The sequence below is a fragment of the Rhea pennata genome, chromosome 24, assembly GCF_028389875.1.
Source record: "Rhea pennata isolate bPtePen1 chromosome 24, bPtePen1.pri, whole genome shotgun sequence".
Taxonomy (NCBI): Eukaryota; Metazoa; Chordata; class Aves; order Rheiformes; family Rheidae; genus Rhea; species Rhea pennata.
Genome location: NC_084686.1, coordinates 4,231,390 through 4,303,478, shown reverse-complemented (window position 1 = coordinate 4,303,478; position 72,089 = coordinate 4,231,390). Strand labels below are relative to the sequence as shown.

At 41.4% G+C, this 72,089-nt stretch overlaps 1 long non-coding RNA gene across 1 annotated transcript; it reads left to right on the top strand.

Annotated features, from left to right (window-relative positions):
• The first annotated feature begins 30,406 nt into the window (after positions 1–30,406).
• LOC134150560 (uncharacterized) lies at positions 30,407–71,128 on the top strand. Its single transcript, XR_009960674.1, has 3 exons — positions 30,407–30,581; positions 61,463–61,577; positions 70,970–71,128. It is a non-coding gene; the product is annotated as an uncharacterized LOC134150560 (long non-coding RNA).
• Positions 71,129–72,089: the final 961 nt, after the last annotated feature.

The following is a 72,089-nucleotide window of genomic DNA, read 5'->3' as shown; positions in this document are numbered from 1 at the left end:
TGTTTTCTGTCGAAAGGTGGATCACGCAGATTGATTTGCTGCCACGTGTCCTTTTGTGAAAGTCATGAGTGTGTGTTGCAGTCCTTCAGAAGCTGCTGCAGCTTGCAATCTTCAGACAACCAGGCCACTGAGGAATGGGGAAGAGATTCTTCTTTCAGCTGTACGGATATAAGGAAAAAATGCCATCTCTTCTTTTGTTGTCTTTTTCTTACCCTGTTAAATTTTGAAAGAGCTTTCTTGGGTAGTTAAAATGACTAGATGTAGTTTTGAACTGTGGTTACTCTATTTAATGTAATCTGTTCTGATCATTAAATAGGCCCAAGGAGTCTTCATATGCAGATCTATGATACAACAAATTTTCTGTATAAAGCATGCTGAGAACAACAGTGCTTGTGGGGGAAAATTCTTGGTGGTCAATATATGAAGACTTAGTTATATTTTTGCAGAATTATAGGTCAAACACAAGGCTGCAAAAAGCAATCATACCAGCTGTAATCTTCTTTAACTGTATCCAGTCAGAAAGGATGAAAAATTGTTTTCTTCCCTTTGAAGAATGGAAATATCTTTTTCTATATCCTCTTTCACCTGTTTTACTGTAACAGATTCTGGATCCACACAGCTAAGTCATTATAAGCAGAGTTTGATGGAAACAAATTTCACCATAAAGCTTATCCTAAAAGTCTGCCTTTTGCACCCTCAGCAGCTGACTGGTTTTTGAAGAAAAAAATGCTGAATTTGCATCTTAAGCCTTCTCAGACTGCCTTATCTATGGCAAAGCTGGTCTACTTGAAACCACAGGCTGTGCAGTATAATCTTATTTTTACACCTGGCCTGACTGTTTTACCGTGTGTCATCTGAAATGCACCCTTCCTTTTTGAAAACCACAAGTAACCACGAACTTCCGCTAATGCACCAGAGAACAGTAAGTTTTCAAACGAACTGATGAGTAAATGGAAGTGTGGCAGGAATGTGGTAGCATAAACCTCTTGGAAAACAACGGGGAAGTGAGCACATGTCAGAGATCTTATAAATGTAAGTGCCTGTTCCTCAATGTATTGAATTGAAAAATACCTATTCAGAGATAGCACAATCAGAAAGCAGGAAAACCAGACATGTTAAATGTGTAGGACCTGAAGCACATGGTTCTCAAAGGCATTACGAATAGAGCATTGGGAAAACACTACTTGCTTTGTGATCTGCAAAATCTTGCTGTGCGGGGAAGAGGGAGAGGACAACAGACCATCAAGCATGCTTAAGAAAAAAAAAATGCCTGCCCAAGCAGCTTGGTACTTCTTGATAGAAAGTTGATTTGCATAGAATTCAAGTCGCTGTCTTCATGATGAGACTGAAGAGAGTAAACTTGTCTTATCTAATTTGTAGAGTTGCCCTGAACGAACTTAGGGTTCCTCAGCAGGGTAAGCAAAATTCAGAATTGCCATTTCAAGGGTCTGTCTGGCTGCTTTTGCTGTGGCAAAGGGAGGTGCAGAGCTTGGATGGGAAATGGAGTAAGCTGTTGCTTCAATTTTCTGTCCATTGCATATAGACTTTTAATCTTGGCAGCGGTAACTCCTACTTTGAAATGTTCATGTTCAATGCAAACGTGAGCTATATCAGAGAAGCTCAGGCTTTTAATTTAAACTGCATGTGGCAAGTCTGTGCATCTACTGTATAGAAGAAAATTGGTAGTTTTTGAGACATCCTACCAGGCTTTCTGTTATGAATACATCCATTGCAGTGTGGTTAGCTGGTTGATTGTTATTGATACCATAAAATAGAGGCCATCTCTGATGTTTACAGACTCCTCCTTGTTTTCTTGGTTCCCTGATCATGCAGTATATCTGCTTACTCTTCATTCCATCTTGTGACGATGTCAGACCATTGCCAGTGGAACAGCCTTGTTCTTGTTCCTCTTAAAAGACTTTTTTCTTCTTTGACTCTTAGGCAAACCAATTAGCAGCCACTTTCCATTTTACAAGTGGTACCTAAACAGTAAGGAAGACTAGCCACAAGCCAATTCATTAAAGTCTCCAGAATAATAATTTGCTGTCTAATGAATAGTCTGGCTTTAAATCTCTCCATTCAACTGTGGTGGCACTCTTAAAGCTGATAGATATTTATAAGGCACTGAGGAAAGGTCATTTGTTTGATGTTAGTTTCATTAATTTGTCCAAGGAACCTGGCCACACTCTGAAAGCAAGAAGTACAAAGTTATGAGGAAAAAGGAATTTTTCTCTCGCTTGCTTCAGAAGTCATAAATCCATTCTGGGTGAGTGGTTTCCTTTGGTTTTGCCTCTAATTCTGGATGTCTGTTATCACATGTATTGAGGGTCCATTATTTGTGTTGGTCATGAAGCAGCTGAATTTGGGGCTCTACCTGATCAGATATGCAAGCATATCCAGAAGGAGTCAGTTTCTGCCCCAAAGAACTTGTAATGCCAATAGCCTTGAGATGAAGAAGAGAAAGGGAAGGATAGATTCTTTTTCCATTGTACATGCGGGGAAAGATTTAATGGCTTGCCCAAGATTATACAGGGAGTCTGTGGCAGTCAGTAACAGAACAGAATACCTTAAGAGCTGAGACTATTTTGTAACTGTAAGACTGTCCTAACACCTTCATGCTGGCTCTTTTATATATATATATTTATATGTGTGTATATATGTATATCCTATCATATCCTATGTATATTATGTATATAATCCATATATATATATATATATATATCCTATATACATACATATATATATCCTAGAGACACGCTTTGTGTAGAAGTACGTTACAGCCTAATACTATCTCCATGGATTTGCTCATGGAGGGGGGACAAACATGATTTTATTTTTCTGTCAGATATGGGATTAATATTTGAATACATGACTGTTACTGTCTCTTCTGAGTATGGAAACCAGGGATAGAGCAAGGGGAAGACTTGTGCCTGCACATCAGACGTATGTGGTTATCTAGGACTGGCATCTGGATGTTCTAGCTTCCAGCAACTGGATTCCACTGAGCTTGAGCAATATCACTCATACTAGATTTATTGCTTATGCATACTTCTTCCCCTGGACCAGTGAATCAAAGGCTACCTTTTTTTTTCCTCTGAAGCTGGAACCTAATGAATTTAAAAGCAATCTACTGAAGGAGACCTGTAGTATAAAAACTGGCTATGCTAATGCCCTCATCCATCTAGAAAAGAAAACCAGAAGTAGTTGCAAAATTTATTTTTACTTTAATTTTAATTTACTTTAGACTGCAGCCACTCCTGATGCCCAGAAGAATAAAGTCAAGAGTGACTTGCACATTTCTTAAGCCATGCTGTTAGGGAATGGCTCATATCTGCTAGCAGTGAACAGGAATGGGATTAAAGCACACAGTTTTGGCCTCTGCTCTGGATTCTTTTTTTTTTTAAGTGAACTTTTTTGTATGGGAGGCGGTGAGGGGGAAGGAAGGAGACTAAAACTGAGTATATCAGTGAAAACACATTTCCAGTGGCCTTTTCCAGCTTTCAGGCTTGTATTCTTCAGAAGAAAGGGGGAAGGAAGGAGTGTGTGAAGTGATTGAAGTAGAAAAATATGATGCATGTTAGTGCAAGACCTACCGAAGTGGGTAGGTTAGTAGGGTTTTAGCAGAATGGCTCATCTTGCCTCTTAGAGGTCCCAGTATTAGTACAGCAAAGAGCTTTCTCTTTTGTCCTGTTTCCCCAGGCTTCTGGTTATGGTAGAGCACAAAGGGAAGAGAAGTAACATTCTTGTCTCTCATTTTTATTCCTTAATTCCTACTTTTTCTTCCTGTGCAAGATGAGTGAACTGCATCCTTCTCTCTTGAGGAGCCCAGAAGGGTGAGTAACAGACACTTGATCAGAAGTGCTTGTAATAGCAGAGTCTTAGAGCTCTGTGGAGCAACTCTTGCAAGGGAGAGGATGGTGGCACGAAGATGAAGCAAAACTGAAGGTAGGAGGAGGGGACTAAGGAGTTGGATGTTTTGGGATGAAAGCTTAATCTAAGTAAGAGGAAGTGGGAAGCTACCAGGCTGGAGGTGTGCTTGGACCTGCAGGTGAGATGGGGAAGTTAAAACCTGAAGAATAATGCAGGAGAAAGTCAGTGAAGCAAGGAGCACCGCAGTCAGAGCAGACCATGAAGTGAATGGGAATGTTTTCTACTGTAGGTAAGAGGAGAGCACATCTGAGATGAAGAGTTCTCAGCCCGGGGAAGTTATTAAGTGTCTGAATTCTTGGCAGCTGGCCTGAGGACGTTGTTAAAAGAGGAGCAAAGTCAAGCATGGACCCCTGCTATGACTTAGCTGAATTATATTTAATATTTAAGCCTTTTAAAGTGAAGAGAACTTCATAGAAGCACCTCTTAAAGAAGGAGCACAATCCCTGTTGATGAACTGTGCACGTTTTTTCCCCAACTACTTTTTTTTTTTGTTCAAAATGATACTACCAAACCAGATGAGTCTGAAAAGAAGCTTTGGAGAATTTACTGTTTCCAAATGATATACAAAAGTCCTTATTAGCCTTTCTGCCTCCCTCCTTTACACGTGAGGTAAAAGCAAAGGTAAAAACTTTAGTTTTTGCTTTTTGATCTATTCTCAGCCAGGCAAGGGCAAGATAGCAGAGTGCATGGCCCTCAAAGTACAGCATGAAGCTGTTCAACAGGAAAATAATACCTAGTTCTTCTGTAGCAGTTTTAATTCCTTGATTATGAAGCACTCCATGTTGTTGCCCCTGTCTGACAGTGAAGGAATGGAGATAAAATGACATGTCTGAAGTCACCCAGGAAAACAGTGGTAAAGACAAGAATGGAAACAAGGTCTCCTCTTGGGAGGGATCTAACTTGGCTTTTATCCAGTATACAGGGTGGAAAGTCTGTTTTACAAGTGGATCACTTTAGAAATCAAACTATACAAGAAACTGGAATTATTTTGTAGGGAAACAAACCCCTGGTCCAAAGATGACTAAAGTCACTGCAGTTCTTTCTGTTTCTTTCTATGGGAGTAGATCTTTATTTAATAGTGGCTGATGACAGGCAAGATAATACTGGATGGACTGTTTCCCATCTCACCTCTCAGGCTCTGTGATAAATTCTACTACACATTTAGGATATGGTCAGCTGTTATATTTCTGTACCCTAAATGGTCAGTTGACTTCTGTTTCAGAGGGAAGGGATGAAGAAATGTGGGTGAGGGAAATCTGTAGCAACACACAGCATGCAAGTGAATGAAAAAGGAAGCGGAGTGTCTTTATTTCTCACCTGCTACAAATTATCTGCAGCAAAATGGCAGCAGAGCGGAGGCGGGAGGAGGGACGGTGGGCGTGTGGCAGCACTGTCAGCTTGCACATGATGGAAGTGTTTTCCAGTGCTGTGCACCACGGTAGGAGCTCTGTGCTTGGACTACAACTTTGTGTTTCTCGGGGTTTGTTTCTCGAGGCAGACACCTCATACAGCAGGGTTCAGGCAGGCTGGCCCATGAATCTGAGGGAGCTGTTGCTTCCTAATGGCACTCAGGCTGTGTCTTGCTATTGCTGGTCAGTGTTTTGCTTGCAGGCTAATGTTACAGTTGCACCAGAACTCATTCCATATTGGCATTTGATCCTGGGAGAACGGGAAAAATCTGGTCAATACGGTTCTCATTAGCCAAAAAAGCTGTAACATGCTGGAGTCATTAGTAGTTTGCTGATTGAGTTAACATGCAAGGCAGGCTGCAATTGATCATCTGCATTCTCATTAAATATGCCATACTCTAGGAGAGTTTGTTATAAAACTGTTTGGAGGACATGAGAAATCTTTGTTTCAGCCAAGAGCATCAGTTTCAAAATACTTTTTGGCTTAAAACTTAGTATAATTGGTATCAGAGATGGGACTGAGGTATAACATAAAAATCATCTTTTGCCAAAGTGTTAGTAGGTCTTGTTTCAGCTCAATATGAGGAGAGAGATTGGGGCTGAAACTTGAATCCGAATATAAATTTTCTTAGCGCTGCAGAGGCAAGGGAAGTGGCGAGGGTCTGTGGCTACAGGATGTCCATTTGGGACTGTCTAATAAATGTGTGAAGGAAGGAAGCGTTGCTGTGCTTCATTTAAAGATCACGAGGTGTACTAAACGCTAACCAAAAATCAATTTCAGTTCAACTTTGCATTGCTCATAAAATAGCTGACTGGTTAAAAGATATATACGCATGCATTTATATGTATATATGTAATTTTGCTTTCAAAAAATGGGTGAACAGGAGTTGCTGAAGAGTGTTACCTTGAAAATATATCATGATCACTTTAAACCTTGTCTATGTCTTTCAGCTTTTGAAATGCTGAAGATCACATCTTGAGGGAATTTGTTAGAGCCTTTGAAGTATTTTTATGTTAGGCCCCTATGGCAGAAGATTGTACAGATCAAGAAAGTACCGAGTAGATTTATTCACAGAAAATGCATTTAAATTACTCAGCTATACGGGCACACATTCTTCATTTATAGCCTAGTGTCTGGTCTTAGAAATCCTCCCAAGAATTGAGGTCACAGAATTTGAAAATGTGCTTCTGTGCACCATGCTTATGGCCTTTCAGATGTAATAGACTCTGTACTGTGTGGTAAATTGGACAGAATTCAGAGAAGAGCAACAGAAACGATTAAAGGAGTGGAGGAACTGACTTACATGGAAAGATCAAAGGCATTACAAATTTGTGGCTTGGTGAAGCAAGGACTACTGCAAGTCATTGGAAGTTTCTAGAGACAAGAATGCAGCTTCAAAATCCCTGTCTTCTCTGAACGTGTTTTTGTTTGTGTGCTTATTTTAAAGCACAAACTTTTTAGAGCAGTGTCCTCATCTGGTGTAACTTAGTGCAGTTCCAGTGAAAACAATGGAGCTAATGGATGCATGCCAAATTACACTGCTGAAAAACGTAGCCCTTACACTTTCTTAAAACTGGCAACGGCTGGAGTGGAAACAGTAGTTCCAGGAGGCGACCGATGCTTTACCTCCTGCAAGTTAATTCCTGCGATGTTTAGAACACCTAGTAGCTAAAACGCAGAAGGTACTCTGACATCCTTCTGCATCACCTCTACCTTTGCTGATGTCTGTTCTGGGGAAAGAGTGCTATCAGGCAGAGCCATTACTATGAAGTTTAAATTTCTGTTTACGTATTTCAATTAAATGTTGAGGAAAGAATGGACTGAAAAGACATCTGATATATTTTTTTTTTCCTCCCCCCCTAACCTGCTCTTGCAGAAATACTGTGAACTTTTAAGCCAGCGGAGAGAAGTCTAATCTAGGCCTGGAAAGGAGATGAGTGTTGCTAAAAGAATACAGAGAAACTACAGGTCTAATCCACTAGTAAATATGATACGCTGCATCCTGTGCAACACTGGCACAGAGAAGTCTGTAACTACCCCGATGAGCAAGTGTAGCTTGTTGGAACAAGTTATAGCAGCTCATGTTTTCAGCCTTGGAAACCCTTGGTTCGGTCCTTGCTGAGTTGATCAAGATGGTGGCCACTGCACAGACACAAGGAATGAATTGTTCACAGTAGTTCGGGGGAGTTGAATTACAGTGAGACTGAGCAATTAAAAATGTGATTTGACTCTTAGGAGAATTAAGTGTGAAGTCCATTGTACTGTGAAGTCTCAGAAGGGAAGTGATGGAGGCCCTGTTGCTTGGGATGTGTTGGTAGTTTCCATAAAGATGGAGTGTTAATTGAAGCATTGTGGCCAAATTTAAACCAAGAAGTTAATTTCTGGCTCCTTTATTTCCCTTGTTCCAGTTGGATAGGGAATTATTCTATCCCTGGGCAGAAGTCTGGTGTGGCTTTGCTGTGTGTGGAGCTCAGAAGCTGCCACCTTTCACATGTAAGTGGTCGCTTTTCAGAGATGAGCGAAGCTGCCAGAGAACAGAGAAGAAGGTTAGAGTGTGGGAGCTTCTGAATGGAAGTCACTGGAGATACCAGTTCCTCTTGTAATCTCTTTGTGATCTTGACTGAGGGGTGAAAGTATCCAAACCGCTAAAACTGAGTTAGAACTCATTTTCAATTTTGCCAGTTGCAGCAAAAAGGCTGAGTGCTGAATTGCCCGGTGGAGGCTACGTTGCTCTGTGGTCTTCATCGTGATTTCTCTGGGTCAGGATTGGGACACGCTGACCAGCCAGATATCTAATTGTCACTGTGATATCCAGCTCAGTGAATTAATAAAGAAGAAGAAAACATAGCCCTGCTGAAAATGAATGTTTGGAAGACGTGAATTTTGAGTGTGTGAATGAAACAGTCAGGAATACTGAATGTGGACTGAGGATGCCAAGGGAATTGTTTCCATAGAAACAAAACCATGGAGGCTCGCATGGCTCCCCCATCTCAGACTTACAAATTCATATGATTATCTTAATGGTCAGCATAATGGATTGAAAAGAGGTAGGTGATTAGTAAAATTTGATCCGAGTTTGTTGCTGATGTAGAGCGCGTTGTTCTGAAGTCTCTATCTGATTAGGACTTAGAATGGCTCATATGCTGAGTGCGTATCGCTCTGATCGGCTGCTGTAAGTCAGGATTAACTCCTTAGCAGTGCGTGGTATCCTAGTAGTCTCAAAGACTATCAGACCTACCTTTTAATTAACTTGAAGAAAAGGTCCTCATCTACTTCTTGACACATTGTTCTTTTACCTTTGTGGTCTAGTCCTTTTGCATGCCTGCAGACTTAATCTTTTGCATGTAAATCAATACCCCTCAGAAATGCCTCAGGAAATACTGTTGTGAAATGTACTCAGTGGAATCACACACCAGAATTTATGAAGGTTCCTAGGAGTCTGTTTTCCTCAATTTGTTCATGAAAATATTTTTCCTCAGAAAATGCAAGATATTTAGGACTAGTTTATGTTGCTCCAGCCCTTTCAGAGAAGCTAACGCCTGAAAATGGTTTTGCTTTTTGTTGGTCGATTTCTGAGCACAGTCTGGTTGGTGCCATGTTTTAAATGAGTAAGCTTTTATAGAATTTACAAAGGACCTTTAACTATCATTTTTATAAAATGAGGCAGTAATAAGCTTTTGTGGTGCCATTTCTAGGTTCTGTCTGTGATTCTAGAATTTTCTGATCTGCATAGCTAGTGTTTCCTGTTTAGGTTTTTCCGTGATGCTCATGGAAGCTGTTGAGATGCTGCTCACTGGTGCTGCACAAACACAGGCAGAATTGGATGCTGTGATGCTTCAGGGAGTAATGGGTGAGATGATACTTGAAATCAAGAAGGATGAGAAATCTCTTTTAGGGATACTAATTATCAGGAGGTTTCTTACCCAGTAACCAGAAAGTATCCTGATAGCTTCCATAAATCCCCAGATGCTGCACCCTTGTAGCAAAGAAATAAGTGAGAGAAGGTTAAACCAAATAGTCTAGATCTGAACAACCTTTTTAGGTTAAGCTTTCTGTTTTTACAAGAGACTCTGCGTGTATGGAGAGGTAGAGAAGAGAAAGAAATGGACCAACTCTGTAGGTGGTTTTCAGTAATGTTTGTGAGCAACTATTGCATTATACGAGATAGTAATGGCTATACCAGCTAGGAAGAAATATGGTGTTACCTTTCTTCGTGCATGAGGGGGGAAACAAAACAAAGGCTAAAATTATGGAGAAAATTGTTCCCAGCTTTCCTGCTCTTTCTCCAGCCTCTCAGAATCGTCAAAAAAGGTGTTGAGGATCCTCAAGGCCTTAAGAGTAGCCCAGCTGCAAGGCCTGTCTGTGGATCAGCATACATAACGCTCCTGCAGCTCTGAGAGGAAAACATCCGAGGTTTGAGAAGGGTCAGCCAGAAATGACATAACTGCAAATATGAAAGGAAATCAAAGAGCTGCAGGGTTCCGCCCAGGAGGGAGAAGCACAACGAGGCTCGACTTGGGCAGCCAGCACTGAAACGGGATGAACAGGAAGAGACGCCCAGAGAAGCATTTTTTCCTCTCAAACTTCATGTGTGTGAATTCAGTGCTAACCTTGACCCATGCTTTGAAATGCCTTGTTTTGAAATGCTCTCCCTTTGGATTGGCTAGTGAGCCTGCTCTTCCACTGCTCTTAAGTTGCATGTTTTTGTGGTGAGTTCAGTAATGTTTGATATTTTTCTTGAGGATCTGGATTGTGGAGTTATGGGAGTATGTCAGGACTGTTGGGTGCCTAATTTCAGTAGGCACCTCTGGATAATACTAGGATTAAAAGAATACTACTTTTTGTAAAGGGAAAGTGGAAGTGTTTTTACGTTAAGTGTGCGGTCTGTTGTCATGCAGGTATTAGTAGCCGTATTGTTCCTCGACTACTTTCTTCTTTTTCTCCCATACTGTGAGTTTCTTTTCCATACTGTGTTCTCCCAGGACTGTCTTCTAACTTTGCTGAGAGCAGGGTAGCGTATATAAAAGCATCTAAATGATTCGGACTCCTAAATCTGGAGAGAGAGAGACAGAGAGAGAATGTCTTCAAAGTCCAGAATTTGCACATATTCAGCAGATAAAGGGATGGATAAGGAGAAAATGAGGAAACAAACCCCAAACCACCAACAAAGCAAACAGACTTGGTGTCTAACATCCCATGAAATAAATGGGAATAGTATTTCAGCACACTTGAGAATTCCGTGAGGTTCCTACTACTGTCTTTAGGACTCCTAAATGTGTTTAAACTGGTGGCACCTTTTAAACTTTGTAAACGTTACTACTTTTCCTCTCTCTTCCTCCCTCCTCCTCAAGTTTTAATGCAGAGGTGGCCAGCCTTGCTAGCTCAGTAACTGTCAAAACATCTTACATCAAGTGTGCCACTGCTGTGTTACAGGCTGGTCTGGGTGTGCAGGCAACAACCCGATGAGCACTATGAGATGTTGTTAGCCTCGACTTGGCCCTGGGATACCCAGCAGTCCTGGCCCTGTTCTGTTTTTCTTGGGTGACATGTTACGGATCGGAAAAGGGAGTGTATCGTGCCCTGCGCATGTCCAGTGTGTGGCTTGGGAAGTGCCAGAGACCAGTAAGTATTGTGGGCTGGAACCACTACTGATTCCCCAAGTGAGAAGAAAAGAGGTGCAGCCTCTACCTGAATCCATCTCTGGGCAAACGTATACTCTGTTGTGAATGCTATTTGTAAGTAGAAAGTTGTTAGTTATCTGAAGATTGTTTTGTTTTGGGATTTTTCTTGTTGTTTGCTTCCCCCCCCCTTTCATCAATTACTAGGGAGCATAATCTGGACCAGCTTCATCAAACTTTCAGCCAGCTCACACTTCCTGACACATTTCCAAATCTGTTTCATTTGTGTTGGATGATCTTTCTGAAATTGTCTTGATTTTTATCTAAAATCCATTGGTAATGGTTATTTAAACCCTTTTTGTGCTATATGGCTGTTTTAATTCCAAGGAGTATATTAAGGAGTTTAAGTATGTGTTAGTTATCATACTGATGGATCAGCCAAGCAAGGAATATTTGGAAATTCCCATATTCTTTTTTGACCTATGGTATTTAAAATATAAGCCTCTTGCATGCTATTAGCAGTTTGAACATCTATAAACATTTCTCATTATGTTTAGGTTTTGTTTTGGAGTAGTTCAAATATGTGTATGTAGCTTTTTTTCCTTTAATCCATCCAAGAATATTAATTGCCCATTTGGTTTGCTGTTTGCCATTTGTTTAATACTTTAAAGTAGTATTGGAGTAGTTTGCACGAAATCAAGTATGCCTGTTAAACCTAGTAAGATCTAATGCACTGAGCACAAGGCTGGAAACTGGGAACTATTGTGGTCTATGACTGCCACAAATGTGATTTATATTCTGATGCCTCTGCATCTCTTCTCCGAACTGTAAATGGGAGAAAGCAGCACCTCCCACTCGTGAATGTAATAAGATTTAAATATTATTGGTACAATATGATAATAAAATTGTAGGACTTGCATTTTATTAATAGCAGAGCCTGGTGCATTTCAGAGCTGTTTTTGTTCAAGTTCTCGAATGTGTGAATTATTATTCACAACTTTATGCTCTTAAGCACTTAAATTGCATGTCAGAATTGGGCTCTGATGCCTTTAAAAATATTCCTCTTTGTCAGTACTTTACTCATGGCTGTTTAGAACTTCCCTCTTGCAGCTTTAACTTTGTACAGAATGAATGCTGAAAGCAAGTGCTTTTTCATGAAACATCCCAAACTGTGGTCTTGTGTGGGACTGCTATTTGCAGTTACAGCATCCAGAAGTGACTTGGTGGTGGTGAACCAAGTGCCTTTCTTAGACCAGTTTGGATGACAGTCCTGTGTCATTAGCATAGTCGTTGTGCAAGACTAAGATGGAAAAAAGTCAAGAAACTTCCAGCACTGCAAGTGTTCTTGCAAGTTTCCAGAAATGTTTCAGTGTATGCAGGAGAAATGAGTTCTGTAGTGTTCTTCTTGGGGTGTCACTTTTTTTTTTTTTTTTCCTCCCCTCCACCAGAGGAAAGGAACTTGCATGTTACGTTTGGCAGGCTGCTTAATGTTGGTGATACGCAGTTGTCAGTATCTAGCAACAAAAGCGGCAGTGTAGTTTTAAAAAATTTAGCGAGGCATATAGCCAGATTTTGGTATTAGCAGTTTTGTCAAAAAAAAAAAAAAAAAAAAAAAAACAAAAAAACGAAACCAAAACAACCCCCCTCCTCCCCCCCCCAAAAAGGTGAATCAGCTTATTGACTGATGTAAATTAGCCTTATTTCATTGGAATAAATGATACGACTTTCACAAGCATTTGGCTCAGAGCCTTACTTGTGATGGTGATCCCCTTCTGTTGCTAGCCTATGTTCACCTTAGATTTGGGCAAGTCAGCCTAGACTGATCTCCAGGATGATGCAGGGGAGACAGAGAGGCTGTCCTGGGGTTGCACCTGCCATTTGCATCCTGCACACTCTTCTCCTGCTGGATGACAAGCCCTTTGGGCCACAGTGAGATGGCCAGTGAGTAAGGCCATCTGTTGCAAGTTATTTTATCTCATTAGCATCACTTATATCTGTGCCAGATCTTACCCTGTTAAGCTTGGATGCATGGTCAACTCTTAAGTATCTGTAGAGGACAGAAATGGGTTGAAAGGTTGTGCTCTGATGTGGCAGGTGCTGAGAGATCTTTAGCTAGGTTTGCATCTGAGTCCTAAAAGTGTCCTGCAGCCTGTTACCAGGAGGTGAATCATTACATAAACCATCTCGATTTCAGTTTGTGTCGCTCCAATAGCTAAAGTTGAGGGTGTGAATTGACAGAATTGGAAATCTTGTTGTTTTGAGATATGGCACATTACATTATCTGTACACCTTGTATAAATAACACAAAGTTAGTAGGCCCAGTGCTCTACTCCTGCTAATGTGGTGCCATTGAAGCTACTTGTCACAACTTCAAAGTGGAATGACACCAAGTGGAAGGAGAAGCAGCATCAGCACTTGGCTCGTGAGGTTACTGGGGATTGACACTGTCTCTAAACAACTGAAAAAGCAGAAAAAGTAACTGAGAATCACCAAAGCTATATGTGGAAAAACTTTGGTCAGGTAATTTAGCCCTGTTGCAGGGTTTGGAGGATAGAATGCCTAATGCTTTGTCTCTCATCTGGTCTCAGTGAACAGAATAGCCCTTTTTTTACAGAAAGTTGTCCCACTGGTGTTGCTGCCTGTTCGTGCTGTCAGATGTTGCTCTGGTTAAGGTGTATGCTACTCCAGTAGAGCTCAAATTGAATATTGTTTTATGCTCTTCTCCATGTGGTATTAATTTCCTTAGCAAATGTGATGCAAAATAGCTGGAGCCACTGACACACCTATAAAATAAATTGGGATAAAATCTGGCCTCTGACATGTCAATAGAAACAATTTGGCCCTTACTGTGCTTTGTAGGTGTACTGTGATGTGGTATTTCTTGCTGTCAGTACCAATGCACCTGTCTGTCTGAAAAAGAACCAAACAGGGTTTTCCATAGATGTGTCAGACAGTGGAGTAGGCTGGTTTCTGCCTTTGCTTCTAAATTGCAGATGTGCTCTAATGGTACCAAAATTTATTTCAAAGATCAAGAAGACATTCAGTTTAGTATCTGATGATCCTTTGACAGAGACTATATTTTTATTTTCAGTATGTGTGACTTCCACTGCACTAATCCAGCTTCTTTTGGATGCAACTCTGTTAAAATCAGTTGAATCACACCTGGTCAAAACTAGAGTAACTTGATGATGTATCAAAATGCATGGATCAAGGAGACTTCTTCAATCTTTAACTTAAGACATCCTGATATAGAATCAATAGAACTACATTTACGCTCTCTCCAAGAGTACTGTGAGGCTAAATTCACAGAAGTGTGCAAATGAGTTTATGATCCTTGGATAAAAGCAATAAAATGCAAGAGCACAGAGCTGTAGGTTCTTTTAAAGTTGTGCGAGCATGTAAGGTCTCTTCCCCGTTACGTCCCTAGATTCCCAGTAACTGCACTCGAGTTTGATCTGGTCCTTAGGCAGAGAATTCTTCTGGGTTGTTCTTAAAAAAAAAAAAAAAAACATCTTTCAAGTGAAACTTTTGCCTATATTTTTCCCAGAAGATTCTTCTCTTTCAGTCCAGAATTTTATCAGCAATTCTTATGCTAACAGGGGTCAGGAGATGAGATGTTTCTCACGTTACACTTGAAGCTTCTCATGAATAATGGCCTGTATCACCTCTATTGTCTGTCCAAAACATAAGCAACCAGACATAAGGCCGGAGGAAATTTAAAGAGTGTTGAATGAGCCAGCAGGACAAGAACTAAGATAGTCGGAGAGTGAAACAAATGCAAGGTAGAGCAGATGGTTATTTGGAGAAATATCTGAGCAGATTAACTACTAGGCAGCTAGAGAATGAGTCAGTCTAGTTAAAAAAGTACCCTGAAATCCTCAGAGTGAGATTAACAGAAGCACAGATGAAGATCACTGTAGCCAAAATAAATTAGAGGTCATTATTCCCAAGTGAATATTCTTAAGTGTTAAGTAGAACACATCAGACTTTTCACAGAAATCTGAGGGGGGTTACCACGTTCAGACTACCACTTGCGTAGGGGCAATCTGTCTGTTTTGAAGCAATTTATTCTCATGATTATTGCCCTCTTCTTCCTGAAATTAATTTGTCTTTATCATTCTCATATATAGAGATATGTGTATGTGTGTGTGCGTGCGACATGTATATGTGTGTGCATATTGTGCATGGAAAAAAATAGCTGCAGTTTGAGCAGGATGGTAATCCCCAAATAGATGGCATTTTAAAGATATCATGGAAATTTTAGTCCTTCCCCCCCCCCTCTTTAAATCTTTATTTTTCTTCCATAAGGTTGCAGCTGCCATCTGATTTATATTAATATATGCTCCTTATAGATATTAATGCAATAACAGATTAAACCTAAAGTACTGCTACTACACAGAGAAAACTCAGGGCCTGATCTTGCAAACACTAATGTCTCTGAATAACTTTCATCTTGCGCATTGTTTATTTGAATTTAATAGGACTTCTTACATGCCAAAGTTTCTCACATACGCGAATGTTTGCTGCAACTTCAGACTTTCCCCATATGTTGATGTCAATTTGTTTTTGCAACCTTGATACAGTTTAGGAACTTAAGTCTCTGATCAGGGTTTGTATATGTCTTTCAATTTTGTAAGGCTCGTTGCATCTGATTTTTCAATTGACAAAAATAGGCCAAACCTCCAACATTATTAGTGAAACTACATCTATTTATACTAGGCTAAAGTTGGTTTGCAAGATGTTCTTTGGGTGTTTCCTTTGAGGGCTGAACAAGCTCAGTGGTAACACTAAGAAGTGGTGAAAGTTTACAAGAGCTTCTCACCTCGCATTCTTAAGGTGGATTGGATTGTAAAACTTGAAAAATTTTACTATAAAACAGTATAAAAAGATGAAAGTATTCAGAAGCAGACAACAAGTTGTATTTACTTTCTCCGTTGTTTGGCCTCTGGTTTTAGTTTAAGGGCTCAAGATAAATGGAAGAGTTAAGACTGTGTTCATTTTGTAGGGTTCTTGTCTCTGCGTAGTAGCTTAGACACCAAGAACTGTTCAAAAGACTTTAGTTTAAGGAAATTTCCATTAGAATATAAAGTCTTGACAAACTCACTTTTTCAGTAACAATCTTTAGACATTCTTTAAACCTCAATTTTGTCCCTCTCAAGTGCAATCTGTGGTATTTTTATAGAAAAATTATTTCAAAATATATTTCCTATTGAAAAGGGTCAGGGTGAAAATTTAACAAATTTGAAATAGATTTAATTGAACTTAATTAATTGGAAATTATTTTTTTAAAAAAGAGGAGGTTGATATTTTAATTCTTTGTCCTCATTCAAACTATAAAGGAGATCCAAATGGCTTGGGGCAGGAGGGAGAACCAGAAACCTACTTCTCATGAACTCTAATAAGCAGCTATTTAACCTCATGTAAATCTTCCAGTAAGCCAGAAGTGGTATACAAGCCTTGTATCCTGCTGTTGAAGGCAGGAGTTGTATTCAGTGCATAGAGAGCCTGTTGAATTCTACTGTGGAAGCCTCCTGCGTTGAAACACCAGTGGAGAGTTTTATGTTCAGTAATTGTAATTTTACAGGCTAACATAAGGTTAAACAAATCTTCATGTTTTAGGCCGTAAGGTAACTACTATGACTATCCAGAAATTTTTTTCTCTCCAAGTCCATTCATTTTCACATAGCTAACACACACTAGTGACTGAAGGTGACCTCCCTTTAAAATGGACAATGGCTGACTTAAAGAGCACCGTTGAGTCTGTGTTTGTGGTTAAGCCTCACTGGCCATCAGCATTTATCTGATAGACACCTGATAGTATCTCTGGTTATCCTACTTTGCAGTTTTTGACCGAGTCTTCTTTTTCAACCCACAGAAAAGCAATTTTTTTTCTCTTCTGTATCCTAGCATTATTAAAGATTAAGCCCCTCTTTAGGAGTTATCTCCATATCTTCGAGACCAAATATATATGTGTATGTATGCATACGAGTGTAATACAGGTGGGAGAATAATAAAAAAGCAAGAACCAAGGCACAAGAAAATGATTAGGTACTTGAAATTAAGATGGGATTTGCTTTATAGCATAAACAACACTTTCCATAACCTCATTGTTAGAAGTTTCCGCTCCTGAGATATTGGAATAATGCATGAGTGAGATAAGCTTCTATGTTAAAAAGTCATGATGGACAGCTGGGATATTGGTTATGGATTTTGTGATATGTTAATTTCAAATGATTTAGGAGTTTCGAGAGTTTTTATCAATTTTAGACTTCTACATCCCTGTTGGAAATCCCAACCTTAGGTAAACAACAGGTAGACAGTTTGAAGGGGATGAATTTGTCTAACTTTTAGATATTTAAAGTTAGTGGGGTAAGACTACACTAGTCGTTTAGGCTCCTTTTCCGGCCAGTGGAGAGGAGGAGGCATGGCCAGAAAGTGAATGATAGCGGTCTCTAGATATTGTATTAGGAAGAGATGAATCGGCTGTTGGAGGTGTTGCTCTTTCTGTGCCTGCTCCATCTGTGTGTGTTCTCCTGTTTCAGCTGGACCTGAGGACTAGAGCTTGTCCTTAGAACATCATGCATACTAGAAGCTGCATTGTTGTATAAATTGGGAACAGAACTGGCCACCAGAGAGTAAAAATCTGGCAGCCAGAGCTGATTAGACATGCTCAGAAGAGCTTGCAATTTCACTGCCTTTGGGCTTGCGGTGAAAAACAAGGCTGAGTGCTGCCAGGGTTTGTATATGTGATTCTATTGTTTTATCTGAGAGTGAGATCAGGGGGGAGAGACTAGAATAAAACTCAAGTGCTCTTTTTTTTTATTCTGTGGCCTCATAAAGAAGGTGAAGTTGGGATTGCCCCCTCCCATCCCACACCACAGTGGTCTTCATGCTCCTCAACTTTTTCTATGCCAACAACAACACACTGCCATTTCAAAAGGACCTTGTGCTTCTCTGGCTTGTTTAGGCATTCAGGAAAGGAAGAATGATGGCAATATCCCAAAATGCATCTCTGCCTCTTCTGGAAATCTCCACCCGTACTTGAGAACATGGCCTGAGTCTGATCTCCAGCTTTCTGACCCCATACACATCCCTGTAATAGTTCAGCACCTTCCAAGCATATGAGAAAGGTAGACTCTTTTTCTGCTCCTTTCCAAGGAGGTGGGAGCGAGGGGAGCCAGATGTAGCTTGCAGCAGTGTAGCTTGGTTGTCATGGCCGCTGGACCAAGGAAGGCATCAAGGTCCCCGACCAGCCCTAGCTGCACTTACCTTTGCTTTCTCCCAGCCTTGCAGGTTGCTGCCCGGGCTCATCCCATTGGTAAGTTTGAGAGCGGTTGCTTGTTATCCCTGCTGGTGTGTGGCATGTGTACAACCTTTATGTTTGACAGCGTGCTCAGCAATAGCGATAGGGTAGATGTTAGGGTAGCTGCCTGGCTTGTCTGCACCGTATCTCCTGATATGGCCAAAACTAAGCTACTGGGAACACAGTGTGTTAGGGGCAGAGGGATGCCCCATGGCGTTCTGGATCAATACTTCCTGAAAGGAAAGCAGGAAATTGGGAATCAGCTCTGGATGGATGACCCACATGCTCACCTGGACACTAGGACAAACTGCTCTGCTCTGTTTCCCAAGGCTTATAACAAAAAGAATGTGTCTGTAAAGGAGGGGGAAGGGCTGAGAGGTGCCATGTCAGGTACCCAGCAAGGTGAATAGGGAAAATGTTACCTGGGGTTTAGGAGAGAGATGACTTAGGTTGCTAAACAGAGTTGTTTGACATTAGCTGTTATTTGAGCATAGTTTGCATAATATTTTCTTGTTCTGTACACTTGGATATACACCAGAACCTGATTTTATTACATTGCAGCATTGCTTAAAAGTAGTATTTCTATTAGTGACACTAGTGTTCCTTATACCACATTTATCCTAACAGACTGGTGGTTGGGTGCAGCAGTATCTGGACTGGGATAGTTACAGATGATTACAGTGATGTTCATGTTTTTCTTGTACTATAATATGTAACTAGGCTGTTGACTCAGGAAACCTTTACATTCTAGGACAGCTACTCTTTCTGAAAGAGATACTGGAGTCCCCAGAAAACACTGGGGATCCTTTGCATTATTAATATTTTCCAGGAAGATATCAACCATGTACTTGTGCTGGTTAGTCCCTGTTCCTTTTGAATACTGTTCTCTGAGTGTGAGTTCTTCCAGTAACATTAATTTTTCTTGGACAGTGTGGTTAGCTTTATAGTGAGAATAAGGATGGTGTTTTAGCAGAGAAGTCATTGGTATCATTCAAAGGCTAGTTATGTGTATTAAAACTGAATCTATTTAAGTAGATATTGTACTTATCATTGGCTTCTCTTTGTTTTATCGTGCACAGCTATTATTTTTCTGTTGGTAGAAAAAGCTGGCCTGGGATTTTAAGGCTTGAGGGGGAATTTCAGTGAGGCATCATGTGTGCATGACCATAATGCTTGATAGGAAATTTGACTATTCTGCACCTTTGAGAGGTTATCCTCTGAGTAGCGCTCTCAATTAATTTGGCTTCTGCTAACTGGTAAGGCCAGCTAAAACTCCTACAGTAAAACAGTGCTTTTCTGCCTTTGGCAGAGATGACAGAGGGTGAAGTGAACCTCGGGATCAGCAACCTTGCAGAGGTTTGTACTTTTCTGTTAGCAGTGAATGTTTAAATGTGCTGGGAGAAGTCTATCAGGTACTGCCTTGCATGGAGTCGTTGGTTGCCAGCCTGAGACCTTGCGAAGAGGATGAGGTCCTGCTGAGTTCGGGCGTTCCTGTCTCTTGCAGATGCCTTTCTCTGGGTGACACAGCTCTCGGCCCTATGCCAGCCCTGGATGGATGCGTGTCCCTGGTTCTACAATTTGCCCTGCCTTTGAAAAGAAGGGCAGTCCAGTACTTACTGTTGACGTGGAGGGACAGAGAGCCTGAGATCTGCACTGGATTTGGGTTTGTTTTGAAATGGCGTGCCAGTGGACAGGGTTGCAACCCGTTGTTCCTGGTGCTGGCCATGAGTGTTGATCCTGCTGAGGACTGCTGTTGTCCCCTCTGTAAACGGAGGGAGCCATGGTGCTTCCTTTCTTTGCCTTTTAATGCCAGGGGTTCAAGTGCTGACTGCTTTGTTTCTGCTTGATTCTCCTACAAGGGCAACCATCCGAGTACTTCCCAGGACTCAAGGTGTGCCCAACGAAGGGTGTCCCAAGCTGACTACACACATGCACTTTTTCTTTCTATGTTTTAGTGGAAAGCTCTGCTGAAATAAGGAGTTGGTTTACAGGCCTATCTTTGACTTTAAATCAAAAAATAGAGTTATAGCACTGAAGAGCTAATATCTAGTTTGTTTCCACTAGATACTTGGAAATTGCTAGTCTTTATCAGCCCCCCCCCCCTTTGCCTGGTAGTTAACTGTTGAACAAAGAATTTTAGTCTTGAAAGTAGATTCAGATCATCTAAATGGACAACTATAAGAAAGCTAGGAAGTTTATTCCTTTCTGTTTGTGAGCTGTTATTTGCTTAAGTCCTAAAGCCTGAAGTGTCTTAGATTGCTTCTTATTCTCTTCATCTCAGATTCTTGTTTGTGTTTTAAGTCTTTTATATTTTTATATTTTTATTTTTTGGACCCTTTAATAGTATTGTATTGGTCAGGTAACTATTTGTGAAATGTGGATACTAAAGCGTACCTACCCTTATTTCAACTGAAAGGAGCAATTGCAGTGCTACAGTGTGGGGGATTCAGAGGTAACTAAGGATAGGTTTCCTAGAGAAGAAGGAGACACAAGGGAGTTTTTATAGGTGGTGGCTGACTAGCTGTGTCCTGGTTGAATTGATTGTTTTAATGCTGAAATTTAATTGTAGTATTAATCATGTGCTAGGGCACCAGGAGCATTGTGAAAGGTGTCTTTTTAGTTACTATTTGAACGGAAAGAAGGAAATTGAATGATGACATTATTTAAATGTTGCGATCAGTAGAGACTGAACCCGGGACCTTGCCAGCTGAAGCTGTGTTTCTGTAGTTCAGTTTCAAGAAACGCATCTTGCTACATGGGGCAAACTGTGTAATTCCTAAAGCTTAGAGCTGGCTGTGACTTTGGTCAGTCCAGGTGGATATTTTGCATGCCTGTCTGTACTACAGCCAGACAGGTAACTGATTTTTTTTCTGTTGACAGGGACTACCAAAGGCTCAATAGCTTTTGCTAACAGATGCATTACCGCAAGGCTAGATGCTGCCTTTGCCCCAGCCATTGAACAGGACAAACAGTTCCAGAAACCTCCTCTTTATCAAATTCATTTGCAGTGGTAAGCTCCTAAGCTCCTTTGGGAGAGAAGAGGAAAAGAACCCTGAAAAATCCTACTGAAAGCTTGTCCAAACTCATTTGAAGAAGAGAAATAAAATACTGGTGTCTAAGTCTGTCTGCAGCACCAGCAGAAGGAAGCAGATGTAAGCAAGCCTGTCTGTTCCCGCTGAAGCCCTTTGAGCACCTGGAAGGCAGCCAGTGCTGAAATCATGGCTCGAGGTGGCACCCCTTTCTCCCCACTCCCTGACCTGCTAGCAGACAAGACATTTGTATCGCTCTCTGGGCAAAGTGATCTAGACTGGTTCTAGCCTGGTTGCACTGTAGTGAGGTACGCGTGCTGCAACTGCTTTGTGAAATTTGCTCTTCTGTAATGTGATGGGGACCTGGGACAGCTGTAGGTGTGTGCATTTATATGTGCTATAGAGAGAGGAGAAGGTATAATAGCATGCAATATAAATATTTCACATTGGCTTCCTATTCAAAGTTTCCTTTTAATTTCACAGGTTTCTCTTCCTAGACTACTTTTTCCCTACTTCTTTAGCCTATATTCAGCTCTCGTGTTTTATTTGTAAATGAATTATCTTCGCTTCCGTGTGACTTATTTATTTATTGTTCTCTTTGTCTGCCAGTGAACGGGCATCTCTCACTGTGGTTTAGTTGCAGTTATTTTGCAAGTCGGCTCATGGGCATTGCCCCGTTTCAATTACTGCCATAGTGTTTGTAGTTTTCCTCCTGGGCCTGCTAGCCTACAGACTCTGTCTAACTCTGTGTAACACGGATAGATACATTCAGATGCGGCATTAAAATGGCTTATTTTGGAGATGCTGCTGAAATTCAGAATTTCTAAAATTTGACTATAAAACATGCTAAGATGCAAAGCCAAGAAGAAAGGCAAGCTTTGATATTTGAAAGGATTGGTGAAATGAACCGTAAAATCTTCGCTTGTTTTCTGTTGTTCCATTTGTTGCTTTTCCACATAAAGATTTCCTTTCCATTTCTTAAGACTTCCAAAATACAGCCTCTTATTCAAAGTCTGTTGCTTCCAAAGAAGGTCTTTTTGTAGGCTTTGACCTGGGTCCACGTCCTATCCCAGCTGCAGCTTCTTTCCTTTGAGGTAAAGCCAAAGTTGGTGAAATATAAATGTCAGTGCTGGAGATTGAAGGCTTCGTCTTATCCACAGGAAGGAGTTAACGTTGGCGGGGCAGTTCACATCCAGCTTCCTGTCCAAGGCAACACAACAGGATCCTATCTGCAGGCAAGACGTGTGTCTCATCTCCTCCGACCTAGACTGCCTTCTCTTTAGAGCCTGCTAGGAAGCTGCGAAAGGGAGGACTGGCGTACTGGGCCACTTGTCTCCTGGGAGATCCTCCAACTCATTCCTTTTACACTGTGCATCAGCCGCAACGTTTTAAAGCCTTTTGGTTTGAACTCTTACTTCCCTGGATGACCCAGAAAGGACAGACTGGGTAGCTTTTTAGGAAACAGCTGCATAATATTCACAGAGAGGGTATTTTTAAGTCAGGCATTTTAAGGCAGAAAAGCTACCTTTAAAAAGGAAAGACAAATCCAAATTTAATCCCTTTAATAAACACAATGTTCTGGTTCATTGCAGTTTTCTCTCTCCTGTAGTGTTCAGCTTCACCAAACAATACCCACAACATTTGCTATAAGGGCATTGAAATGTGCTTGGCAGTTCCATTCTGCAAAGCCTTGATAATTTTTGTCATCGATCCAAATTCTTATGCCAGTTCACTGACGTGAGGTCACCCTAATTCCATTCCGTGATTGCCGGTAGAGTTTTTTTTGTCGCGTCTGCCCTCACCCTCTGCCCAGCACTTTTCCCCACCTCGTTTCGTTGGAGGTTAATCACTGCGTGAGGTAACTCAGTCGTTGGCATGTTCTGTGATCTGGAATTTTGTTGCTAATTACTGCCTTCGCACAGGAGAAAGTCTGCGGCATCCCGCCCTGTAAGTGACTGCCCTCCTCCGTGGTTGGACTTGTGCGTAGGACATTTCTGGCTAGCAGTGAGTCTAATGGGGGTTGACCAGTCTGAGTCTGGAAGAAAAATGGACCCTTTATAATCTAGAGTGTCTACCTAGAAAACACGTACCGCTCCACATGCTTAACGGCAGAAGGAAAAATACCTGTCGGGAGGGAAGACGGTCCTGCCTTTAAGAAAAGTCTAGGCAATTTTTCCTTTGAGCACTAGGGACTCGAGGGGGAGACAGGAATGTAGAACACAGGCTTACACAGAGTGGCTTAAACAGCCCCCAAAATCTTGCTTGGAGGATGAAATTTTCTTTTCTTTTCCCTTTCTGGTCACGTTTTACCACTGGAGTTACTCAGCGAATTAATAGGTATAGAAATGCAAAGCTCTTTTCTTATTACACGCCATCGATCTGATTGCAGTGTCATTAATTGAAAGACTCGGGAAATGTGATGGATGGTTCAGTTCAGGATTCCACATTCGTTTTGGCATAGCCCTGCAGGAGAAAAGCTGCATGAAGCTGATTGAAGGGCTCTTTTTGTCTGACATGAATTATTCTTTCATTGTCAAACCTTGTAACAGCATTCAGACATAGAGAGATTTACAATGTGAAATCCTAAATGGGGTCTATTCTTAAAATAAAATTAGAAAAAAAGAGACCTTTTTCTTGCAATGTTGAAAATAGCCACCTTTCTTTCTTTTTTTTTTTTTTAAAAAAATATTTCTGCAAATAAAATTGCTTCTGCAAAACCCACGGGGCTGGTGTTTCTCACATAATTTTAAATTATTCTAATGGTGAGACCTTAAATGAAAAAACAATTGCTTTAATCACATAACTGTTGTCAACATTTTTATTGCATTCAGATATATTTGTTTGTATGGGAAGGTTGGTTTGTTTTTTTCCCAACTGCTGTCGTTTACCTAGCAGGCTGCTCTGTCTGTTAATCCGTGAATCCCACTTGTCTTATAAAATTAAGTGAGAGGTTCTTTTTGTTTGGGGAAAACTTAAGTGGACGTTATTTAAGTGCTTGGTTTTAAGGAAATGATTCTGCATTTTGGAAAACAGAAAAACACATCGGTATCATTGTATGCCGAGAAGATTTCCTCTCCTTCCAGTTTGTTGCCAAAGGCAAATCTTATCAAATAGCTTTGTGGATTTCATTTGCTGTTGCTGATCTGGGACCGCTCTGTTGCCATATTCCTGTTGCTCTTTTGTCTGTTTAAAAACTTCTGCCATGTGATTGGGAATTGCCTGCAATATTATGAAATGTAACAATTAAAATGTAGCACAGAGATGTGGTTCTGCTTTGCTTTACACATGATATCGTTTGTGAAGTTGATGAAGAGTTTTGAATGCAAAATAGCCACCCAATTTGCAGCCTCCCTTGAGGAAAAAAAAATACTGAAATGGTATTATACTAGATTTGAATCAATGTCTTGGCTGTTACAAATCAAATGCTGGAGGTGGTAGAACAGCTAGATTAGGCAGAGCAGACAGATGAGATGAAGAGGAGGATTCGACTGTATTAAATATGATTAGTTGTGTCTATTCATCCTTTTTTTAAAAAAGGAAAACTTATTTTATAGGTATGTTGTATGTTTGAAGGAGCAAAGGCATTAGGAATCGGACTAAGAGCTAGAAGAATCTGATGTAAAATACAGTAATGAAAATACCTAGTTTTCTGGTTTAACTACCTTGCTGTCTTACTGATCTACCTACCTAAGCAGTGTTAGTGGATAGAGAGCCACCATAATGATTAGTCTGCACTACTCCGTTTAACTATTTTTTTTTTTAACCACAGATAAGTAATGAGTGATTAGTTTGTGTTTGAGCCCCTGAACAAATGCTCCTTTTCACCCGAGATGTATGTTTGCGGGCAGCAGACTGGCCCGATAAAAGAGATGAGTAATTCGCATTAAAGTGGGAAACAGCCTTTTCAGACACGAAGGAATAAAACGCTTTGATGGGAAATGTTGTTCTCGTCCCCCCGCCCCTCCTCCTCCCTATTCTGCATGGAATACCCTCGCGCACGTATATTTTAAGGTCTCGTTGTTCGGTGAAGGGCGAGATTATTTTGTAGTTTTTGTTATGCTTTTGTCTGCCTGATAGGACCTTTGGCAAAGGGACCGTGAGCAGGGCTGCTTCTGGCGGAGTTGCAGACCCCGCCGCTGCGCTCCGCGTTGTTAGTCCTGTACGCGGTGCCTTTCTCAGTGAGCAAAGAGCCTGCGATAAACTCTGCGCTCGGCATGTTGGAAACCTTCTGTCTCCAAAGCGCCTGCAATTCCCAACAGCTAAGTTTTGAAATGAACTGCATGGCGGGTCGGCACAGCGCCCGTTTAGCACCATTTCTTTTAATAAGCCCGTTATTGCTTGATTTTACGCTGTACAGTCCGCTCTGGGATGCTTGCACTCGGGGCTTCTCTGGGTAAAAGACATTGTTTTACTGCAGCTTTTCTTTAATCTTGCTTCATTGTGGCCGCCTGCTCTGTGGCTAGCTGTAATCTTCTGGCCACTAGCCTGTTCTTAAGAGGTGAGGGAGTTGGGGAGTTATTTCTTTAAGGATGTATTTCTATTGTTTTATTTTCAAAGAATTTTTTTTTCTTTAAGCCATGCAAATTTAAATAAATTGACAGTTTATTAGAGTCCAAAACTGAGAAGAATGTTTTTCCTTTGGTGTCATTAATTAGTCTCCCAAGGAATCTGATATACATAGAGAGCTAATTATATAGTGTTAGGCAGCATATGTCCTTGCAGGACTTTGTGAGCATATTATGCATGAGGAAGAAATGTCTGCTTCTCAGCAACAAACTATTTCTGTCACGCTGCTTAATTTTTAAGTTTTTATGCACTTCAAAATGTGGGGTATTATTTCTGAAAATTAAATTGCGATTTGAATCTGTAGTTGCTCTTATCAAATCGATGTAAATAGCATTCACAGAATATGTTGTCACCTTTGAAATGCTCTCTGCTCATGGATAGTAATCCAGCTCTGTCTCATCTCCAGGTGGAGTCAGGGTGGTGGTGGATTCTTGGAGCTTTTTTATTTTATTATTTTTGTTTCATTTGGGGCTTTTTAAAGTCCATTTTGATTCTGTCAGTTTTTAAAAGATAAAGCTCATTTGTTGAGGTTAAGAAGAAGGAGAGAGTAAAAGGTACCGTATCTTTCTTCTTAATTGTTTGACTTAAGTCTGAATGTGGAAAAACCCTTAAAATGATCTTAATTAACAGTGGCTTAATTAAAAAAAAAAAAAAAAAAAGTAATATCTATTTTCCTCTTTTTATGGACTTCACTTCAGGAGATTAGGCATCCTCTCTTAGTCTCTTCTGGAATAATCAGTTTCTTACCTAATATATATTGTTATGAGCAAATACATCTACTTCATTTGCATCTTTAACTCAAGAACAATTGATCAAAAATGGAAGCACTGCTACAGATCAGAAAATCCTTTAGTTTAAAGCCTTTAAGTCACCGTTTATTTCCATCTAGTCAGGCTTAATTTCCTTTTATTGTATTGTTCAAATGAAAATATACAAAGCCATATCTAATGGTGTTACTGTTCACATTAATAACCTGTAACTTTACATAACAACGAGCAAGAAGCATCAAAAAGGCAGAAACAAATGCAATTATTTGTTGCCAGCTAAGTTACTGTACGTGACCCAGGTGCTGTAGTACTATTTGCATGTGTTTCTCACCTTTGTTCACCCAGACACATGGGGATCTCAAGCTATTGCTGACTAATTGATAGTTGTAGTAACTGCTATAGGCTCCTTAGATTAGAAATGCATGCAGACGTGTGTCTTGATTCAAACATTAAGGAACACACACTCTCACTTACTTACATGGGCAGAAAGTCTTCATACTATTAGAGGTGTGTGATGGAGATAGCAGGACATAAAACAGAAGAGAGAGAGAGAGAGAGACACACACACACACACACACAGACAGAGACAGAGAGATGGCATGCAGCATATATACCCCTACAAATAGTTCTAAAATGCGTTTGCAAATGCAGAAGTCTTCAGAACCATCCAACAGTTCAGCACACCCTTTTTATCTCTTCTCTGCGGGACGTCTCCATCCAGATTACTCGAAAAAAGCGGAAAAGGTGAGAGCTCTGCCATCTTAGCTCTGAATTCATCTGATTTCCTTCCCCCCCCCCCTTGTATTCCTCATGCCATTGTCCATTCTTATGATGGCAGCCGCCCTTGCTCTTGAATGCAAGTGTCACAGCGGGAGCAAAAAGGGTTCAGGGCTGCATTGTCAAAGCCATGGTTGCCTATTGTTTCTTAGCCTTTCACTGCTCTGCTTTTCCGAGCCTCTTTCCCTATCAGTGGCCCCTGTCAAGGGGAGGAGTAGGGAGAAAATTGCAAGAGTTAGTCGTCCTTTTTATTGCACACTGTTATGATAAACAGCCCAGCAATACATCCCACAAAATTAGGAATTATAACGACGGGACGGGGGAAAAAATTCTTTGTAGGTTTGCGTTTGTCGCTGCCCTTATGTCAAAAGCTTGGTTTTTTAGGAAAGACTTTTGTATTGCTGTTTTGCCCAGCAAAAAATAGAGGCAGCTGCAAAGTGAACAGTGAGCTATTTAGGCACAAGGTAAAAATTTCCTGTTGCTTTTTGGATACTAATGCTTTTCAATTTTAAGGTGTGTGTGTGGGGGGGAAGCATGACTGAAGGCATTTCTCTAGCTGTTCATCCATCCATCTGTATTTTCTATTTGAAAGGAATTGAAAATGATTCTTTAAAAAGCCAAAAAGACTCTGTTTGCAGCTTGGTTTTATTTGAAAATGTCTCTGTTTAGAGTGAGGTTTGTGTTTCAGGTGGTTGAGTATTATGCTGGAAAATGAAAGGGGGGGGCAAACTGTCCTCCTTGTGCGAAAAAGTGCTGGTTTGTCAGGTCACGTAGAAGTAAAATCTTGTCAGGAATTCTTCCTTTCATGGGTGTGTGTGTGTGGGAAATGTATATAGGTATTCACTTGACATTTAAAGATGTTTAATTGTCTTGTGTGAACAGGCCAGCTTTTCTGGTGTTCAAAACTTTAGGGAGGTTACAAAGTCCTGGCCTCAGAAGTTTTTTGTTTTAATGTGTCTGATATTAAGCTGCTTAAAAAAAAGAAATTAGTTCTAAAATACAGCTTCCAGAAAGAGTACAAATATATTTAAATAATCAAGGTGCAAATACTTTAGTAATTTCACTTTCAGTATTTTTTTAAAAAAAAGCATAGAAGAGAAGCAGTTGGAATTTGGTTTATGCTTTTTAACCATTTTTGTAATGTGGACGTCTTTTCATTACGTTTGTTTATACTTACAAATGAACTGTAGAGTATATTCATCAGTCTTGGGATTTCATTTTTATAATTCTGTTACTGCATTATTTTAACAGAGCTATTATCAGAAATTACAGAAAGAAAACACTTCAGAGCATTCAAATATATGTTTCTTGATCTGAATATCTAAGTTGTTGCAGATGTCTAGTAGTATTTTACCATGCCTAATAACAGGCAGAGTATGTTCACTAATGTAAATGTGGTTTAAGCCTTAAAGAAGTTTGGAGAGAAATAGTCCTTAAACTGAATAACTGGGCTCTTGTTCTGTGCTTAAGAATATCTAGTTGTTTGAGTCTCCCAAATGATTAATGTTTGTTGTGAATTTGCTTTGAAAGAAATGGGCAAAGATATTTCACCTGAATTCGTTTTCACTGCAGAACCCTGGAATACAAGTGATTTGATGAACAAATTCGCTTGGTCCCCAGACAAGTTGCCTTGCCTTTTATTCTCCATATTAATCTTTTTACACATACATTATCTTGCATTGCCAAGTTTTGGGTCAAGTATGTGTCTGTTTGGGATATCTTTAGAATTGAAACTTTTAGAAGAAATGATGAAAGGACTCTGGCCTTGTTTTAAATCAAACTCTGAATGCAGCTGAGGCCACCCTGAGAGCACAATGTTTAATTTCCATTCGACATCTGCCTTATATTTACCACTGCAGGCCAGCGTGTGTGTGGAAGAACACTTATCACTGATAAAAGTTTGGTACCTCCATTGTCAGAGGTTGTCATTTCTGTTCTCTCAATCTGGACTGTCATTTTGTACAATCTTTTGTCACCGGAGCTGAATGGAAAACCTGGCATGTGTAAGACATTAAAGAAATGGGGAAGAGGATTCAAATGTGTAGAGCAATCCTGGTAGCTTGACTCTTTGAGACAGATGGTGCCTAATCCTGGTTTTCCCTGCTCTCGTGTAAATAAGGAGCTGTCCCACTGAAACTATTGCTGAATACTGATGCAACATCAGATTCAGGGCTGATTCACTTCTTTGCTTTTTGAGACTGTGGACTTTATCTTCAGTGTGTATGCATGCAGAGCTTTCATTTTACAGTTTTAGTGGTAGATGCCCACTAAGTGACTTCATTCTGATTCCAGACACAGGAGTGTAGATCTTGAACTTCAGTCATTACCCCAGACTCATGCTTGATAAAGTGAAATCAGAGTCTGACCTTCTGAAATCTAGGAATAAATATTTGAGTAACGATGCATTTTCTTCGCATAGGTCTGGGTAGGAAGCTGTTATCCTCTCCAAAGCAGTGGGGTGGAATTCTGAATGTCTGGACTTCTCCAGTGTCAATGGGAATGTAATATTAATGATTAAGATTTTAGATCTGCCTAGGAGGAAAAAAAGAGATTTATCTAGAGCAAAGGCAGCAAAATACAAAAGTATTTTGTTTCTGAAAAGGGTGATTCGGAGGAGTGACTGGAGAACTATTACAGTCTTGGGATTAAGGCTGAGAACTGTTTTGGAGCAAAGGCAGAAAACTTTGTTCAGTGCTTAATTTTTTGAATTAATTTTATCTCCTTATTTGTCAAACTGACTTGTGTTCGTGTTGATTTCAATTAAAAAAAAGAAAAATCTTTTTTTTTTTTTTTTTTTTTTTTTTTTTTTTTTTTTTACAGACCCATGTAATCTTAGGTTTATGCACTCTGTACAGAGAAATAGCTCTAGACTTGGGCACATCTTTCACTGAAATCTCACAGGGAAAAGTTAAGCACAACCCCTACAGTCCTGCTCTACATAGGAATAAATTTCTCTCTCTCTCTCTCTCTCTCTCTTCCCCCCCTTTCCCCTCCCCATAGGAGTAACTTGATGACTTGAGTCATGTAGATGTCCCAAAACAAGAATAAAGGGTCATCTGCATTGCATTCTTCTGGAGAGAAGAGTTGGAGCCAGGAGTCCCACCAAAGACTTACCCACAGCACAAGAAGAATCTCACCTGCTGTCTCTTCTCAGGAGACCTCATCCTGCACTGAGATTTAGGTATGTATCGTTTTGCCCTGATTGGAACTTCACTGGTGAGTCTTCAGAAGTCCTTGCTCTTCTCACCCATGTAAGCTTTTAAAAAGAGGGCCAGACTCATTGGATTTCATCAGCCACCAGAACTGAGCCATTGCAGCGAATTTTATGTCCAGGTAGACTTTATGCCGTGGGCAGCATCTTCCACAGAGAGCTTCACTGGTTTCCATATGATCATTTGTAGAATCAGATGTTATTCGAGAGGAGCAAAGTGATTCTGGCTTCATAGGTAGAAAACAGGATGGCTACAGCCCTATTAAAAGGGAGGCATTTGAAATAAGATGTGGATGACTATACCACCTTCCTTGGAAAAGACTGCTGGGAGGAACTCATTTAGCATGGGAAGCTTGGGAAAGAAACGTGAAGTGAAACACTAGCTGTGCAATTATTCTACTAATAGATAAGATTATGTTGATTTTCAGTAAATCAGTGCAAATCTGTGGTTAACTGTGTCTATAGGAAAGATCTGGAATACAGAGAGAGTAAGAGGACAGATGCTTTTCTGATGAAAACTGCTACAACTTGGAGCAGCGATTGGAGATCTGCTTCAAGTGCAGGTTAGAGGCAGATTGAAGCTCCGGTCTGATATGTTGGGGACTTTTTATTGTTTAGTCTAGTCTTACCTGATTTTGGGAGAGTTTTGGGCTGACAGATTTGGCTCTTCCTTACTCAGAACATGTGAGAGAGATTAACAAAAACAGAACCTGGGAAGCCATTAGTCCGCACATAACTTCTCTGTGACAGGGGAGAGATTATTTAATAATTACTAATGACTTTTTAACTCAGTGCATTCACTATATTTTGATAGTGTGTCAGAAATGCTTCATGTTCAAACATTGGTCTCAATTCAGGTTTCAGAACAGCATTTCAGCTTTGTAGAATATCATTTGGCTGCGAGGTGCTTTCAGAAGGAAAACTTTTTGTGGTATAACTTCAATTTTATTTGTATGCTTGAAATCTAGTCAGGTGCTTTCTCCAGCCTCTGTGTGGAATTCCCACTTTAATTTATGTGATGACAGGATTTTGAGCCTGGGTAGTCCGTGATGAAACTATTCTGCCTGTGCTGAACATTTTAGACATTCATTTTTGTTTCTCTGTATTGACTTTGACTATGATGACAAGATGTTGAAGAACTTAACCTGGCTGTGAGATTTTGGTTTAAAAATGTCAGTATACTGATTGCGTTTCTATCAGCCACTTGTTCTTTTGATTTCTTCCCTGCACCCCCCGGCCAAAGCTTTTAACCTTTGTTTTGAGAACATTCTCAAGTGTTGGTCTGAGAAGGAACTGAAGGCTAATGGAAGACACTTTTCTGCTAGGACCTATCTATTTTTTTAGTTGCTACACAGCATGCAGTTATACCTACAAGATTCAAAGAGGCCTGTTTACACTTTTATTGCAGTGAAAGTCTACCTCTACACTTAAAGTTCCTTCATCCTTCTGAGATTTTCAGTGTTATGTCCAGCTTCATTCTATTGTATTACTTTGCCAAATGATAAGAGAAAGAGATTAAGAGGCTACATAATACAATGTGTAGGGAGAAGCTAGAATCAGACAGGAAGATGTTGAACACAAATGTCATCTGGCCCCAAGTGCCTGAGTGTGCCAGTGTTAAAGGCTGAGAGAGCAATAAACCTGTTAGAAGTCATAGTCTTTACTACAGAATTTACTTCAGACTTTGTTAGGACATCATATCAAGTGATTTCATTTTCCATTGTTGCATACCATTTGGAGTCTATATAAATATGAAGTGGTTAAAAAAAATAATTCAGGTAGAAGCAGCATCTCAGAAAGTGCCCAGTTGGCTTAAAGATTCAGGAGCACAGAGTTTGTGGAGTAGCCAAGCCATGGAAATCAAACAGTGATGATGATGACCGGTGGAGGGTTATGTCTACCTGAAAATATCACGATGGATGACAGACTAGATAAAGCCCTGAGTAGCTTAGTGTGACCTTAAAGCTGAGCCTTTGTTGAGTAGGAGGTCGTGAGGTCCTGTCCGATCAGGATTATCCTTTGATCCTTGTGGATCAAGGTGCCCTGATGGTGGAAAATGATGAGCATCCACAATTTAACTCAGGTCAGTGGAAGCAGCAAGTCTTCAAAATGTGCTTTGTTAAAGAAGCAGACGCTTGCGAGCGCTGAACGTGTTTGTAATACCACCTCTTCTACCGGTAGCTTGTTATTGCAGTGCATGATATTAGGGGAAGTCATAGAAGCTGCTTCATGTCTGGTATGGTCAGACTAATGCATCTGCCCTTAAATGTTGGTGTTGGAGCTGGATAGAGCAGCTGTACCAGCTGAGGTGAGGTTTAAATTAGTGCTGAGCCCTATCATCCTCCATTAGGCTGCAGGTGAATGGTAAGGCGATGCTAGCATGGACTCTGCTGTGGGAGACTGGCTGAGACAAGGCTGCTTCCTCTCCCTGAACATCTGGAGTTCAGGGGAAGTAGGGCTAAGCTAACTCTTGATGCTGTGATGTTTATCTTGACTGGGAACCTGCAAACTTCATTGGTAGATGTTAATGGAGAGATGTGAGGCTTCGAATTTCTTGTTAAATTCGTGTATTTTACTAACTAATATCTTATTAATAACTGGAATTGCAGATGAAGTGTACATGAAATTCATACAATATCACATTTCCACAAGCTGATTTCCATACATCTGAGGTATCACTGTAAATAGTATTTTAATTCTTGAACAATAAAGGTATTGTGGAGATACAGTCTGAGACCAAGCCAAGAGAGGGTCAGAACGCTGGGAGGAGTAACCTGATTAATTTGGTTTCTGTTTTCCTTTTTGAGAATATTCTCATATCTGTTAAGACTAAAGGTCCTGAAATCTGCCTTGTGCATATATATCACACTGTCCTTATTTGCATATCTGATTAATACGCAGTATTTTATTTGCATATTTTGTCTTTTTATTGGGATTTTTTTTTGTGGTTTCTATACTGGTTTCCTCTTTGAATTATCAGGCAACAGGTAGTATTTGATAAAACAAATAATTCAAACAACATCTAATTATTTTGCAGTACCTCTTTTACAGACCCTACAGGTCAAGCTGTAGGTTCATGTCTTCTCCAGGAGACTTGCCCCATTTTTCTCTTGCATGATCTTATTTTAGCTATACCTATTAAATTCCCAGTAGCTGGAGCTGCAGATGCTGCCTTCTGTCTGTACTCTTATTTCTGGTAGTACTATTGATTCTTTTCCTCACAGTATAGTGGCAGTCCCGTGGTGATGGTTCTTGTGGTGCCTGGGCAAACTGGGAGATGCTTTGCCTGTGTGATGTTACAGACTTGGCCCTTGAGCTTAGGCAGGAAGGATGTGTCTTTGGGATGATGCTAAGGTAGGAGCTGAAACACTTTTCTAGGCAATGCTTGAGGTCCCCTTGGCTCAGCTTAGATTGCTCCAGTAATGGACTAGAGCTTCATGCTTGTGCATGAATTCAGAGTGGAACATAAGTGCTTGGGGCTAGGAGTCTGTGTGGGCAGACTCTCAAGTTCCACCAGTATCTCCTGTTCCCCTGAGAGACAAAATACATGATGGAGAGGAAGTTTCATGAGACTGCATGTGTCAAGCTGTCTTTTCTGAATTCTGACAGGTTGTGTAAACCACTTGACTTGGTCTTTCTTTTTGGGATTCATGATTTGGCAGCGTTTGTGAAGCAAAGCATTTGGATATGACTTTGTGGAGGATTCTAGCTCTATAAATCTGACATCTGAAGTAAAGACTGACTACATAACAAGTCTAGATCATAAAACATATCTTTTTTGTTATAGCCACCCTTATCACAATAGCCTTGTAGCCAATTTTTACCCATGGAAAACTGCATGAAAGGAGAAGTGATTTTTCTAGATTCTAGAAGTGGGTTCAGTACTTTGAGCTAAACTTAACTTTTATAGATCAAGTGGCTGAAATTTTTTAAAAGTAAAACATGAATAGGGAGAGAATTGGAGAAATGCAAACATGATTTGAAGGCAGTAATTAATCCAGTACATACCTTCATTCAACAGTTAATTACTGAATACTCACAAAGTTAATTTACTAAGTATGCGTAGAAAGATAACGCATCACATAGGATATACCTTCTGCCTTCAGTGCTGCACAAATGGGTGTTCTTCAATGTTTACATTCCATATATTGACCTGATAGTTTCAGTAATTAAAACAATATATCTGTTTCCAGGGACACAGATCCCTGTTTTGGAAGCCTCCAGAAGGTGATAGAGAAACCTAAACCCTGGTAAATGATCTTTTGGGCCATCTGGTTTTTACTTTTTTTAAAAAAACTGCATTTAGAAGAGTAGATTAGACAAGCAAGTCGGTGACGAACCGTAATTGTTCTGAGCTTTAAAATAAACTTGTTGCGGCTGAAGATGACGATGTTAGCTTCCCAGAATGCATGTTGTCATTTCAATGCAGTATGGTTTATCAACCAAACTGTGATTAATTGCAGCAGGGCTGCTTCCAATTTGAAACAGACTGAAATGTTAATCTTTCCCATAATATACAGATCATATGGGAGCAGGCTATGCATACAATTAGTCCATAATCCTATGAAGACTTCTGTACACATGTGACTGTGCTCATATGAACAGTCTAACTGAAGTCATTAGAACTACGCGTATGAGTCAAGTTCTGCAAACATATTTTTGTGTAACCCACTAGTATGTGTGTGATAGATGTCTCATTTGACTGGCAGCTTAATAAGTGCTACTGACCTGTGTCTGTGCCCTTTCAGGCACTTAAACAGGCACACAGAAATACTGGTTTGGCTGGCCTGTTGATCAGCTAGTATCCCTGGGGACCAGATTTTCTGCCGCGTGAACTGGATCTGGCCCCTGAACCTACCAGCTGGCTATTCTACTCAGTAGGTGTTTGTAACATGCAGAGAATAAACTGCAGACAGGTTAGTTCAGGCATTAGAATCGGGCTGAGCCCAGCTGATCCTGGATTGATTATACTAGGTTAATGTGACTTTATATTTTGAGGACCTGAGCTGGTCTCGTGACTAGGAGCATTGCTGCAGTATAGGGGCATAATAGGTTCTTCTGGAATTAGCTTATTTAAGTGGCATGGTGTTGCCTACTGGGGATTCATCCCAACTTCCCTATCTCTAGGTCAAGCTAATAAGCTGCATGTTCTGGCCGGTGTTGTAGTCGTCATAATTATTGGAGGCTCAACTGAGTTTTGAGGTGCTGGGGAGTATTGGATATTCCAGGCCAGACTCCTCTGTTCAGAGAAGGGCACAATCTGTTGGTCAGTGTGCATTGTGCATCCTTTCGGTGACCAAATCTCGTAGGAAGTCGGTGTCTCTTGGCTCTTAGACTTTGACCCTGCAGCTCACACCGTGAAGAATTTTTGGTTTAGTTTTGGAGGTAGTGTGCAATCCCAGGATAACTGGACAAGGTAGCTATGACTAAGTAGCAAGCTAAAATGCCGTAGACTGCATGTTTGTAGATAGAAAGCTTAAGAACTATTAGTATAATTTTCCTTCCGTGAAATTATAGGGTAACTATAAGATGAGAAGAGGTCATTTTAGGTATCTTCCTGAACTAATCTGCCATAAAGGTGGACATTAGCTATGATGCTAACTGCCTCTATTGCAAGAGAAATGGAAACAGTAAACCTAATTCTCATCTCCCACTTCTTTGTTTCTCATTGTATCATAATTTCAGTTCAATGGAGTTCTCCATTACAGACTATAAAACAGGAATATTAGAGTGTTTGCAAAGGTATATGTGATATAATGAAAACTGGTTCACAATGAGAATTTTGACAATGTTGTAGGTAACTGGAAAATCAAGAGAGAATCAAAAGATGCCAGGAGAATTACTCAAACTGGTATGTGCCCAAGACAGGTTTAACTTCTGCTCTTTCAACAAGCAGAAGTTTTATAAATACATTCTTTTGCTGTTACTGAATAACTCAACTAAAATGCAGTTCAGATTGGCTAACCAAAATCACTTCAGGTTACAGGACTGCGCTTGCTCCATGAACAAAATACAAGATGCTCAAGTTATGAAATTACTCTAAGTTACGAGTGTGTTCTTGGTGACTCCTGGATGGGTTTCAGTGAAGTCCAAAGCTTAGTGTATTGTGGGAACTGGTTTTAGCTTTAGTAAAAGTGGACTGACACTGGCAAGAAGTGCCAAATGTAGGGAATGGGGGATTTTTGTCATGATCTCTGTAAGATGCAATTTGTAAAGACACAACATTTTAACAGGATTATGTAGCTCATAGCAAAAATGAAGTTGCACTGTATAGACCATATTGGTCTGGATCCTCACCCAAGATGGCTTGACTGAGACAGTGGAAGAATGGTAGCTGATGGTGTGGCTTACGTGGGGAATGAAGGGAAAGACCCCACTTAACACATGTGTCACTGCCGATAGAATTGTTTTGGATAAAGCAACATCCAAAGCTTTATCCATGATAAAGCTCAAAGGTGAGCTTTAACATGTTTTAAATGAGTCAAATCTTAGTCCAAATACAGGTGTGTTTAGAGTTAATTTTTAGTCAAAAAAAAAAAAAAAAAAAAACACCCTTCTGAAACATCTTAACTGAGATGGGTTTAACTTCATGGAAGCTGATTCAACAGCCAGCAAGCCAGTAGGAGCCTTTAAGGCGCTCCAATGGATTTTGTATCAAGCTCTTCCTTATGTGTGGATTATCCCGTATTATCTTATTTATGCTGGAGTTTTCCTCCTCTGAACCAGATCTTGCTGGACAAAATCAGATCAGTCACCAAATACTGCGGTAGACAGATAAAAGTGAACTCACTATGACAAATCTCATTATTTTAAGACCCACTGAACTCTTTGGAATAGTTTTCAGAAAACTGATGCTGTGTTTTTGCATCACTGTTACTCAGAGAGGCTATCCCAGCTATGCAAGAAAACTCATTGCTAGGTCAACAGCATTCATTTCCTATTGAATTTTCCTAGTGTGTTGAAGGGTGAGCTGAGTTTTGGGTTAGTCCTCAGTATCATTCACAGGAAGAAATGTGGGAATACCTCAGCATATTCCCTGAGTCAGTCTGGTCCAGACAGATGGTGGCTTGGTGGTTTAATTCACTTAGCCCTTAACTGGAATGATGAAGGATTTCCTTATTATTTTATTTAGTTTAGAGAGTAATCGCAGTTCAGATCATCTGCTGTGCTCAGGGAGGGTGCTGATTTGAATGCAGGACCTTGAGCATCACAACTACTTCTCTTTCCCCTTTACAGTGTGTTTTTTATGTTCTTCTGGAGTTTCTTTTGATATTCTTCTTGTCTTTGACTTAGTAGCTTCTGTATTCTTCAGGATTTCTTCAGCCTTACTGCTTTATTTTCCTTGTTTCAGTAGCACTAGAGACAGATTAGAGCAGCCTGTTTCAAAAATCGGAAAAGGAACCCAAAAGCAGAATTTGCTCTTCATCAACTTGCATACCTGTTTTTCTCTGATTAAAAAAAAAAAAAAAAAAAAAAGCCTTTAACTATAACCATAACAGAGGATATGGATGCAACATAACATTTATATTATTTCTATTCTCATTAAAATAAAGACTATGACAAAAGGCCTTAATGAATTGATAATTATTCTATTTTGCCATCATTTTATAATTTTAAATAGGATAAAAAATATGCTTGTTATTCATTTTGCGTAATGTCAATCTTGGTACAGGACCTTTGCTCTTGTTGGAATTGAGGCAGATGAGAGCTGGGTATGGTGGCACTACAGTGGCTTTCCTCTGTGATGACAGGCAAATCCCTAAAAGCAGCCTTTTAGAAAACAGACTAGGGAGCCTACTCTGTTCTAAAATATAGCTTGAGTTCCTGCTCATAAGATGGTTTTAATTTGTGGCAATTAATTCCCATTACTTCTGAAGATTTTTTGCTTTTTTGTACTGAGCTAAGGAAATCAGCCACTAGTTGCACTTGGAGTAAAAGAGCTAGTAAAACCCAGATATTTATGGAATGAGTCACAGGGGCTGTGTGATAATTTTACAGGTCATCCTCATTGCCTCCATTGTATTTTGTTCAGGCAGAGACAGAAGATGGCAACCTTCTCTGCTGTCATTAGATCTTGGGTCTATGCTCACTCCTCCTGCCTTGAGCCACGTGGTGCCTAGGCTCACCAGGATCTAACCTTCACTGGCTTTTCCTTGCATGCTGTTGTAGCTGCTGTTCCTAGATATTCAAAACACATCAGAAAGTTGTTGGGTTTTCTTGTTCTATGTGACCTGATTTCAAGCAGACACCAGCTTGGGCTTGAAAATGGTATTGCTGTTTTAATGCAGAGTCATGTCTAATTTGCTAAACTTGTTTCTTTTCGGGGCGTTTTAGTCTGGCTTGGAGCAATTTGTAGGCAGCTGCTTTCCTTCAGCATCCACAGTGAGCTGGGCAGGCAGTTGGCTGCAATTTAGCCTATCCTTAGCTGCACGATATATGTTGGCTCAAAATCGTTGCGGACGCTGGCTCAAAATGGCAGAACAAACTCCAGCCAGACCCAGTGACCGTTGCAAAGCATCTGTGAGGGTCACTTCTTTGACTTTCTTCCAACAAGAAAAATATCTGTGGAGATTATGAAGGATAAAAGGCCACACAAGACCTTCCTAGCACCAGGAGTATGGGAGATGTGGAAGACTCACGTACCGCTGGCACTGGTCACGTCCCGTCGTGCCGTGGCGGTGCGTACCCTAGCTGCAGAGTACGGAAGGTGTTAACAGAACGAAAGTACTGAAATAGTATTTCCCTCTGTGGGTGGAGAGAGAGGTTATTCATTGTGATCTGCATCCAGGATGTCTCTGTTTGCACATATTAACTGTCTGTATATGCTGTGGTTGTTATTTTATGTTGGTGCTGTCTTTATGTATAAAATGGTAATTTATATATAAATGGAAGGCGTAACGGTAGCCGTGGGAATGCAGCTGGTTCCCGCCGAGTGATAGCAGTCTACCATTTGTAACCCTGACTCCTGCCACATGAAGTGCTCTTACCGGTACTCCTGTGTGTCTCACTCTTATTATATGGTATATTAGTGATGGTAGAATTGGGCCCACAATATTATGTCACAAAATAGAAAACACATGACCTTACACCAGCTATAATAGCATAATAGGATAAGTGCGAGAGAGAAACAGCAGGGTATAATAGATACTCATCTACTTCAGAGATGGGCCCATATATTTACTTAGATGGAAGAAAGCTGGAGAACTAGGGCAACATAAGAACAGAGTGACAGTGTAAGTGCTCCAGGAGGTGATTGTGGGTGAATTGAAAATCCTGCAATATGGGATGTTATATAATAAATAATAACAATAATATCTGTGCTTAGTCCTGTTCATCTTGAATTACTTTGCCCAGGCTGCTTTGCAGAGCTCAAAGTAGTGGTGGGACCTCTTTGGTATTAGCTTGCCTAATTCCTTCTCTTCCCCTGCTTCTGTACAGTGTTCTGTGCTTTATATCTGGAGTGTAAAGAAGCATTCATCTGCCATTCTGCACACCCATGGCCCAAATTTTCAGTTGCTCCTGGGACAGAGGAATGTATATTAGTGACTAGGACCAGCAATGCTCTGTGAAACTTGAGTGGAACTGATGAGGGAGAAAAGGTGAATGATGTTGCTGAGAAAGATGCAAAGGATGCAGTGCCCATACAGGGCAGCGTGTGAATTTTGTTCATGCTGGCTGTATTTACACCACTTGAAAAATGTCCCCCAAAAGGGCACCATCTGTGAGCAATGTGAAGGGTATTTGGTCTGGATCTTTTCCCCTGTCTATAACTATGCTTACAGGGGGAGTGTCACATCGGAGCTGACCTTTATGGAGAGGTTGGTGTTCCTGGCTGTGAAATAAGGTGGGATTAGGTATGGTGATACCATCCCCACAGAGTCATGTTGGAGAGACCCTCTCTAAGCTTGGACATGGAGCTGCTCTTCCACAGAGTCAGAGGAGAAGAGTCATAAGGTTGGCACTTTCTCTCCTGGGCTTTACGCTCAGGGGTCCTGTCTCTTCCACGGATAACCATGGAATGGATTGTTCTGGAGAAAATGCTATGGGGAAATCCCAACGCTTCCTGCCTCTTCCTCTTGACACCAGTACTTGATTATATGCATGCTATCTCCCATAGGAGGTTTTCTGCTGAAGGCTGTAGCAATCTGTTTCTCTGTATTTGGCTGCTGTGATGATAGCCGGCCTGTGCATTGACTTGCATACTGTCTCAGGCCAAGTTGTGACTTTTTGGCAGCTGTTAATATATTTATCAGATACACTGCTCTTTGATGTGTAGTCATCTTAGATAAGCAGCAAAGCCATGAGCAAAGTTAGTGGTTTTACTTTTAACTTACTTGTGGCCTTGGGTTGAGATCCTCCTGCTTGAGTAATGAGTCATGCATTCGTTTTCACTTGCATGGAAGCTTAAGTTTTCTCTCTGTGCTGCTTAGGAACAGGTTAAGTGAACTCTTTAGGTGATTTTGAGAGAAATCAGAGAAAGTGATAACATGTGCTCTGATGCTATTTCACTCCTACTTGATTCAGACTACTTGAGTTACTTTCTTAGATGTGGATTGCAGAGGAGAGCCACCATCTGTATTGTCCTCATTTCCTGTATTTCTTGGTTTGAATTGGATAATATGTTCATGTGCACTGGACTTCTGTTTTCCCTACCCTGTTGTCCCATATAACCTGCTTTCCTTTCACTGTGCTGGAGCCCAGGATGTTTCTCAGACTGGTACTTGACCCTAGTGCTCTTGCTCGTATTGTGTTGCCTGAATTTATGAAGAAAATAGGCAATAAAGTTTGCATTATGGTTCCAGGAATTGCAAGCATTTAGTTTTTAGTAATAGAAGGGATTTAAGGAAAGTAGGGACTGAGACTTTTGAATAGTGTTTGCAAACATTCTTTAACTGCAGCAAGTGTGTTTAAAAAGGAAAAGCTAATAAAAAAAAATCTTGAAGTAGGAAACATAAAGAATTTTAGAACTTTTAGAATGTTTCCAAAGGGGAGACAGTCCTTCCATAGCTTTACTAGATTTATTAGGGGAAGATCAGTGTTAATTTTCTGAGTCTAGAGATGGAATCATTCTGCTGAATTACAGGTGGTCAAAGAAGTTACTAAGTGAGCAGCTGAGCTTGCTTGTCTGAGGAATATAATCCCGGTTTGAATCCAAAGTAAGGAGGGGAAATTTGTTAATCTTAGCTCTGAGGACGTAGCTCATGCCAATTCAGAATGAGAAGTAGAAAGAAATGAGTCATCTTGTCTAATGATGATACAGAATTCTTTGGGTGCCAAGTCCTTGTCTCCCGTGGAGGCAGAGAAGGACCTGTGAAAGTATTAGCTAGTATCAGTCTGATATTTTCTTGAGTTTTAGTTAACTTTGAGTAAATGATTTGTTAATAATTGGGTTAGATCGCATAGTAAATGTAGGTTCTTGCCTGGCTTATAGCTGTAATATCTGGGTGTGTCCTGTTTCTTGTGTACTGTTCTCAAAGCATCTCAGAGGCAGAATGTAGTGATAGTGCCTTGTTTTACAAATGGGAAACTGAGGCACAGCAGGGCCAAGTGACTTGACCCAAAGTTAACAGAGCATGATGGCATTTCAGGGACTTGAATGAAGGCCTATCCAAATTTTATGTTGAATCTGTTTTCCTAGTTATTTCTGTTTGTGACACCTATATTGTTGACTTCTTATCGACAGATGATTTGGCTAGGCGCATTTTTTTTTTTATGTGTGTATGTGAACGTGCACCTATGAATGCACAGACAGCATTTAGAAGCTGGAATATACTTTAATGGTGAGGGGGTGGTATTTGGAAGTGGGGTTTGTTCTTAAACAGCCTCTTTGCATGGGTAATACAGAACCATAAAATGGTAAGGTTGGAAGGGACCTGTAGAGATCATCTAGTCCAACCCTCAGCGTAGCCCGTACAGGGACTGAACCCATGACCTTGGCATTAGCAGCACCACGCTCTAACCAGCGGAGCTAAAACTCCAGTGCCTCCCTGCTCTCCTCCTATTTTAGCTCTCTAAAAAAAGATAGAAAGCAAACATCCATATTCAAACCTGCCCTGCGTGTGCATCAAGCTCGAAAAGACATTTTACCACAGCTGTGGGAACCTCAGACTGCCAATGCTGACGTGTCACATGATGGACTTCAATCAGATTTCAGTCCTCAGTGTGCGGAGCTCAGAGCCCGTTTTAACTGCATTTGCACTGATTTGCTTCATATAGAAGACAGTTATTTAGCATTATTGATTCCTCTTGACTTATTGGGTGCATTAGTTGCCGTTGACCCTGGCATCTTGCTGCAGCAGACTGGCGCGTCATGTGATACTGTCTGGCTTTGTCCTCGTTCAGAGTCGATTCCTGTTTTACTCAGCAGATGTCTTTTGTTCCTGACCAAGAGTGCTCATCGGATTGTTCAGGGGTTAGCGGGTGTGCCCCGATCAGCCTGGTGTCCCTGGCCCTCGCCTCCCTGCGCCAGACCTGCCCCCCTGCCCCAGTCTGCGTCACGGCGGCTGCGAGCACCAGAAAAAGCCAGGCTTGCTTTTACTTTTCCTCTTCTGGTCTGGCTGGCTTGTTTCTAAAACTGACTTTCTTCTATGAAAACAGGTTTTCTTTTCCTTTTTTTAGCTGAGATTTTTGGGAAGCACCTGCCTTTCACCTTGACTATATCAGCATCAGTCCCTTCTTGGTTTTGATTTACATCAGTAGAAAATCTGGCCCATAATGTCCAAAGAGATTTTTTTTTGTTTACTGCATTATAATATATCCCACTGACCAGCTCAAAGGAAGAGGGAAGGGGTTGCAGACTATGGCAGGGGTTTGCTTTTACACCAGCATCTGCTGAAGCAGACGTTTGTTCTCTGGGAGCTAAAAGGGATATATCCCTGTAAGACAACGTGAGAGCCCTCTGCCAGCATGGCTGCAATCCTTAGGCTGTCTTTCAGGAGATTGCCGTACCTTGTGGGTGCCCTGCTGTAATGAGCATTTTAGGATATTTTTGAAAAGCAGAGACCTGGCTGCTGCACAGCTTCCTGGCTTGTGTGAGGCGGGAAGAGGAGAACAGGGTCAGGTGGCAGACCGCAAGAGGGAGTGAGAACGAACCTCAGCCTCCGGAAAGACGACCACCTCGGAACAGCTTCTCAAACCTGGGGAGGGAAAAGCTGATAAATTCATCATTGCTTACTAGTTGCACATAAGAATTCAGGTTTTTTCCTTGGGTTGTAGGATTTCTCTTCCAGGAATATAGTGTAACACCTCTGCTGCTTTTGGGGTCCACGCAGTCTGGGCCATCTGGGAATATGGCTCTGTCCCACTTCAAGTAGTACTGGTAAAGTTTTTTGCTCAGTGTCTCTCGTGTGCCTGATTTCATTTATCCCCAAAACATGACAAAATGATGGAGAAGATCCATATATATGATTCTGCTCTAGGTTATCCTAGCCAGACTCTGTCCTCATTGAATGAACTACTTACTGGCAACCTTATGTGTAGAACCTGAATCAGGTCCACAAACACTGATCAAAGGCTTATTACTTCTCATATTAATCCTTTTTGATCCAATATTACTTTTTCTCGGGAACTAAATATTTTAAATTTAATGTGGCTTATTTTTAAACCACTCTATTTCTACTAAAATCACAGTATATTACTATTACTGCGCTACCCCCAATGACTGCAGCTTTGTTGACATGGCACAGGGTGGCTTGGAAAAGAGGAATTTTTTTATTACCTTTTTTCTGTTGCCAGTGGGAATTGGAGGGGGAAAGGGCAAAATTAATTTAATAAAAAAATTTGCTCAAGGAAAACCGATTCTGGTGGTAAACTCGCCTTTTGGTCAGTACTGTATGTGATCCCCCTCTTCTGGTAGTCTGTGGAATTGGCCGCGGAGGAAGGTGTTGCAGGCTAGCACAAACAATAGGACTTCGGCACATCCCTTTTCCTGATAAAAGGGCTTTTTGGAATTACGCAGCAGAGTGTAATTTTGTTCTGTATCAAATTCACCCCGGTCTAACTCACTCTACCGGTGGTGAAGCTGGTGTTAATTTGCACGCCGTGGAAAGGAGCGGAGCTGGATGCGTGTGCAGCCTAATGCAGCTCGGCTATATTTGGTGCGGTTCTATTTTTAGGCTGTCTTGCAGCAGTGACAATGGCTGAGACTGGCTCTCTGCTGTCTGGCACCTGGCGTCGGCATTTATGCCTAGGAGAAGTCCAAGTGCGAAATGCTGCTGTGCTGGTTCGGTAATGTTTTAACTTTTCTTTGTCTAGATAAAAATTATGATGGGTAGAAGGCAGTTTAGAGCCAGTCCCAGAGCATCCTCAGGAGGGGTCCTGGGAGGTGTGGTACCAAGGGATTTGGGTACCAAGGTTTTGTTTGACTTGAAACAGAGGTAAGGGCCAGCAGCCAACTTTATATCAAAGTCTAAACTTCATTGTCCAGAAGTGAATCTAATCATCAAGGTTCTTGAGCTAAAGAGACATTTCTGGCTAACTGTCTAGCATCTGCTGTACTACTCCGTCATATTCTTTTTTCTTTTGCAGCAGCAATCACACTGAAGTTCATAACCTCTCCCTGGATGTTTTAAGGGAAAATATTCTGGTGTAGGCATTGAATTACAAACTGAATTTGAACCAAAAGAGAGAACTAAAAGCAAAGGCAGAGCTCCTTATGTGCATACCCCCTTTTCCCCCGCCCTCCCAGCTTTGGGAAGGTAGCATTCTCTTGCTTGTGTCCATCCTTTCCAGCGAGAGTGATGGGATGAACCTACCCCTCTCATTTCTTCCCTCTTGACTCAATTTACTTTAATTTGCTTTTTTTAGTGTGGAGTGGGAGAGGATTGCTGGGAGATGTAAATGCCAAGGCACATGCAATGTGGCAGGATACGCTGTCCCCTGTAGCCAGGAAAGCTGCCCTCCTCTCCTTGGGTAGGAGGTGGTGGCTGTGGGCTCCTGACTGACGAATGGTTCAGGCTCGGTGGCAGAGTTTTGGTGGTGCTGCTGTCGTGGGTGTGTTTTAAGTCAACCTCCCCTCTCCATTTCTCCCTTTCTCTCCTTGCTTGGTATTGAAGCTCGGTAGAGCTGGGGCTTGCTCTCGGTATGAGTGGCCTAAGGGGGGTCTCCATGCCCAATGGTGGCCCAGGCAAATCCCCTAAGGCTGGCAGGGGACCCTTGCTGTTGAACCTGTTGGTCTGACAGCCGGTGCCCTCCTACCCTGGGGGAAGCACTGTGGAAAGGGACGACAGTCTGCAGAAGCGGGGGGACTGCAGGAGAGGTCTGGTTGAAACCCTGCGCTTCGTCTGCAGGGATCCGTCTCCCTCTCTGCTAGGAAGTTTCCGAGGAGTAATAAATTCACTGCGGCTCTGCGCTGAATGCAAAATTGATCAGACTGCAGGAGCCACAGGGAATCAATTCGGCGCGTGCGTGCGTGCCGGCGCGGCCGCGGCGCCTGCGCGCGCTGCCCATACGCTCGTCCCCCTTCTCCGCTTCCCCTCGCGCTGGCCTGCGGATGCCACGGAAAATTGATTTTTATGAAATGAAAAAGGCGAACCGTGGCATTAGGCCGTTCTGAGCTATGTCTTGTCAGGACTCCCGTTGGAGGGAAGTCGCCCAGCTGGTTATTTAGGATTATTCATTGCTAAGGAGCCACGTAGGTTGCGGCCCCAGACCCACACTTCGATGTGGGGAGGAAGAGTTTTCTTGCTTTCTCCTGCGAAACCCACCAGTTAGCGCAGTTTCTCTCTCCCTTAAAGAAAAGCCAAGCCGGAGCAAATAACGCAGCTAATCGCGCGGGTGTTTAGGTTGCTTGTCGCCCAAGGGCCTGATCCTGCGGGGGTGCTGAGTCACGGCGGGAAAAAGCCGAACACGGCGGCATCGCCCGGGCGCGGGCAGAGCTGCGGCCTCCCGAGCCGCTGACCTGAGGTTAGATGCGTCTTTCGAGGTTGACCGGTGCAGTAACCTCCGACTCACGAGGCGGCAGCGCTCCCTCGGCGTCCCCGCGCTGGCGACGGCGGAGGAGAGAGGGGGCGACCCGAAACGTGCGGGCAGAGCTGCAGTAGTTGTGTTTGTTTTGGTTTTTTTCCTTATTTTTTCTTGGTCTGTTTTTTCTTATTTTTTTCTTATTTTTTTTTCCAGCGCTGGCATTTCTTTAAGCATAGATTTCTTCTCGTCTCTTCCTTTTGGATTTTAAACCGACTCTCTTTTTTTTTGGGTTTGTTCCGCTCTGAGGTTTTGCTGCAGTTTACAGGCAGGTTCTGGGCTGCCCCTGAGGTGAAGGGCGTTGCGGGATCACACCTTGTAAAAAAAAAAAAAAACTCGCTTGAAAGGCAAAAGCAGGGGTGCATCGCACTCCTCTTTCATTTCATTAATATTCACTGTACTTTGAAATTGCGGAATTCTTGGAAGGGATGTGACTTGCAGCCTATAAACTGTGCTGCTTGGCTTTTCAGAGAGCAGGCTGCACCTTCCCGTTATTATTTCAGCATTGTCTCCTGCTGCAGAGCCTCTGTTTTGAGATCGTGTCACAGATAGCCGAGCTCCAGAATCCTCCTCTTTCCCCAAAGAATCAATCAACCTAAACTAATACCTTAATGACTCCTTTTCCTACCAAGGAGACGAATTCAGGCACATACACACACGTGTGTACATGCACACACACACAGAAGAACAAAAAAAAATTTTTTTTTGAAGAAGCTAGGGGCTGAGGAGGACCTCGTCTGGTCAAAGAAAGAAAGAGACGGATGTCTGGTGCCATGGCAATGGAGCAGGGATTACTTTGCACTGGAAAATAGGTTCTTTTTTTTCTTTCTCTCTCTCTCCCCCCTCCTTTTTTTTTTTTTTTTTTTTTTTTTTTTTAATTCTAGTGTTTTTTCTCAGGCAGCTAGGAGTTGTCACCGAGTCTGAGAGGCCCATTTAGAGGAAAACGAGCCTCTGCGTAGAACTGAATGCTTGCTTTCACCGACTGCTGCTTGAAGCCTGCTTTGCTTTTCGGCAAGCCAGGATGCAAACACCCCGCTTGCCCAGAACACTTGCACGGTCACAGTGTGCGCGCGTATGCATGTGTACATGCCCATATAAAATACGAGGGACTCGATGCAGACCTCAGCTTTGAGGAACATAGACTACTAAGCTGTTTGAACGTTTGATTCTTAAAAATATTTATTGTGGTCGGGTATATTGTGCATAGTTCAGTGAGCATTTAGTATTTTATCACCATTAAGCTAGATTTTACCTGAGATTAATTCAATTTAATGCTAGTCAAGACTTTTCCTGACCAAATTTTTTTGTACAAAATGCTGGTTTAGGTGGACTTTTCTGAAGAAGCATTTGGCTCTGTGCTGCTTCCCACTTCATTCCCCTAGTCTAAACTGTTTTTAGAACAAAGTTGCAACAACAGTGTTAAAGCATTTCAGATTGAAAAATGTAATGGTCAAGACTGCAATTTTGAAAATTTATCATGCTGCTGTATACATTTTACAAAGAAACTGGCCAGGGGAAACATACTGTTTCCCAGAATTTTTAATTGCATTTTGAATACCTGAACTTTGAGGTTTTGGCTTTTTTGTCTCTTCTTGGGGTCAAGAAAACCCTGGTTTACAGATTGTTGTTGTTATTGTTTATCAGTCGAGAAGACGATGGTGTTTCCCGAGCTGTTTTAGTGAATCCACCTACCAGCCTCTAGACAGGGCGGTGCTGTGAAGCCAGTTCCTGAAGGTAAGATGAAATACAAGAACTTTGAGGGCCTTTTCTTGGCCAGATGAGTAGTTCCCAGGTGGTAGGAGTTTGCAGCGCTGGGGCACCTGAGCTCCCTTTGGTGGCTGTCACTCTCCTGTCTTCTGAGTGTTTTTATTTGACTTCCCAGGGGGCAAAAGTGTTTCTTCCCATAGCACATGGCAGATATAAACCGAGAGTTAATTCCCCTGTAATGGCTGCGCCTTGACTCTTCGCTGCTTTGGGCCTTTTGTAGCCCAAGATTTCAGAATTTTAGCAAAGGACTTGAATGCACTGATTTTCAGGGAACTAGGTTGGTTTGGGGAAAATACGGTGGTGTGTTAATAATACAGTCTTGATTGCTGGGTCATTTATGCACACATTTCACTAGTATGGATGACAGCGTGAGTTGTAAAATATTTACTTCCTGTTTATATTCTGAGATGTTGCTTTTTACCTAAGTAAAATTGCCCTCTTATAGGACCCAAAATATCATTTTAAATTATGTTAATCTTACTCTTTACGTGCCGTGCATTTAGCATAACAGGGCCACATTAAAGCCTTTGATTGCTACAAGAAAAATTTGTTCTGCCCTTTCTGGGCTTCATAGATGTTAAAAGCTGTGTTGTAAATGATATGTGTATGTAGTTTCTCCTGTCTGGAATGAAAAATAGCTTCTCTTTGATCTTCCTGCATTTGCTAAAAAATAACCCAAAATAATCTCTATTATGTTGGGGGTAGGTGGTGAGATATGGCAGAATTAAAAAAAAAAAAATGTGACCCTCCTTTTTGGTGGTTACTAACTGTGAAACATAAAATCTCTGCCCAGGTAAAAAAATTTGAGTTGTCATAGCAACAGCAGGATGGCTATTTAATTTTGGATTTCCATTTTCACTGATTTATTTAACACATTGACAATCCATTTATAATGAAGAGGAATTCAAGAGGGTTTTTGTTTCTGGCTTAGTCTGTACTAAACGAAAGCTGTGTTACTTTTCTTTGTAGAAAATAAGGAAAGAGAGGGGAAAAATTTAGATTCTCAGGGGCTTGTGTGGGTAAGCATGTGCACCAAGTAGAGCAGGGGGTAGGGGAAGCGTGACTGATTTGTGTATTTTATGTCTTGTAGAAGAACCTTAGTATTATAAAATGGAGCAGAGGTTTAAGTCCAGTGGAGCCGTGAGCCCCAAGATGCTCCCTGCTGCTTGCCTCTGTTGAATGCACACACCTGCTGCAAGCACAGAGCCCTTGCGAGCCTCTGTTGCTGCTCCATCTCTTCTGCCGGCGCCAGGGAATGCCCCGAGGCCATGGACAAAAGCCGTCATTCTCTTTTTGGTGGTGACCTCGGCAGCTCCGTCAGCCTTGCCGGTTCAGCGCGCTCCCAGGCTCGGCCTTGCCCGCTCGCCGCGGTGCCGATGCGCAAGCAGGTGCTTGGTCCGGGGCTCGGAAGGAGCTACTGGGCAGACTGGAGCTTGCGGAGCCTGAGTGCACGCTGTGCTTCAGCATGGGCTAGGTGTAGAGATGGTGAAAGTGGCCATGTCTTATTTTGAGGTGTTTATATTAAAGTAGGCTGGGCTCTGTTTTCCAAAGTGCTAAGCATTTGCAAGTCTGAGCAAAGTTAGCCTTTTGGATACAAGGCATGTCTGAAAGGTTTTGTATCTGATGGCTTGAACCATCCATGGATACAAGTCAGCTTTGGATCCAAGCAAACAGGCACCACAAAATCTGTGGCACCTGGGAATTTTCATGGCCTTTCATCAAAGATAGTGCAAACATTTTGATAACAGTGAAATTTAACAAAAAGGCCGAGAAAAATTCCTATCAGTTCTGTCTGCTTCCCTGAAGATTTCATTTCAATGTATGCCTTTGAACGGCATCGATTTTAACTGCCGCATGAGCCAAATCGAGCTTTAATGTTGGGTAACTTCTGAAGGCACTGGAAAATTAGGAAGCTTGAGGTGGGCCTTGCAGAAGTGAGCAGTGAAATCAAAGTGGAATAACAGAGCGAAAGCAGACTCGGCTGATACCTACCTGCAGAATGCGTCTGCAAGTGCATAGACGAAGTGCGTTCCTGCATGGGTTTGCCTACTGCTTGTCTGTCTTGCTCTGCAGATTGGTTCCTCACTGAGGTTTGTTCCAGTGATGGATTTGGCAATAAAAGAATAGTATTGATGACACATTTGTAAGGCTCAATAAAAACTGTGAGCCTGGCAGGTGCTGGGGAAGTGTTCAATCTTTTATTTATTATTATTTTGCTATTGCTGTTTGTGGCCTGGGCCTGGAATGCTTTCAAGAGAAGTGTGACAGGAGACCAGAAGCTGACCAGAGTTAGTGTTTGATTTCGGGTCCAAACTTGTTTATTTGTAAAGCATGGGCTTGTTTTGGACCAGTTGCTTCAGGGAAAGGTGAGTTCTGACCTGTGTGTCAAATAAAATCGGATATGTTTCTGGGTCCACTCCTGAGTTTATAGAGAGCAGATTTCTGTCCATCCCAGTGGAGCTTTCCCAACTTATCCTGGTTAAGGATTCAACTTGCAAATTATCTTGGGGACTGAGGGTGGGGGAAGGGTGGGAAAACCCAAGAAATCAACTTCCAGACATAAATACAATATGGACAAGTCATAAACATTATTAAAGCAAGTCTGTCCCTGCAGGGCAGGTTTTTCTTCATAATGCTTTCCTGATTACGCTTCCGCAAAACTGGCTAAGTGAATAGTGGCCTGATTATCCATGGACCATGATCTACATCAGCGTAAAACTGTTTCCATTGTATGTGAGAAGAGAACTTTGCATATTTACTGGAAGGGAATAGCCATGCCATTACTTTTGCTCTGTTTTCAAATTCACAGTGGGCCTGATCCTGAGCAGAGCTGTGCCAATGGTATTCTTTGTTTGAGCTCCTGTGTTCCACATTATCATTGCAAAACCTGCCTTTTTTTAATCATCTTATATATATATACATGCCATAGATAGATTCCTCTAGTATTAACGCAATATATGATCAAACCCCAAAGTGATTCATCAACTGTGTTGGGAAATAACCAGATCAATGGATAGGCATCTGGAAACTATTTCCATGAAAAGGTCCAATATGAGAGAGTAGAGGAGGAGGAAAAAAAAAGTTTGTGACATATTTACAGAATGGTCTCTAATTGTTTTAACAACAACAAAAAACCTTGAGAGAAATCCAAGCCTTTTTACATAATGCTTTATTGAAGTCAGGCTTCAGTTTTCTCGCTCGTATTAAGTACCATTGACTTTATTAAGATTTCATACATGGTATGGCACTGCTTGCTGGGAGAACCCGCATCTGATCCTTAGTTGATAGTCAGAAGGAATCAGACTTTGAATAAAGATTTGTATTGGCAAGTGTATCACATAAAAGACCATTTATAGTTGATAGTCAGTGTCAGAGACTTAAACAAATACACAAGGTGCATAAGTTTCGTTATTCAGTTAAGTCAGAATTTTTCCCAGTGTCTTAATTAGCAATCATTTACTAAGTATTAAACCACTTTTTCTGTTAAACATAAAAATCAGTGCTAGGAGCTATACATTCTGAGAAGTAATTGCACTGTGTAATTCTAGTGCTTCAACAATGTATACTGCAATATCAATGGATATGTTCCAGCATTCTTTTTTTTTTTCTACAAGCGTATTTCATAATCTTTTAAATATCTCTTTCCCATAAACTTAAGTACAAATCCTCTTATGCAATAGGAGTTAAATGCATCTGGATATTGCTCATCAAACAAAAGCATTTCAGACAGATTTCTGTTTTCAGAAATGAAAAAAGATGTTAACAAAGTAGTGTAAATATGAATTTATGAGGAATATGCGGTAGCATGAGGATGTGAATAAGGAATCTTGAGAAGTCAAGGGCTGCACTTTAATCTTAGAAATCCAGAGTATCTTTCTGATTTTCATTAGCATAAGAATAAAAACTTCCATTTTCAAATAGAAATTTAATGCTAAGTGACATTTTGTGTAATCTCCTTAAGAGAGTCACTCTTCAGTCTTACTGTCTGTGCTCTGGTTCTATCACTGGCCAAAGAATTGTAAAAAGAAATAGAAATGCAGTGAAGGTATGTAGAGTAATGGAGTATCCCAGAGAAGGACACCTCATCTCAAAACAATAGTTGGAGAAAATAGTTAGATTAAGTGGTTTCTGTGTTTGTCATGAAAAGAAAACTTTGATAAAGTCAGTAAGAGTCAGTAAGTGGTGAAGATGAAGCATCTGTGAATTTATACAAACGATGTAGAAAGCTCTTAGGTTTAGTGGAGGAGGAAGCTTGTGCTGGAAGACTCCAGACTCTTGGGAGCTTAGCCTCTGACTGTTGTTAGTTGGCATAGAAAGGTTGGTGGCTTAACTGTGACACTGCTATTGATTCCTAGTGTATGAAAAAAATGTGAGCTACAGAGGAAGATCTGTGAAATCTAGTAAACATTTGTTTAGCTTGGTAGGCCCCGTTTAGTTATAATATATTTGCCGTGTTGTTTCCATTCCTGATGACATGAGTGTATTATTCTGTGCTCCATTAAGTGTGTCATTCCATGATGCTTTTCTGCAGAGCTGTCTTTCCTCTCTTTATCTGACAGCCTTCTCCCTCTTTCCTATGTTATGTCTCCTCTTTTTATGCCCTGTTCCATCTGCTAAAAAATTAAATAGGACTCACAAAAGCAGCAGTTCTGAACCCTACTAGTTCACCCCAGCTCTGTCCTGGAAAGTCCCCTCTGCTGACAATGAGACATAGATCAGGCTTTCCTTGCCCTTCAGTCCTTGGCTGCTTTGGTAAGACCGTGAAGATGGATGCTTCCTGTGATAATGGCGCTGACATTTACTCACCAGGAATTGGAGTGAGACCATCATTTCATGTCTTATAGGTCTCCAATAACAATCAAATGATAATGACTACCAGGCCATTAGAGACTGGGTTACATTCCAGCTAGCGTCCTAAATTGAGCGTCCTTATCCCATTTTCCATTGTACGTGTTAGGTATTGCTACAGTTTGCCCCATCAACAAAGATGTTGCACAACCAGCTAGTGACCACCCAGGGCTATTCTGTTTAGGCTGGTTGCCATCTTTTCTGGGCACAAATCATGTCTTGAACTGTGCCAGATGCACTGTTTGTGGTTCGTTTTCTGCTTAAGAGCCTGACCAAACAAAAAAGGCTATATATATATGCACTAGTAATGTTCATGTTACATACAATCTGACACCCGGTAGATGGTCTTTCGGGATTAATGAGGCACCCACTGCTATACAGCATGTTTTGGCAGCTGGGAGGGCTGGCAAATCCCGTGCCTGTCTTTCGTTTGCAAGTCTTTGAGTTTTTTTGGCGCATACATGCAGTGAAGCACAAGATGCAAATACTGCCAATGCTCCTTGTAGAATAGATGACATTTATATTGTTATGCAGTTTGCTGATCTAAACGTACCATTGCCTTGCCTTGATAGCCCAGGGCAAGTGCTAATCAGCTTGTTTTGTGGGCACGGTGCCATCAGTAAGGGTGAACAGAAATAGAGACAGTATGTGCATCATCTAGGAGTGTTGCAAGAACATGATTCCCAGCTGAGAGCATTCAAATGTGTCTGTCTCCTAAGCTTGTATGTTGGCATGTAAAAGATAAGTGACAGTGTTAAGTATAATGTATTTGGAATAAATCAAGGTTATGTTCCGTAGCTGCTTCAAGCTTGTTTTTGTTATATAGGTCATGTTTTCAACTGATATACATTGGTGTAGCTTTGTTGAAGGCAGTGGATTTCCACTGATGCTGACCTGAGCGTCTCGCCCCGTGCAGTGGGAATCCATTCCCAGCAGACCTCTGCATATATGTAGTAAGAAGCGGCCTGAATAGGGATAGTCATCTCACTTTTCTGTCTGGGGCATCTTCAGAGACTGTTTAGTTTGAAAGTTAACACAGAAGACAAGGAGTTAGGGCTCCTACATTGTATTTGTAGCTGTCACTAATGCTTGATGCTGGGCAGAGCTCTCCTTGAAGTATCTCAGCCTTCCTTTATCTGGTACATGTGAAAGAAATAGTAGCACTTTTAGTACTAAGAGCTTTAAACAAGGTTTGCTGGTTTGTAGGCGTGGTGGAGCAGACTGCGCGTAGCTCTCCATCTTCGTTCTAGCTTTCAAGCACGCTGAAAATAGCCGCAGTGCCATCTATTGCCTTCATTGGACTGTCTCAGGTGTTGTCCCTTCTCTGTTTTCATGCTTTTCTCTGCACCTATTTCCTTGTTCATGTCTTCCTCAGATGGGTTTTTCAAGCTGCGTTTTGGAGAAGATAAAGGCTGTGGACACCACATGTAAACAATTACATTTACAGCCCCCTGTTATTGCACTGAAAGTGGATAACACTTGCATGGAATAACTGGGGGTTTTGCATGTACAAGTAGAACTCTAATAGCTGTCTTAATTTCATCTTAATAATCTGGCCCTTATCCCAGCTTTTTTGAAAGATAATCATCATTCAAAGGTTTTCATTCACTATAGAATGTGTTTTACATTTCGCTATGTAATGTAACCTTACATACACTCGAGGAAAATAATTTACACAACTAATTGCTGAACTCTGCAGCTATAATACTTTAAATGGATTGAGTTAGATAAGAGTTTAACATTTCAAAATGTAAAGAAAGAAAGAAGAAATGTTCTACAGGCAAATTATTGTTTAGGGAATATTGATTTTCATGAATTCATGTTTTCACTTCAGTTGATAGCTAGAAACAGATACTTAAGCTAAGCCATATATTAAGGATAACGTGCTTCGTTACCCATGATCCTGGGGTGGGAGCTGAAATTCACTGATGCTTACTGCCCCCTTCCCCTGCCTTCTAACTCGGTTGGTTTTGGGTCAAACTATGCCAGCAATTTTTTTTCCATTGAATATAAGCTCAGTGTACCAGAGGACCAGAGGATGGTTTGGAATTCTCACTGTTACTCATTCTCCTTGGACAGTTGTCTCTACCCTTCTGCCTCAACCTACTTATCTGTAAAATCAGAGGCGGTGTTAGCGAGCCACATACCTGACGCAGTTGGTGTAGAAATTCAGTGATGAATATTTGTACGGTTTTGTGCAGTATTTGTACAAAGGTGTTATGAGATTGTAGTGTATACTTGTGCTGCAAGAGTTGCCATCATTGGCAATTTTGTCATGGGCAATTCCCCCCAACTCCCAAGATTTCAAGACTGCAATGAGTATTTTGATTTGGGTAGTTAAATAACTCTTGTGGAACTCTAGTGGTTTCTTTGTTGCTGTTTTATTACCTGCATTACAATTCCAAATACATGTGCTAGCCTACGATTGGTATCAGTTGTTACTGCCCGTATCTGATTTTGACACTTTGGCCCTGGTTGGAGTTACAGCATAAAGTATCAATATGGAAGTTTTGCCACTGATTAGAAAGAGCTAGATATAATGTTTGAGTTTAAGTTATATTAATTTTCTTCCGTGTAGTGGAATGTCCATGACAGAGAGGGGGAGAAGAATTAAAATGGAGCATTGTGCTTTAAAGCGGTCCAGTGGAATAAAGTGTAAGTATATTTGTTTTCTATAATTTTTTTCAATTATCTTGTAACTTATAAAATATATCTCTAAAACATAAGACAGAGGAAGATAATCACGAGGGTCTGATCTTAGGCAATAAAAGTAGAAGTATAAATGTGGCACTATCCTTAGTTAGTGGAGCCTAAAGAGAATGAATCAGAGTGCCAGAGGTAGGAGTCTGGCTCCCTTGGGAGTCAGCGGACGGTACAGTTGATAGCTCACGTCTGCAGCATTAGGAACCTCTGTTTTCTCTATGCTGGCTGCAAAGGGAACCAAGGCTCTCAGTTTTTGCACTGAGGGGAAATGCCTAAAACAGGAGGCACATCTTTAGCTACCTGACTTCTCATGCAACTTCAGATACTTCAGTAGACAAACACTGGAAAAGAAGGCCCAGCCTGTTGTAACCTCAGGCTGTTAATCCAGTGTGATATTCTAGCTCACGATTAACTTTACACTAATGAGCATGACCACTGTGGTTAGCTGGACTTGCACACTCTTAGCAATGTACTTGCCTGAATTTTGCAGGCCTGGACTCAGTAATCTGTTTGAGCACATGGCAAACTTTCAGCTTGTGAACAGTCCAGTTGACTTGAATGGAAGTACACGTGGATTTAAAATAAACCACATGCCCAGATCTTTCACTGCAGTGGGGACCTTCAATGCGGATGTACTGACAACTGACGAGAAATTGCCAAGGAACTGCAACCCTCGTTGATATCAAAAGCTTTACAGGGAAAGTTAACATCAACCATTTTCACCATCAGAAACAAATTGCAAAGAACAGACTTTTTTCCTTCCTCTTGCCCAACAGATTGCTTGGTGTAGAGGAATTAACAAAACAAAGCAAAACTTAAACTGTATGTAAATATATAACGTTTGTTACTCCAGATCGACTGATTTATCATTCTGCAGTAGGGCAAGGTGAACGTGGTCCGTCGAGGCTTGATATCACCACTTTGATAGTTTTCCTATTCAATCTCTTGAAAATCTTTCACTAGAACAGGAACCAATCCCCAAATGGTGTTTGCATACTGTAAAAGAGATCTTTAGTACGAGAAAAATCTAAAAATCCAGGTAAAGAAGTTTTACTTTGGAAAATAAGCAGTTGGCATGTTTTTTTCATTATATGGGGGCATCTGGGAAAGCAAAACTTAAGAGTTGCATTTTGACAGCATTCTCAGTTTTGGCTCTCCAGCAGTTGATGGCTCGGTAAATTGTAGAGTTTACATCTAATTGCACGGCTCAATTTAAATTCTGTTCTTTCAGGATCTACCAATGCTGATGAAGTCCCTTCTCTGAGCTACAGACAACAGAAGCTGTTGTCCAGATTGATGGTTGCTCTTTCCCACTGGCATACAGCCTAAGAGAATTGTTTTTAGGTGGGTTGTTCAGCTTTCAGTCAATTGAAGTGTTTGGCTGTTTGTTTCTTTCTATTAAAGAGGTCTTTTCCAATTGATAATTGAGAGCTAAGCGCTGTATCCCGTTGCTAGGCTCACAAGTCCGTTGCCTCTGCATAGTTATCTTTTTTCTGTTTCTCTCTCTTTTTATTCTTTTGATGTTTTATTCTTAGATTTACCTCCAGCTGCATATTGTGATTTGTTGCAGCTAGAATTTTTCTCACCTGTGAACTTGCCACTGTAACTTCAAAGGCACTACTGTGTCTCTAAGTGAGCAAGGATTGCAGGCACTTGTGTGGGTCACTTAAAGAGAATGAGGATCTGCAAGGTAGACTCAGTGTTGAAGAATCACATAATGTGGAGGTAACTCAAAGAACTAGACAGAGAAGCATAAAAAAGTTATCTTTTGAAATGCAGAAAGCTGGGTAGAATGAAAAGCAAACCTGAAAACAGTGTCTGTTTTGAATCAATGAAGGCAGAGGGGGTCCTTTCTGGATTTGTTTGGCTGTCATCAGTGCTTGGTGCTGCAGATAACTCCATAGCAACAAATTTTTAACTTGAAATTCATGGGTGCAAGGGTGTATATTAACTAGAAAATGGACTTGTCTTTCATTGAAGTCATTAAAAACTGACTTTTTTTTTTCCACTCACCATCCTGCTCAGAAAATGGACTCAATCTTGAAGTTTTTAATTAAGGGTGAAAATCTAGTGTTAGGCAGATGCTGTCGTTTTTATTACTGCTCCAATAAAAGCCCCCGTGTAACGTGCTGCTTTGGGCTCTGAGGTTGTAGGATGGATTGTCAGTGATGAGCATCAGCAAACCCGGCAGCACATGCCCAGGGACTTGTAGTCAGATGAGTCATGTGTTGCATGGGCCAAGTTTAATCCCAAAGAGAATGTTACAACACAGGAAGAAACCCCTGAAAATAACAGGAATTGGTATAGTATTTGGACTGTAAACACAGGTTAGAACAGTCTGGGTATTTGCTTTAATCCTCTCTGGTTCTATTTTGAATTGAAATGTTCTTACTTGCTAAACCACTTTCCATTTTTTGCCATGTTTTACTGTGACATAAGGAGGAGGAATATTTTGGAAACTGGAAAACTGCCATTTGCACCAGAATGACATGTCACTAATTTTTGCAGTTTTTTGAACTGAGATCTCTGAAAAGCTTGAAAAGTCTCTCTGAAAGGTTCCACCTTCTTCTAGGATTCCCTGCTGAGATCCCCACACTCCTATCAGGCAGGACAAGCCTCAGGTTCCAGAAGTTTAGCTGCTTTTTCTGCAGGCTGAACTGTTTCTCCTGACTCAAATTCAGGCATTAGGAAATGGTGCACACTCAGTATTTGAGAGGATGAGGGTGTTTAAGATGTTAAGATGTATGGGCTGCTCTTCCCTTAACTTCAACAACTCAAGTGGTTTGACCCACCTTCAGTGGGTCCAAGTGTCGATGAAAGAACAGGAATGCATCCCTAGTGCAGACGGGACAAGGAGTTCCTCTGCAATGTGTACTGATGTAGCTTAGCATCATTGTAAGCAAAGGTCGAGTGAACAAGTTCAATTTGCCACAGGGCTAGCCTCCTTTAAGGGTTTTCGTTTGTGGCTGTGAAGTGGCTAGGGACCATCTCTGCAGCATGTGGGGGGGGGCTAGAAGAGAGGTGCTTTTAACAGTCCCTGCCAGGAAATGCCTGATGAGGGATGTTTCAATGGCTGACGTTGCACAGTAGCTCGTGGTGAAGCAATCTGAATGGCATGTAAGAGCTAGAGATGAGGCTTGATATTTTTTTTCCACAGTGCAATGAAATATTACAGGGGTCTTGCTGTGCATCTCTGCTTACTTATGCTCTGCCATATGTTTGGGTGTGATTTAGTGGGCATGACACACAGCCAGGTTGAGGGAGATTCTCAAAATGTGAGCACAGTGACACAGTGAAGACTCTTTTATAAAGGGGTAAACAAATCTCATTTCTACTACTGCTTTTTTTTTTTCTTTTCCCTTGAGTAGAAGTTTTGGAAAGCTATTTAACATCAGCTAGTGAGTTTTAACAGAGGCCTGGAAGAAGAAGAAGAAGAAAAAACCCTCTCGTGTCCGCTTGTTTCTTAGGTACGCCACATTACCCACAGCCAGTCTCACCACTCCCAGAGAAAGTTTGTGCAAGTCCTAAAATAATTTCATTCCACTGGCCCACAAATATTCCCATTTGGTAAGCCTTATATAGAGTAATTATTGTTTAACATGGCACTGCAGCTGGGTCAGGGCTTATTTTGGGTTGTGAGTTATAAAAAGCTGTTTATATATATATATATATATAAAAAAAAGTGTTTGTCGATCTGTCATTCTAAACAAATGAGACTAGCAACTTGTTAGTTTACTTGCTCTTTTTTGTTTGCTTTGCTTTAAGAGTCAGCATTCATGAGAGGGCTCACCTTGGAACCAAAAGCATCCAGCCATCACATCCTGGCTTATTTAGATGTGTCTGCGTTCCGGTTATAAAAATGTAATCGTTAGGTAGCCAGGTATTGTGGTGGTTCTGAGTTAATACTGCGAGGGAGGCACAGGCTTCGAAAGAGGGCTTGAGCTTGAACCTATGGAGGTGTGGGAAGGTCTCCTTTGTGGGCAGGCGATAGGTGCGATGGCTGAGGGAGAAGGAACTTGAGGGAAGGTCTTGGGCTTTGTGTTGTTGTCCAAATAGGTGTGTGCACTTCATGTGCCTGAAGCGCTATGCACAAAGCAGGCAGAGCATCTCTCAGCTGCTCTGTGGTGTAACTAGGCCCACTTTCCAGATGGGGAAACCAAGGCAGCGAGAAGTACTGAGTTGCTCTTGACGACCTGGTGAGTCGCATCTTGGGTTAGAACTGAAGATTTTCTGGGTCTTATCCTTATGTGCATTTTTTCCACCCCGTGCTGAGTCAGACATCAAAGTTCTTTCTAATTTTAATTACTATATGATGTATATCATACAATATGTGATGCATGTATGTAGATAGATGTGTATATACAGTTAGAAAAGAGTGTAACTGTGTATATATGTGTATCACTACTTATCTATTGGTAAAATACGGGTGCCTTTGGGTGAACAAGTTGTTTCACTGTTTATTGTACAATACTCCAGGAAGCTGATGATACTATTTTCAGTTATAATTTCTCATGCTTTGTTTGTCATTTTACCACCCGAATCTGCAGCCTGCTCTGCTCTGCAGAGGACCCCAATATTTTCAGTAAAATCAGGAGGAAAAACAATTTCCAGGGGGACAGAGCAAGAGGCTGTGGGTCAGCACTCCGGATTTGGTTCTCTTTTTCTACTTATATTATAGTTAAGGACCATTATCGCTCTTCTGTGATCACTGTGTTTAATAGCAGAATGGAGCCAGTAACATTCAATTACCTTGCGTAGAAGCATTTAATGATAAAACTGAAGTTTGACGACCTTTTAGTAGTGTTTGGCATCAGAGAAATACGCCAGTTCTAAGCAGTTTTCTTGCAGCTTGGCTTTATTAGTGATAAAAAGTCCTTGAGAAATTGTATTAATGAAATGAAGCTGGGAAACAAACCAGAAGCAGATAAAGACAGAGCTCAAATCCCTTCATAGAGTTATACAGTGTGCTGAGAAAAAGTGGTTGTATTCTTGGATTTTATTTCTCATGAAAGTTCTGAAATACACAGGGAAAATAGTTCCCTCTGTAACAAAAGCAACAAGACTAACGTTTCAATAATTCTTCAGATGAGAGCAATCTGAAAAGAAATACACTGGGAATTATGAAAATGTTTCAAAGGGAGAATTCGAAAACAAAACTTAATCTAGGAACACGGGCTCTTGGCTCAGAAATGACACTCTTGGGTTTCTTGGCTCTGTGTTTTGTATCGGCTATGCCAGACGAGTGGTGAACAGCAGCCTGACGTTCAAGCCTTGAGCCTGGGCGGTGGACGTACGCGATAACAGAATTGCGAGCTGGGGATACAGCCATGAACATAAGCTTTCCCCCGACTTGACTTCCAACTTTGTTTCTTTGGTCAACGCTACTGTGCACAGCCCCTATGGCCATCTTGTGGGTCAGCATGGCCCTGGGGTAAGCAGATAGTAGAAACTGCCTGAGCATACTGATTCCCTGGGAAAGGAATGGAGATTTTACGTCCTTTCTTGTGCTTCCTGTCAGATCATCCAGCATATTACTATTTGTATTCTTACATTTCTTGTTCTTTTTCCCTTAGGTTGTTGTTGCTGTGAGTTGGAGGTGAGGAAGTGCATGCCTGTCCTTTTCCCATTTCTTGCTGAGGGCAAGTACAACATGGTCATTCAGGACTAGTAGCCAAAACGTATTTCCAGGTAAGGAAACAAACATTCTTACCTGGGCAGCAAATGAGAAGTCAGAAGTCCATCATGATAGTTGTAGCAGCATAGGCTGCAACATCCCATGTCTACCTTTGTTTTTGTTACACATCTGTGGTAAGAATCGAAGTATTTTTCCATCTAGAGCAAATCTGATAGGTCCAGATAAGTGTTGGGGTGCTAACAGCAAGTAGTAAGTAAGTTTGGTCCCAGACTGTCAAAGACAGAATCTCTTCCACTGCAGCTTGTTTCTTGAACTAATCTAAAAAGCTTTCATTTTATTTAAAAGGTTTTTATTGATCTACAAATCATCGTGCATAGGCTCTGCAACCTGAGTGGCTGGAGTGGGCTTAGCTCTTGGTAGGTGTTTTTATTTGAGCTGATTTTTATCAACTTAGTTGTTGCTAAATTGCATGCTTTTCCTCTCTGTAAAGGTAACTGGAAAGGAGACACATGCTTTGGATATATCTATCTATATAAAATTTAAAAAAACTATAGGCTTTCTTTCAGTCCATTAATTTCCTTCATGGAGCTCTCTCAGTTTGAGAACACAATTGGGAGATTTTTTTTTTTTTTTTTTTAAAGCAAGGTGTAACATTTTTTTGAAATCCACGAGTGTTTTTGAGTGTTCAGAATGTTCTTCCTCTTTGGGATGAAACTTAATCATTCAAACTGCAGAGAGATCCCAAAATACTTTAAGCCACTTATGCAATTGCAGACCAAACTCAACCAACTTGTAAAGCCAAGCAAGATTTCAACCTGAGCTTTATGCACCTCTTTTCCTCTGTCCTTCTAACTTGAAGTTACATCTTACATAGAAGAAACTCTCCCCTTGTATGTCATTAAAAGCTGATGTATTTCAGGTCAGACACTTTGGAATCTTTTTTAACTAACCTAGTGTTTTATGTCCAACTGCTCCCCCCCCCCAAAAAAAATAAATAAATAGATTGGCTGTGGAAAAATCCTTAGAAAATTTTCATGTCTCTTGCCTCATAATCACATTATTTTACAGCAGTCTAAGTTAAAACTCTTCCTAACCAAACCCTTCCTAACCAAATGTAAAGGATGGAGAGCGAGTGTCTAGTGCAGGAAAATATGGTATTTAGGAGTCGGAAGAGAACTCAGTGGTCATATATGTCCAGCTGCAGGGTTTTTTTTGCTAGGTTTATTGACTTCTTATAGCCTGTATGCGTGTCTGCTAGGAACAGACTAGAAACTGGACTGAGCTCCTTCAGCTGCTAATCACTTGCAGTCCTGAACAGAAAAGGAAACAGCGCTTTTTTTTCCCTGTCATTTGGATACTGACTCACCTGTGTGGTAAAAGAAAATAGCCAAACAGTTGCTATTTCACCAGTGTCCCAGAGTGCTTAGGGATATTCATCAGCTTCTTTACTTGGAGAAATTGCAGCAAAGCTTTAAGGCCTGAGGTCAGTTCATTAGTTATATATATTTAAACAGGTAGTGCTCTTGACCTCCTGCGATCCCCATCTTTCATAACTGAGTTGAATTTCTAGGTTGGTTTTAAAGCTGTGTGCAATGTCTGATTATTCTGCATTGGTGTTTCATATGGCTCTTACAGATAGAACTTACTTGCAGTCAGTTCAAGCCAGTTCTGCTTATAGCTGGAAACCTGTTCCAACTCATTGCCATCTCCTCTGCATATTGTTTCTGGTCTTGACCTAGTCTGTAGTGGGACCTGGGAGCCAGCCCATCGTTGCTGTGTTTCTCTGCTCTGTAACAGTCTTTTGGTGGGCAGAGAACCAACTTGACAGAAATGCTGAAATCAAAGGAACCACTGTTCCCGAGTCCCTGAAGGACAGCAGTGATGAAGCAGCACCAGTGTTGGTAGCTGACTAGTCGGCAGCCATACCAGTTGAAGTTGCAGAAGTTTTACCTGGTCTTGCAGAGAGTTTGCAAGCTGTCTGCCTCTCCTAGAAGGCCTCCGGAAGCCTTCATACTGAGGAGCTTGCTGAGAGCTTTCTGGATAGGGCATCTTTTATGCCACTGAAGGAAAGAAAATTCTGCCCTGCTACATAACTTTTCCTTATTTTCAGAGCCTGCTTCCCTGAGGAGTACCTAAGTGGAAGACACTAGTAGTGGTAGGCTATCAGAAAGGAAGTTTGCTCTGAGCAGCTGGATTGGGTGCTCAGGCAGGATGCTGATGGTCCTGGCTTTCTATTGGCTTGCCTATAAGGTAGGGATCTGAGCACCTTCATTGAATAGAGCCTGCCTTGAAGTTCAGGGCCACACAGTGCAGTGGCTGCCTTTCACTGACAGCTTGCTGCAGTGCTGTTTTTCTATCAGTCTGCCATCCACGTTCACCTCTGCAAGCATGGCCAGTACGGCTAATCCGCGCTTGTCTGAATGTGGAGGCAGAGACAGTGAGAGATTTAATGCAAATATAGCATCTCACAGCCCTGTTCCTTCTTGCAAACTATTGATTACGTGTCTGATTTGCTCTCCCCTGGTAATAGGCCACAGACAAAAGCCAATAGGGCAAGGAGAAAGAAAACCTGTCATGATCGTTCGATGCGGCTGGTCAGCCAATGAGATGAGAAAGCCTGGGGATTGGGCTAGGAGAAAGCAAGGGTGGTGGAACTGTCTTAGCAACAGCAGAAAGCAACTCTTCCCCCTCCCACTGTGCAACCACACTGGAAAGTTCCTGATGATGTTCCTTAATGTATTTGTCTCACTTGCACCAAGTGTGTACATGATTTGTTTGACTTTGCAGCCTGTGCCAGTTTACCTCTTTTCTCCATAATCCTTTAGAAAGGGCAGAAAGGCCTCTTTTCTTCATCTGTCTTACTAAAACCAACTGGTGAGCTCCAGGTAAAATGATCCACTGCTTGATTCATTGCCTGTGCAAGTGCTGAGAATGAAGGTGAGTTTTGTATGGTCTTTTTTGTGGTTGGTATCTTCTTCTTGATGTCTTTCCAAGACAGATAAAGCATTGCAAAGCTGACACCTCCAGTCAAGCATTAAGGTGTATTGTTACACCCCAAGGAAGGCAGTCTCTTCTGGTAGTAGGAGTTGGGCATCTTGACTGTATTCTCCACTTTGCTAAAGATTCCTTATATAAACTAGGGTGAATCCCTAGCCTACAAAATCCAGGTCGCCCCTGTACCTCAGCAAGCAGTTAAAAGTGCTAGTTCTGAAGTCTAGCAGTAGCAAAAGTTTCAGCGTAAAAAGATGTGTTCCCTTTAGGCAAAACCCACTGAATCAGGTGAAGGCCACTCCTCCTGTGCAAGCTGGGTGATGCCTGTGGGTCTTTGTGCTCACCGCGCAGAGTGTTGGAGGCTGCGTGGTCAGCTTGCCAGGCTGTCTAGCCTGGGAATTAGAAAGAAAGTATTCTAAGCCAAGCTATCTCTGTGATCTTTTGGCCTGGGAAAAGTCAATCCAAGGCCCCATGCCACTTTCCGTCTTATCTTTTGTCTTACCGTAGATGCTGTTCTTTCTGCCTCCCTCATAGTCAATCTATCATTGGTTTAAACAACTGAAAATGAAAATGGCAGTCAAATTTGCCCAAACCTTTTGAACATTTATTGGAAGCCAAACACTGGCACTTTGAGTAGTCACTTGAAAATGACCTTCGTTGTCCTCTGCTCACCTGCTGCCTCCTGTGGCTCATAAGCATTCACACGTTTATCTCACTATTTGCATGCTGATAATAGACATAGATTTTGTTAGTCCCGCATGTGTCGAGACAGCAGGGACAATAATAGAAGCACCATGGGGACCAATATATATTGGTCTTAAGAGTGTGCCTAATAATGTCTGGGTCAGGGAGCCTTTAACTGCAGTGTCAGGGAATTTAGTCAGCTGTCATCGCTTCTTAATTAAAAATAGCTGAGACTCACTTAAATTCCATTGCTATGTGTTAGCTCATTTGTCATCTTGTCCTCTCCAGCAACCTCCCCCCCCCCCAAACAACCCCAAAAAGGACAATGGATAGAAATGCAGCAGGTAAGAAGGCAGGAGAGCAGGGTTAAAAGATGATTCCCCTCCCTCTTTCTCCTTCCCCATCCAAAAAAACAGAAAAGGAAAAGAAAAGAACTCCCAGGTACAGATAGATAATCTGTGTCATGAGCTGCTGTTTGGGTGAAGAGTTTAGCAAGATTCAAAGGGAATTGGGATACTTAATAAAATAGTATGAAATGTAGTGTTAGTATTTTATATACATAAAATTACCCCCTGTACGTGCATGTGTTAGGGAATAAATCAAATGCTAACTGTCTTAGTGTTACAAAGAAATTTTCCTGTGGACAAACCAACTTAGAGTTTTTCATCTTGAGTTTCCGGGGCCGCCTTCTGGTCCAGTGCTCTCAAGGACAGAATCCATTTTCAGTATGATCCGATCAGACCTTTCCTATGTACATAAGTGATTCGATTCCTAATTTCTTGCTAAAAGGAATTTAGCAGTATCTGTGATTGCTGTCACCTTCCAGTAGGTTTCACTAATTTATCTGTGATATTCCTAAGGGAACAGGGAGATGGGAGGTTACACAGAGGTTCAGAAGCTGCAGAGGGAAATAAATAGCATGCTGTAATATCATTACTGAAAGAAAGTGTAACCCCCTCCTCCTGCCAAAAAAGAGTGCATTGTGATTCTAGTTAATGTGTGGAGCCAAGGGACAATTTTGGTGTATGGAGAATTTTTCTGGCTTTCTTTTGCAAGTAAATCAGAGGTGGAAAGGCATTAGACTGACTAACTTCCTGAACTGGAAGTTGCATCCGGACTACCATATTTAATTGTCTGTGATTGACCTGTGTTCCATGAATTTTACTAATCCATTTTTGAACTTGTTTATAAATTTGGCCCCCACAGCACTGGGTGGTGATGAATCTCACCATTAAATCATGTATTGTTTGAAAAAGTTCATCCAGGATGTCCTGTACAATGCTATCAATCTGTCCGGTGAGTAAATGGATGGCTTTTGCCAGGGATTCAGATTCCCTCAGCCCAAATCTGTGATAACTCCCCCTGAGGCCACATCCAGCGCTTGGGAAGGGAAGCAGCAACAGATCTCCTGAGCTTCACCGTCCATTGAACTGCAAGGGATAGGTGTTAGCTCCAAGAGAGGGCAGGTTCTGTGGCTTGACTGCTAAATGATGATTTTGCTGGCTGGATGTAGTTGATAGTACATAAAGGCTTCCTTAGGACTGTGTTCCTGCTGACTTCACTGAAGAGCCAGTGAAACTTGATGATCTTGCTAAGGATGGTGAATTTCACATACAGGTTATGGGACAAGTCCAGATTAACGTGGGAGGTCCTTCTTTATCTGGGCAGGTTTTTCTGTGTCCAGTCTCTGAGTCGAATTGTTCTGAGCTGTAGAACGAGTTATAGGAGAATCCAGGAGAAACCCACTGATTTGAGCTAGTATTGCTTTGGGATTTTAAATTATTCTGAGATGTACTGGCCCAGGAAATCATAAACAGCAAGTGAAAGCTCCCTAAATCATCAAGCTAAGGCCAAACAGAGGCTGTTTGTGTGATAAATTGGCAGAGGGCAGTGGCAGTTGGAAAACTGCAAGTATGTTAGGGCCTTAAAAACTCAGTTTTAACTTACTGAGCGAGTTAGGATGTCGTCTGAGACCAGTCTGCTCTTGACGATCTCTCTGGGATGACGGAGACAGTTACTGCTCCTCACCAGGAGGCATGGTGCAGTGATTCTAGTTAATTTGTCTGATGCTGTCCAGGAGTGAACAGGCCTGTAACATCTTCCGCTGTGACAGACAGCGAGCAGCAGCTGCCACCCTGAAGCGCTCTGCGCAGACCTGCAAAAGCATGTCAGGGTACAGTCTGAGGATTGTGAAATACTTGACGAAAGTTCGGCCTTGCAAGCAGTGGGAGGAGTCAATCCATTTTACCGAGGTAGAAGGTGAAGCGTAGAGCATTTTAGGCCAATGCTTCTTTTCTTTTGGTATACTTTTCTCTTTTCTTCCCCATCCCTGAAATCTTTGACACTAATTTTCCATTGAGTAACACTACAACTTGGCATTCTTAGCCCTTTGGATAATCCTTTTTCACTTGCCAAAGGCCAGTAGCAAATGAGTAGTAGAGGCAGGAAGAAGAATTCTGTCTCCTAACTCACAGTTGCACATATTCTTTGGGCACTGATCCATTTTAAGAAAAAAAGAATCAATCTGGGACTATGTTGCTCCATTGTTGCTCTTTCTCAAACTAGACAGCAATGTTCCTGCCACCCTTGAATGAATTCAAGTCCTCATCTTTCTCTTTTTCCGGAAATCCCAGAGGCCCTTTACCTTCATGTTAGCAGAGACATTTTCAGACTGCAGAATTTTTTTAAAAAAACTAATTAAGCTCTGATGACTTCAGCTGTATTTTCAGGCTCTGATTAAGGCCATGATACTAATTAAACTCTTGAATTATTAAAAATGCAAATAGTCAGACCTGTGTGCAGCAACAGACTTGCATTTCCATGCTCCAGGACAGCAGTGGGAATATTTGGCAAAGTCCCTTGTGGTGACAAGGTGGGTTTTTTTGTTGTTGTTTTTTAAATAGCTGCATTCCATTTGATGCAGAAATAAAGATGTTGGCTGCTGGGGTAAATGTCTCAGCTATCTTGCAGCTAGACAGGGAAGTTTGATTAAAACACAGCAAAGTTATGGAAGGGACACTGAGTCTCTTAACATCCCGACTGTGGCTTTCTCACTGAATGGGTGTTGGGATTGAAATGCTGACTTGTCCTTGGAGAGTGAATCTACTTTCAGTAGCAGAACTCTTGGAGTTGCCTTTAGGCTGCCTGCTGTGTTGTCAGAGTTAACGACCATGATCGGCTGGCTGTCCTGCCAGACCCCAACTCTCTGGCATCTCATAGGAAGAGATGCGCACTGTTACTTAGGCATCTATACCAGGAGATCTGGTTGTGGCCTTTCCTTCACTCCAGGTACATTTATGGTATGACACTGCTAAATAATAGGATATCTGCAGGTCATGTTGATCTCTTCACTGTCAATACCTCAGCAGGCTCCGACTACCTTAAATGAGTGATGTTGAAGGAGGACTGAAGTAGGATTTTCTAAGCGTAAATAGGGTCCATTCCTTCTCAGGATGGATAGTCTTGCAGAAGTACAGTTAGCTGGCTTTTGGGGTAAGATGGGGTGCTTTAGATTGGGAGATGTGGGAGCAAATACTGCTTCTGCTTCTCACTAGTGAATAGTCAAAGATTTGCTTATGAGCATCACCATGTACTTAATCATGGAAACCCGTGTATTTACCGTATATACTGTGTATATATATACACAGCTTAAGAGCCAAGAGCTCCGGTGATATTCTGCATGTGGCTTCTGCATCCTTCCCCCCTAAACTCCCATTAGTTTTGGATGTGCAGTCCTACTGGTTGATGGCAGTGGCCAGTGGGACTCAGGTGTATCTGTCCCATGCTTTGCTCTTTTTGCCATGCCAATGAGAAGGCTCTGTTGAGTCTGGCAGTGTTTACAGCCAGTAGCAGCTGGGATATTAGAGAGAGATGCCAGTAGGCAGTCTAGTTATAACCTGCTGGGGGGGGGAAGTTTCTTCCTAATCCCTTTTTAGTTCATATTAAAGGCATAAAAAAAGTGTGCAAGGCACTATTCATATGCAGTAAGCATTTATCATAGCAAATAAACTGGAACTTTGGCTGGTATGAAGTGACAATGATTTATTGGAGTCAGTTACTGGATGAAGATCTGATCCAGTGCCTACAGTTGATTCCAGTCAAGGGCAGACATGATGGTAAAACTGGCACTCCCCCCCCCCTTTTTTTTCCTTACAGATTGTCCTTTTAATATGTTAAAACAAAGAAATAAATGGTCATTATTTTACCTATGACAATCTGTTTTTTCATCCTCCTGCCTATAATGGGCTGCAGGTGTTTCACAGCCAGCACAAACTAATAAGGACAGACATACTGGCCACATGCCAAAATTATAAAATTGTCCAGGGAGAGAATAAAAGAAAAGACAAGGGGAGGGGGAGGAAGGAAAGAAAAAGAAAGAAGGAGATCACTCCATGCTGAGATTTTGTACTTTTTTGTCTCCTGAAGTGAATACATCAGTGAGGAATCAAAGGTTTGAAAAGTCATTCAGCCCCTCCAAATTAGAACGCAAACCATCTGCATGACAGGATGGAGCTCTCCTTAAAGGCTGCAGGCCAGGATTTGATCTCAGGGACACCAGGGTAAGCCTGGACCATCTCCACAATAGTTACAAGCAGCTCACCCGGGATCTCGCTTTCTGGCCTTGTGCATGCATCTTTCTGCCAGAATAACATTTTGAGCCCAGCCCTTTAATGTTGTATCACCATAGCAATGGGCTCCTCTATGCCAGAGCTGATGAGGAATCGCTGTGGGATTGTCCAGTGTTAATTAATCCCTTTTAGGCAAAATTTGAGCTCAGTAGAAACCACAAAGACAAGGCAGCCCATTTGGAGTTCAGCAGCCTCTCACCCTCTTCCATTTTAGCAATACATCTTGCCCCTGAGTCCCACATGCCACAATAAATCCCTTGTGTTTCCTGGAAGTTTGAAGAGTTATGACAAATCTATGGGAAGGAAAGATATGTTGCATGGGAACTGAAGTAATGCACGTGTCCTTATGGCTCTGTGTATAATGCTGTTTGGAAAGCATGAGCTGTGATACAGACTCTCCAAGGTGTTGTATTTCTGGGTGTGAATGAAACAACAGCCAGGATAACCGTGCTTAAAAGATGAGGCACATCAGAGCCACTGACTAGCTTAGACTTTTCGGCTCTAAGTGCCCTGACATATTGTAGCTAATGGTGAGAGATATGCGTCTCCAAAGGTACTCTCTGTTGATTGTGTGAATGCTTTAGGGACGTCTCTCAGTGGAGTTATCTTGGGCAGGTTACTAAAGTTAGGTGAGATGTTTTCAGACCTGTAGACCTCTCCATGGGGAGAAACAGATCCCTAAGGAAGAGATGCCTTTAGTTATTCACACCACAGTGTCATGCAGATGCTCTGCTCCTGAAAGCTGGTTTGCTTGTGTAAAATCGACTCAAGTGCATCTCACTCTGTGCTGCTTAGTGTTTCTAGGTCTGGACTAGCAACACAATTCTCCAACACAATTCAGGTATCCCTACCCCCAGCATTCAGATCTAGCTTCAGACTGCATCCAGAAGCACATCCAAAGATGTTACCCAACCCACTGTACTGTCTGTAGTCTAGATATCGGAGTAACGGACATGTCTGAGATAATTTACTTTACTTGATGTAGTATCAGAGACCCAATCACAAATTTCTTATCCAGATTTGTTTGGAGCCAGGATTTGGTCAGGCCAAATGTTTTGCCTTGTTTATCAAAGATAAATTTTTGGATGTTTAATAGGAAAAAAAAAGCCATAACTGATGGATGTTTATTATATTTCTTTTAGATCTCCTTTGGGGAGCTTGATGAAAAGAAAATGCCACCACAAAGGAGGCCTTGCTGAGGCAAGGTTAAAGTTGTATTCAAAAGCAACATCAGTGCTGTACGTTGCATATACCATCACCGCTGAGGATCCGTGCCTCTTTCCTGGAATCAGTGTCAGAGTTCTGTGAGTAGCACTTGTGATAACTGAATCAGGTCCTGTGGATAGATTTAAGTGATTTTTTTTTAAAAAAAGTCACAGTTAAAATTCACTTGTATCAGAAAGGAATTACACAGTTATAAGACTTGAATGGTTTTAAAAATTGTATTTAATATTTTCTACTAAGGAAACAGAAGATGAAAAGAAAGCATCCCAGAAGGTACTTTCTCATGAGGCAGATTGAGTCAATTTTGGATTTTCTGCTCTTCTGGGTGGCATTTGGGTTTTTGCGTTAACCTGAATGGGTAGGCTGCGTAGAAAAAGTTGTGATTCTGACTTCCGTGGTGTTTGGAAAGCACTGAGAACACTTTGAAAGCTCTGAAAATACAAATAATACTGATAATAGCTGTATTGAATAGTAGCTTATCAAAACCTTTTGTGATGGTTTAGAAATCTTGGTTTTATTTTGCTCTCTAACACCCTGTGAAGTATCCTGTGCTTTGATTTCTGTCTTTAGATGTCAGTAATATGCAGTTAAGTATTTGGGGCTGTTCCTAAGCAGTTGGATGCAATTTACTTTCTTTGAAAGAGTTTCATATTGGGCCAGATCTACAACTGGTGCTAATCTATGTCTCTGGTGGCTTCAGGAATAACTATGCCTGCTTACAGAAGCCCTAATCTAGCAGCTGGGATTTGACCTTCCCAGTGAAAATCCAAAGCAAAGTTTAGAGATTGCTATCCTCAGAGCAAAATGGAAAAAATTACTCACTCGCACTCCTGCTCAGATGTTTAAGTTCCTTACAGTTCTCAAAACCAGAACTCAGTTTTGTCATCGCTTTCTGGTGCTTTGCTCATTCCTGTAGTTGATTTCAACATGGGTTATGTGTATTCAACTGCTGAGACGACCAGGTGCCGGTATAAACCATTCATGCCTGATATTTGTGGCTTGCTTTGAGCCCCAAAACTTCTTAGGCCCATAGAGTCT